Source organism: Salmo salar, chromosome ssa29 (assembly GCF_905237065.1).
Source record: "Salmo salar chromosome ssa29, Ssal_v3.1, whole genome shotgun sequence".
In the NCBI taxonomy this organism is placed as follows: Eukaryota; Metazoa; Chordata; class Actinopteri; order Salmoniformes; family Salmonidae; genus Salmo; species Salmo salar.
The window spans coordinates 11739933-11812021 of record NC_059470.1 but is presented as its reverse complement, the minus strand read 5'-3'; the positions used below and the strand labels follow the sequence as shown (position 1 = coordinate 11812021).

Genomic DNA, 72089 nt, shown 5'->3' with positions numbered 1-72089 from the left:
GCTCGGCCATTGAAAACCAATTCATGAAGCTCCCGACGAACAGTTCTTGTGCAGATGTTGCTTCCAGAGGCAGTACAGCCTCAAGGACAGACGATTTTTACTCACTACCTGCTTCAGCACTCGGTGGTCCCGTTCTGTGAACTTGTGTGGCCTACCACTTAGCGGTTGAGCCGTTGCTGCTCCTAGACGCTTCCACTTCACAGTAACAGCACTTACAGTTTACCGCGGAAGCTCTAGCAGGGCAGATATTTGACGAACTGACTTGTTGGAAAGGTGTCATCCTATGACGGTGCCACGTTGAATGTCACTGAGCTCTTCAGTAAGGCCATTCTACTGCCAATGTTTGTCTATGGAGATTGCATGGCTGTGTGCTCGATTTTACATACCTGTCAGCAACTGGTGTGGCTGAAAAAGTCAAATCCACTAATTTTAAGGGGTGTCCACATACTTTTTTATATATAGTGTATGTCCGATTCATCCATATCCTCACACTAAGATATGGAGCAACGTGACGTTATTGATTAGTGTTGTGTACGGTAATATTGACTGCTTTGGATGTAGTTTCCAGCTTCGAGCCACCTCAGTAGCTACAGACACTTGTTGGATTGGCTATGTAGTATGCCATGTGTTTGCATACATTTTCATGTGTATTGGATGTAACTTTTTTGTTGACTGTTTTGCATGTTGAGTTTATTTGGTGTTTTGCTATGTTTGTAATGATGCAAAATGTTCTCTTTTACTTCAGTTTTCTCCTCAATTTGTGCACCTTGGTTGAAGAGGGAGGTAGTGGCAATGTTCCTTTTCCTTCGCTACGAGAGTAAAGAATGTGTCATTAAGAATGGGAGGTATGGTATATACTATAGGCTTTTTAGAGATACCACCATGGTCCGAGTTCTTCATCCGTGACGTCCTAGTCGGATGCTGGGTACAGCAGGACAGCTGTGGGTGGTAGTGATCGGGTGATCCCTCCCATGTCTGACCCTCCACTGGTGCCATCCCAAGGGGGTCTGGGGATATGGGGGTATGGACACACGGGCAAGTGAAGTGTCAGGGTTTCACAGAATTCACACCAAAGAGCTATTTAGTGTTCTCTGATTCTGGGAAACCAGGGCAGAGGCAGCAGTCTGGCTTTTTCATCCTCATACCCATGATTCATATGGGTAGTGGTATCTCTGAGCACCTTAAATGTTCATTTATTGCAGATGTACTATTCACTGTAATTTGTTTATTTGTTTAGTAAGGCATCCACACTCAGCAAGGGAAATTATGTTTTATACTTCTAGCAGCACAACATGGCATGTTTAACACTGTTTTTTTTTGAAGAATGTAGTTATGGACATCCTTAGTTCCTTCTATATCCAATTGTTGTTTTTGTTTGTTTAAGATAATTATTTAGACTCCTATTTAATGCTGTGATACCCATTAGGTGTCTATTCTTTCATTTAGTCCTCTCCTCCTCTGTAATCTGTCTCTCTTTAGGCATTTTGGTATGATGGGTTAGTGAACAAGCACACCTATCAGACGGCTGCACTATAATATGTGGAGTGGGACTAAGATTGGCTAACAATTATCGTGTATTGTTGTATAGAAATTGTACTGCAGAGTTATCTGTACTAGCATCCTCACCTATGTGCTCGGGAGAACTACTTCTAGTGTTATGTGTTTCAAAGATTAGACGAAATTGTGTTGTTTACAAAAATTTATTCATACAAATCTTACAACACCTTTTTTTTTTCTTTTTTTTTAAACATTGATAGACTTGACCCTTGCGGGTTCGCCATTTTTTTTTACTTCATTATAATAGTACTCTCTAATATCAATTTTCTACACAATAAATATAGGTTAAGTTTAATCTTCACGTTTAGTAAGGCTGTTGGCGCTTTCAAAATGATACACATTATGGAGAGAGGGCAATCATGTTGGCAACTATCTATCACAATTATCTAAGTCTATGTGCTCTAAAACAACCGCCAAAAGAAATGATCACGAGCAAGAGTGCTCGGAGACTACACCTAATGGCACTAAAGATCCAATCAAATGTCTGCGCAACACAAAAACAATAACCAAAGGGTGAAATGTAAGCTGATGATGTGCAGCATTGTAGGGCTACTAAATAGCCATCTGTGATTCGTGGCGATTTTAAAGTCGAAGCAAGGCACCACAGCCGCAAGCTGCATCCTGCGTCACAAAGCCTGGAGGGGAATGCAGAATTAAAAGAAAGATTGATTTCATACACACAGGCACAGATCGAAGAACTTTGTCCTACTGCTCAGTGTCACAAAGCTCAAACCTAACCTACAGTGTCTGTAGAATCTGCCTGGTGGTTATTGGAGTTAGATCTCCTTGCTTTTTAGGCAAGTGGGCTGATGAGGTGTCTGGGCCAGGAAGGGGAAGTATACTGTGGGGATTCAGAAGCAACATTTTTCATGATCTTATTAGCTATTTTTTTTTTTTTATGCTGCCAAAACCCAGGATGGCTATTACAGACGTAGCTAGCCCAATCATGCTTCTAGTTAGAAGTGTGGCTTGTTCTGTCCGAGTAACCATTGTCTATATGTCACTGATGGGTACAAGTGAGAAGAGAGGCCAGGTTCTTCTAATGAAGTGTGGCAAACTTCGCCGGGTAACTCCCTTTTAAAGCCAAAACAAAATCACTGTTTTGCTCTTTCAAATTGATTGGTCATGGACTCTCCCTCTTTCGCTTTGTTCTCCTCTCCCTTCTTCCCACTCCTCTCATACTTGCGTCTATCTAGCACTCAACAGGTTCTCTGCTACTCTTCTTGTGATCATTTACGTCAACAGCAAAGAGGCAAGTAAACTGAGGAGCAAGTTTGGGATTGGTGGTGTTCAGAATAGTACAGGCACGGTTCATTATGTTTAAGGCTTTATCTTACTGTTGATTAGGTAGAAATTTTACTGTGCTTGGGCTGCCAGGATAGGTCATTCAAAACAACGATCATTCAAGAATTGTTTTTGGCATATATTACATTTGGAATGTAACAAAATCTTGCCTCAAGTCCCATTGAGAAGAGACTAAAAGGACAACATGACAAGACTCTAAGAGCTTCTCCTCTGCAGTACAGTCATCCGAGTTTCCTCGACAGAGGACAGGGGTCAGACGTTCAATCACACGTTGTGCAGTAATGTTGGGGAAGAACAAAAACAAAACAACATCCAGAAAACACAGATATGTAGATACGTCAATCAGTGAGCAAACAAAACCAGCCAATTGCAGTAGTTTGCACAGATTTTGTGGCTAGTGCAATTACTTTAATCATGCAGTCTAGCTTTACATTGGTTCACATGACAATAGAGGGGAAGCACAGTAGAGCAACCAGGAAGGTGCAACACATACGTCTTCAGATTACCTCTGCAATGTTCCTCATGAAAAAAACAACAACATTTGTGAAATTAAATGAAGCCATATAAAAAGTATCATGTTAGTCGAAACGGTCTGAATTTTTTTCTTTATTTCGAGTCTGCTAACATTCTAGGTTATTCTATGTTCATGATACTTCTTATGTGGCGAGAAGAGACATATGGAAAACCTTTAACAGCATTCCAGGTTTTCAAGAGCTTTTCAAACACACGGATAGCACTAGAGAGGAACACAAGATAGATACTTTGCACAAAGTTCAAAAGTGTAAGCTTATTTTCGTTTAACACTGAAGAAGAACAACCGGAAGAAAAGAAAAAGCTCAAAAGCACTCTGGTCCTCATCTTATATCGGGGTCATATAGGGGTCAAAGGGTCATTCTAACAAGCATTTCACTTTAGTGGCTGGATTACCACCATATGTAAGGCTTCTAAAGCCAGTTGGGTCATGTCTGTGTTGGTCAAAATAATTCATTTCTTTATAATACTGTTTGACATGACATTATTATCCTACAGCCTCTGATAGGATATTTATGGGGAATTTAAAAATATATACAGTATATCAACACACGTTATGTGTATAACATATCTATGCATCTATATTCACGTTCATACATATTCTGTACATGCATGCTTGACATGCATTATATAGGTGTGAATATAGTAGATACAGTATCTCTAGAAAGACAGGAGCACAAATGAGGAAAGAGGCGATTGGGTTGTATAAAGTATTTGGAGTGTAAGATCACAGGTTTACGTTAACGGTGAGAAAGAGGGAGAGACAGGAGACATCCCTCAAGACAAGGCCTTGGGAAAGAGCCTGGAACTCACCGGAAATTCGGGAGAGAACTGTTTCAGCCAGTCTCCCAAAATAGCCTCAAACTCATCCCCATCCGGGAGGGCATCAAAGTCTATGTCTTGTAGAATATGGTGAAAACCTAAGTCTTCAGGGCTGTTGTAAATAAAGACACTAATCTCTTAATTTCAGATGCCAAAAATTAACATTCAATACATTGTCTTTTAAACTATTTATTTTTCCTCACATTCATATATTTAAATGTTTAAAAGACAGGGTAAAGAGCATATTGATCATTTGCTCATAATTTAATCTTATTTTATAAGTAGGTCTAAAAAATAAATAAATATAGGCTATATTTAGGTTGAACAAAAAGATTGGTCCATAAAGTAGATCTGTGCGTTCTCAAGTGCTAAAGTACAAAAGAAAAACAATATTATTATCAAAATATTCATTTTAATGGCTTTACTTCATACATAAATACATGTTTAAAGAACACAAGAGCGATCCACTGATTGATTGTTCAGTTATCTCAAAATGATCTGGGCTGTACACACATGGTAGTTTGGGTTAGCAACGCTACAAATACGCTAGCCGGCGTCCTTTGTTTCTATATCTCTGTCTATACCTTTTCCCAAGGACTGCCGCCAGGTATTTCTTGACTGCCATTTGCTTTCGGTAGCGGCTGTAGCTATCTGTGAAGATCCCATCCGAATGTCGCTTTGACAGGGGCTCCGAGTCGTCTTCCATGGTGCTCCCGCCACTAGAAAGGGGGAAGAGTAGAAGAGTTCTCTCTGTTAGGAGACGTTTACCCTGCCTCGGAGGGACTGTAGCCTGTAGGATGCGCTGCACAGTTCTGAGTTAAACTTAGGCTTTTAAAAATATATTCCGGAGGGTTGATTATTTCGATATCATCATGGTTAGGCTGGCTGGTTGAGGATATATATTGTAGGGAGTAATTGAAGCCTATATTTATCTTCAACCCTTGGGACTAATCCACCACATTAATTATTCATAATGAAAAGTAAATGTATTCAGCCACGTGTATCATGTGCTTTGCTCCTTAAAGAGACAATATCAGCACTGAGATTTACCGATTCGATCTAATGCCGCACCCGGATTTGCACTCTTGAAGATTTTATCAAGTCAGTCTACTCTGCGCGTAAAGGCGTCAAATTCAGGTGGGAAGACCACACACAGACACACGGGGAAATTAAACGAAACAGAATGAATATCAGAGTTAAAAGAAAAACGAACACCAAAAATAACTTGGATCACAAAATAAGAGACGACAACCAAGAAGATGTCCTTACCCTACACGCTTTGCCATCAGAGAATGGAGATATTTCCTTGCTGATAACTGACCCAGCGCTTTCCTGTAGGCTTTATTAAACATTCCGTCTGCATGCCTTTCCGTTCTGGGATGATAAAACGCCAAACAATAAATGACCACACTCAACACACACCCAGCGTTAAGTGGCAACATTAATGTAGCCTATACCAAATCCAACTCGTCATATGAGCCGTTTTCCAAAATGTGAGCTTAAATAGTGAATAGTTACTTTTATGACTTTGGAAATGGCCAGTTGAGATTAAAAGTGTTTCGTTATGTTTAAATTTGCCAAGTAAATAGCCTACTTTCCACTACATTATACCACAAAAGCTTTCCGATCAGCTTCGTTGGAATACCAAGGTATCAGTACCACCGAACCCCCCCCCCCCCCCCCAAAAGGTTCTACAACAAAATGTGATTATTGACAGTACAGTTACTAACACACAACATATAACAGAAGAACAGAAATACGAGCCCAAATAATGAAATGTCTAGCATGAACGTCAACAACATTACAAACAATAGGTTGAGAATAGTAGTCACCTTTTCTCCGGTGGGTAGTATAAAGTGTACAAATCGTCAGCCACCGACGGGGGACTTCTTATAGCAATTTGATCACTGTCAAAAGCCAAGTCCGGTAACGAATTCCCATCCTCGTCATAAACCTCATTTTCAAGTCTGAAATCGGAAATGCATTTGAATGTTATATGCTTTTTGATCATGCATTAACATGACTAAACCAATTCTGAAAATAAACACTGAAATAAATGACTAATGTATTTTTAGATTGTAGCCTATATTTTATACATGTTTGAGACAATAGCTAACATGTATCTGCTTAAATTCTAAATAATTGTAATTTCTATCGGCCAATCCTAATTTGGCTACATCAGTTTACAGAACAAATTTAGTGGAAGCATGGGCTGTAGCCCTCAAAAGGCAACCAAACCCCACCCCATCGGAAATAGGAAGATAAAAACGTTTAATTTAAAATATTTTCCATTGTGAATGAAATATCATAACCTGAGCTCAAAAAGAAAATGTAGAGTTGTCATTCTAAAATAAAATTATGAAGATTATGACTTCTTAGTTAAGAGAATCACAATAAATTGATTTTGTTATTCTGTGAATTAGTGGCTCCTTCGTTTGCCTCATTCCTCAGAAAATTACGCCTCTCTGTCATTCCCATGGGACGCGTCTGCACGCAGAGCTACAGTTCTGTATCAGACGCTTGATCTACCAATAGCTGCTAATATGCCCTGTTCCAGTGATATGATTCCAAGTGCTCTAAAGCCCCTCATAACAAAACATTGCAGCATATTCACACTGAAAATAAAACACATTTAACAGTATCTTCCAATGTAGGCTATGGCATTCATTTTATACCCAAATTAATAAGATGCTCTGAAAATGTAAAAACAAATAATGCGTATTAATTTAGATATAAACGAAATAAAAATTATACACACATTGATTGAACGAAAAAAAAAGTGTGTAGCATTAACTATATACCTATGTGGTTGCAGGTATAACTGATAAACTGCTGTGCTCGTCCCGGGCGCTCAGCAGCAGATACAATGCGTTTGCCAATGTTCAGTTTACTAATCCTTTACATGCAGAGATGCTCAGTTGAAGGAGGGGTGAACAGGTACCTACCTAAGGTTAGGATAGTTAAGCCCGAGAGGTGAGCAGTAGACACTGTAGTGCATTATGATTCCATAGATGAGTAAGGCTAAAGTCGCGTTACTAGACATTGTCCTGCTGTGGAAAAAAATAAATATTACAACGTTAAAATGTGCGAAGGCTATCTAACATTTCCACAGTCAGACTGAGGAAAAACGAAATTAATACATATTTCAAGAACGGATAGGTTTTTCTTCAATTTTGGAGAATAAATGTAATAAGCTTACAAAAAATGATTCAAACTCCCCATCTATTCAACAGCGCCTCAAAGTACGTAAAATGTGTTGACCCAAACATTCTAAAGTGTTAAACATCACCTCCAAACGTTCTAAAGTACTCAAGCCTGTTGCTGTATTCTCGATTTGTGTGCGTAAAAGTTCGGTAAGCATCACGTACCTATTGCAGTGTCGAGAGAGACGCTGTATGCGATCCGGGTGCGACTACGACTGGGAGAGTGAGATAGTCTCCCTCTCTCCCTTTCTCTCCTTCCCTCTCTCTCTCCCCTTGCTTCTTCTGGAAAGCGTCTCTGCCGCCTCCTGTTGCTCCTTCAATTTGTCCAACCCTCCGTGCGGTCACACATAAAACGCGATTCTCGGATCTCTGTATGCACACAACCCCGGGAGAAAGAGGCCAAACATTTGTCTTCACAGAGGAAACTTTTTGTTCTGAAGACTTGCTTCCCTCGGCTTTTTTATTCTTGAATCGAATGGCATGCCTTTTTCACTAGTCACGTTAGGGGATACTATCTACGTCATTGCCCCCATCCTCTCCGAATGTAATAATGTAGTACTTTTCCTTTCCCGTCAATGAGATGGCCGGAGTCATAAAGTGCATATGCATGTTTAGTTCAATCACGTAATTGTGGGACAATGAATGAATGCTAATATTTGTCAGCGTTACATAGATAGGCGGTATGCCAAGTGAGGTCAACGTGCGTGGTTAATTTCAATACCTCAATCAAATGACTAAAATCAAATCGCCCCCGTCAAACTTAAAGCCAACCTGATCCATCCTTCAATTATAGCCATATATGGTGAAAATGATCAAGGTCAAGGGCGTGCATCCCCATTGGCCCACGATACGTAGGCAACAGAGCGGGAGTACTCAGGTGCTGAAACGAGGCAACCCTGGAACTAACAATGGTTGAATGGGCGCGTTTTAGCAAGAAAAGGTGAAGGCTTGGGGTGCTTGTTGCACACACAAAGTTGATTTGAAACAGGAAAACAATATGTACATTCTCACTCTCTATTTCATGTTATTCTAAATGTTTTAGGACTTGATATAGCCTCCGTGCTTTCAACGCATTATGCACCTAGACATAGACTATTCTCTGTTATGCACACGCTCGAACGAGTGGCGCAGTGGTCTAAGGTACTGCTTCTCAGTGCTAGAGGCGTCACTACAGACCCTGGTTCAATTCCAGGCTGTATCACAACCGGCCGTGATTCGGTGTCCCATAGGGCGTCGTCCGGGTTGGGGTTTGGCCGGGGTAGGCCGTCATTGTAAATATGTATTTGTTCCCAACTCACTTGCCTAGTTAAATAATGTAAAATATATATATATATATAGGGTTACTTAACAAGCCATAGAGGCCAATGAAGTTGATTTACCATATGAGAATATTTGGATTTTAGCATTTATTTGTTTATAAAATGTAGCCTGTAGGCCTACAACTATCTCACATGATGTCTAAAAAATACAACATGTACTTTGTTGTAATAGGGATCTTCTACACAGATTCACAAATAATATTCTATTAAAAATTATATCAAATGTTGTATCCAGTTTTTCAATATTATCTATAGGTGCTGAATGGAATTTTATGGTGAGAAATAGCAATCAGTGGAAATGATCATGGAGAAGCAACAGACTTTGTTTAATACAAAATCCCAAAGTTCCGCAGGTTTTAATCATTCATGACCATTGCCTGTCTGCCTATTTCACGCCCATGTCAGAATCATGTGTGGAATCTTTAGTGAATGATTCAGACCCTCTGACGTCTTGTGACGAACATTTAAGTACCGCTTGCAGATACTCGTGTACTTTTTGACTTTTTCATTCCAGGGATGAAACGAAAAGTTGCTCAGAAAAACGTCCCTTACATAAAGTGGCCGCTCCAAGCGCTGAGCGAGCACCGCCCCCAAGTGGTGATGTGGAGTAAGTGCGTCATAATGAGAAAGAAACTTCATGAAGTTTGCCAACATTAAAGGCCCAGTGCAGTCAAACACGTGATTTCCCGTGTTTTATATATATTTCCAAACTATGAGGTTGGAATAATACTGTGAAATTGTGAAAATGATGATAAAGCCCTTTTAGTGTAAGAACTGTTTGAAAAGACTGCCTGAAATTTCAGACTGACGTCACCAGGCAGTAAATTAGTTAGCCAAATAGACAACTAAGAAAAGAGTTCCAAACCTCTCTGTCAACAGCTAGATTTCAGTTTTCCCCTCCCCACTCCACCCCCAGACAGTCCTAGCACATTCTTGCTTGAGAAACTGCTTTTTGCAAAGAAGCTATTTTTGTTTGTTTATTTTTTTATTTTATTTTTACCATTTTAATGAAAACAATCACAGTCAGGTACTTAATTGTTACCCAGAAATGATTTGATATTGATTAAAAAAAAATTAAAGGGCTGCATTGGACCTTTAAATACTGTGAATATTATAGACAGACTATACATTTTCAGTAGATATTATTTTCATGTCTAATAACTATTCTAGACAGTTTGCCCTATGAATACAATGTTAACAATTACATATAAGTATCCATACTAATTCAATGTATATAGACTATTTTGAACCACAGGAAGGGAACTTAAATATACTGCAGCTAAATATAATATAATAACTTTATTGTTCCCAGAGGGAAATGTAGATAACGATATATATATATATATATATAACAGCAACATTCACACATGACAGATTCAAATGCTATATGAGGCATGTACAAGATAAACACAAGTCACAAAAAATCTCTCATAAACTAATACTAAAGATAACGTTTCTGATCACCTGGCAGCTGAATACCTTTTTTATCAGAAATATATAATTCCCAGAAATATCATCCAATTTTAGGAGGGGTGGAATCTAATAACAAGAACACAATCAATAACCCATCATCATTTCAGAAGTGCAGGGATAAAAAAGGATGTGAATGCCTGTCAGGAAGATTGATGAGGTTATTTATATCCCATCATTTCTGAGTTATGCCATTAAGGGTTTACACAAAGTGCTTTGGCTACTTCCTGTCATAATATGTGGCCACTCTGAAACCAACCCCTTCTCACTTTGTTGACAAAGGTTTACTGTAAGTTACTCTGGATAGAGTGTCTGCTAAATGACTAAAATGTAAATGTAAATGTTTGTTTGGAATATCCACAAATCCTTAAGTGAAGCTAATGAACATTAGAGCCATTCCCAGCTGAGAGGGCTAATTGAGGTTGCAGCTGGCTGTTGTAACCATAAGCTTTTACTGCTACCAAAAACATGAAGTCAACCGTTATTGGAGGACAAGACCTGACCACAATCTAGAAAACTCAGATGAGTTTGAATAAATGTTCTTTCTTTTGTTTAGAACAAATATAGAATTGTGTTTATCCAAGGACAAACCCCTCACGAAAAGATATCAAGGGTATGTCAGAAATATCACCTATTCCTTTCATAGTGGACTACTTTTTACCAGGACCTAGGGGAGCTGATCAAAAGTAGTACAATGTAGGGAATAGGGTGCTATTTGGTACGGAGCCCTGCTCAGCTCTTTCCAGGCTTAATTTGATGTGTAACTGACTCATACATTTTCACAGAGGGACGCAGATTTACTCATGCTTTCTGATAGGATCAGAGTTTATACAGCCTTCATAACATCTGTAGCCAATATCACACTGTACACAAAGGACAGAAGGAGTTTATAGGAGGCACAGAACTCATCATTGAGGCCCGCACAATACCCCCCTTGATCATCATGTCCACTGTTTGCCTGAGTAGATACACAAACATTATTTCTGCTAAATCTCAATCTGTTAATGACTATACGACCCACGTCCAGGAGTAGGGTCATTTAAACCAGGGAATAGGGCACCTCTTATCGTATTGAGTGATCAAACAAGGGTTACTAAAAAGGCATATCTGACTCACTGTAATAATAATAATAACCACTTCTGTTGACAATACTAGTGTCTTAATTATATAGGGTTAACAGGTACAATATTTTATTATGCAGTGGGCAAATATGTATCTCACTAGTGTGTGTGTGTGTGTGTGTGTGTGTGTGTGTGTGTGTGTGTGTAATGAGTTTCTTACAGCAGGGAGTTTTAATTAGATTTTGATTAAGAGATGTATCTTGATCTTCCATTCTTGAAATTACTAAAAAAAAGCTTCAATACATTTTCCACTGGTAGAATATAGTAGCTTGATCTGTTTTAATCAAAATATCAAAACAGAACACGCATCAATGATAAAATGATTAGATTAAAGCCAAAGCGAAAACACCAGCGATGAAGAAACTTCGGAGCAATTTTAGAGCATTATTGCAATTAATTGTTCATTGCCATATTGATCGTTCCACGAATAGAGTACATTTTGTATAGTGTAACTTGGTGAGAAAAAATGTATTAATTGTTTCACCTAATTTGAACAATCTGTTCAAGTTCATAAAAAAAACATGTTTTCACATCTCAAGGGGTGAAATTAAAAATCTGACTATAGTAAGAGTGAATAAAGGGCCATTAAAGTAGCAGGGTTGACCATAACAGTGTTTTCCTCTTAAATCAGCTATAAATCCCCTTGTGACAAGGGAGAATGGAACTTTGATGTGTGCAACAGAGAGGAGCAATTAATTGCAAGCTTCACAAACATTTTTAATTGTTAAAACATTTCTAGCCTATCGGGGGTTTGGGTCAATCCGAATTGAAAGCAGTCAATTCAGGAAGTGATTTGAATTCAAAATTCAGAAATAAATAGCTTCTACTTGTCAGTTTATTTCATGTATTGTGTAATTGATATGTACGCTGAGTGTTCTTTCAATGACAGACCGACCAGGTGAATCCAGATGAAAGCTATGATCCTTTATTGATGTCACTTGTTAATTCCCCTTCAATCAGTGTAGATGAAGGTGAGGAGACAGGTTAAAGAAGGATTTTTAAGCCTTGAGACAATTGAGACATGGATTGTGTGTGTTTGTCATTCAGAGGGTGAATGGGCAAGACAAAAGATTTAGGTGTCTTTGAACACGGTATGGTAGTAGGTGCCAGGCGCACCGGTTTGTGTCAAGAACTGCAATGCTGCTGGATTTTTCACACTCAACAGTTTTCCGTGTGTATCAAGAATGGTCAACCACCCAAAGGACATCCAGCCAACTTAAAACAACTATGGGAAGAATGGGCAAGCATCACTGTGGAACGCTTTCAACACCTTGTAGAGTCCATGCCCTGACAAATTGAGGCTGTTCTCAATATTAGAAAGGTGTTCTTAATGTTTTTTACACAGTGTCTATAGATTTGGTGGAATTGTTTTTTGACATGTTCATACAGGGCTAATCTGCAAAAGGGCATGGTGCCCTGGCTAAATAAATGTTTGGTTTTTGAATTCACTGAAAATATTACATTTTTGCAGTTAATGAATTGGAATTAGTTTGTTCTGAAATGACTGCCTTCGTTCGAATTGACCCAAACCCTGCTATGGTAACAGGGTTGACGTGTTGTAGTATCAGCTTACCTGCTTTTACACTGATTTGACTGTTATATGTTCCTTTGAAAAAAATATTTAAAGGAATAGTTTCACCCTATTAAAATCCTTAAGAGTATTGACACACCTGTGCGTCAGTAACAGTTAAATTTTTTAAATAATAATCCACCACATCCTCCTATGTCGGCCTTCCGCATCTGCGGTGACAGGTGGCAGAGCTAGAGCGGAGTTTTTCAGACCATATCCCCCCCCAAAACTAAAGGTCTTCTCGCGAAAATGTCTGAAACGTACAAACATTTATGACCACTATGGAAAGGGGCGACTCACGAACAAGGCGGCCTTCTGTTCCTCTATGATCCCCACAAGTGTCACTGGACTCATCTGAAGTTAACCCATACAAATGAATATACAGTGTCTCCTAGATATAGGACAGACACTTCAAAACCTTATTCCCTATGATTTAAAGGCTTAGACTTTGAGGTAAAACAAGAGTTAATTTCATGTAACAGGACTGACCTTCAACTGAGGGACAGACGGAAATGAAACACAAATTACATTAAATAATCATCTTCAGAAAGGACTTTGTCATAGCAAGAACATAACCAGGGCTTTACAATGATGGTGAAAACTTGAAGAAATGTTAAAAATGGGCACATATTTTTTTCAAAATTCTCAATACTGCCCCCTAGCCCCAACAGGTTTTAAGGCAAGGGCTGATTTCAAGGTTTTACTGCTAACCAGAAAAGCATTACATGGGCTTGCTCCTACTTGTCTTTCTGATTTGGTCCTGCCGTACATACCTACACGTATGCTACGGTCACAAGACACAGGCCTCCTAATTGTCCCTAGAATTTCTAAGCAAACAGCTGGAGGCAGGGCTTTCTCCTATAGAGCTCCATTTTTATGGAATGGTCTGCCTACCCATGTGAGAGACGCAGACTCGGTCTCAACCTTTAAGTCTTTATTGAAGACTCATCTCTTCAGTAGGTCCTATGATTGAGTGTAGTCTGGCCCAGGAGTGTGAAGATGAATGGAAAGACACTGGAGCAACGAACCGCCCTTGCTGTCTCTGCCTTGCCAGTTCCCCTCTCTCCACTGGGATTCTCTGCCTATTACAGGGTCCGAGTCACTGGCTTACTGGTGCTCTTCCATGCCGTCCCTAGGAGGGGTGCGTCATTTGAGTGGGTTGAGTCACTGATGTGGTCTTCCTGTCTGGGTTGGCGCCCCCCCCTTGGGTTGTGCCGTGGCGGAGATCTTTGTAGGCTATACTCGGCCTTGTCTCAGGATGGTAAGTTGGTGGTTGAAGATATCCCTCTAGTGGTGTGGGTGCTGTGCTTTGGCAAAGTGGGTGGGGTTATATCCTGCCTGTTTGGCCCTGTCTGGGGGTATCATCTGATGGGGCCACAGTGTCTCAGCCTCCAGTATTTATGCTGCAGTAGTTTATGTGTTCGGGGGCTAGGGTCAGTCTGTTATATCTGGAGTATTTCTCCAGTGTCCTATGTGAATTTAAGTATGCTCTCTCTAATTCTCTCTTTCTCTCTTTCTTTCTTTCTCTCTCTCGGGGGACCTGAGCCTTAGGACCATGCCTCAGGACTACCTGGCATGGTGACTCCTTGCTGTCCCCAGTTCACCTGGCTGTGCTGCTGCTCCAGTTTCAACTGTTCTGCCTGCGGCTATGGAACCCTGGCCTGTTCACCGGACGTGCTACCTGTCCCAGACCTGCTGTTTTCAACTCTCTAGAGACAGCAGGAGCGGTGGAGATACTCTCAATGATCGGCTATGAAAAGCCAACTGACATTTACTCCTGAGGTGCTGACCTGTTGCACCCTCGACAACTACTGTGATTATTATTATTTGACCATGCTGGTCATTTATGAACATTTGAACATCTTGGCCATGTTCTGTTATAATCTCCACCCGGCACAGCCAGAAGAGGACTGGCCACCCCTCATAGCCTGGTTCCTCTCTAGGTTTCTTCCTAGGTTTTGGCTTTTCTAGGGAGTTTTTCCTAGCCACCGTGCTTCTACACCTGCATTGCTTGCTGTTTGGGGTTTTAGGCTGGGTTTCTGTACAGCACTTTGAGATATCAGCTGATGTAAGAAGGGCTATATAAATTTGATTTGATGACTAAACCTTATCAGGGATTTGAACTTAAAATATCTTGGTTGCTTGCAACCTGAAATGTCCTGTTACATGTCCTGCTACACAACCAGGCCTGTAAGCCTAAAACGATATGGCTACAGACTTATTGGCAAGAATACATTCCTGCACTTTGCTAAAAGCTACCCAGAATCAAGTAAATAATTGTCCAATTATCACCATTAATGTTACATCAGTGTAAAACTAGCTCAAGGACACTTGTCACAGAGTATACATGAATGCTTAGGGGATTTGAACTTGCAGCTTCCTGTTTGAGTGCATCAAAGTTTCTGCAGAGCACTCAAAAATGTTGAGTATGGTTAGGGTACAGTGTCATTCCTTTGCGTACAAAAGGTCAAAGGTAAACTTCACAGGTACATACTTGTACTCACATGGTACAGTTTGGTAGCATGTATAATGGGACATTTTCAAACAAATATTTTGAATATAAGGTACGATCATCAATGCTCATTGATAGGTGGGGGCAATGTACTGGTGGGGCTCATTAGCATATTTGCGGACGTGGTCAAATATGTGTTGTAGCAGTTTAAGGGTTTGATGGTTATTACCTCCTTTGACACTGTCTATTCTGCAAACTTTGTAAGAGCATGTGTCACTAATGAGCTGCACTGTCTTTGTCTTTGATATTTGGATGAAACCATGAGTAAAGCCAGTGTGTCCATGTATGTGGATGACTCACCACTACACTACACTAGGGGTGGCAGGTAGGCTAGTGGTTAGAGCGTTGGGCCAATAACCGAACGGTTGCTGGATCGAATCCCAGAGCTGACAAAGTAAACATCAGTCATTCTACCCCTGATCAAGGAAGGTAACCCACTGTTCCACGGGCGCTGTGGATGTTGATTTAGGCAGCCCTGTTTAAAATACTAGCACACAGCTCATACACCCATGCATACCCCACAAGACATGTCACCAGAGGTCTCTTCACAGTCCCCAGACTATGGGAGGTGCACAGTACTACATAGAGCCATGACTACATAGAACTCTATTTCACATCAGGTAACTGATGCAAGAAGTAGAATCAGATTTTAAAAAATAGGTCAAAATACACCTTACGGAACAACGGGGATTGTGAAGAGACATACACATGCATACGCACACATTGTGATATTGTTGCATGGTGGTATTAAACATTTCATATTGTAGATATGTAGTGGTTTAAAAATGTTATTGTTTTATATGTTATATGTTATGTTATGTTATGTAAATGCTTATGTTTGGACACCAGGAAGAGCAGCTGCTGCCTTGGCAACAGCTAATGGGGATCCATAATAAATACAAAATACAAATATGTGGTGTCAGAAGAGTGGAGAATGTTGGGTTGGTGAAAGTGACTCGAGGTGGAATAGTGTTGATTTTTTGCATTTCTGCCATCCAGAGAGAACGTGCGCTCCACACCATGTGACTGCGGACAAGAACTATGACTTGCTTTCCTCTCCGGAGCAGGGCGCCGTTGAAATGAGTGATAACTGGAGTTAAGTGTTGAGAAGGATCAACTGGTGTCTGTGATGCTCGCCCTTTGGTGCGACGCAGACCCGGTGAAGAGCATGATGAAACAGAGAAAACACTGTCTGCACTACTGAGTTTTGATGAAGAGTCTACCAGATAAAGAAGAAGAACAAGCTTCACAAGAGACATCTCAAATGGGAGATGTATAAAACATTATTGATGCAATGTATAAAACGTCATTGATGCAATTTCAATGTTGTTTGAGTTGCCTGTGTATCACCCAATTGTTTAGGGGGTAGATCAGCTTTAATATTGCAGATAGATTGCTTAGTTTCATCGAACAAACACCTGATTGGTTTGTTAGCAGACAAAAAGGCTACGCTGCGTACGCGCTACAGCGTTACGGAAGCGTTTAGCTGCCGAAATTCAATTGGGAATGCAAATGGTAAAATTATAAATTAATATCATGTTTCCAACTGCTTTTCCTCAATGGGAATGCATTTTTGTGACAAATTCTAATTGAAATGCAAAAAAATATAATCCGATCCAGATTCAGAGATTGTTTAAGTCACATAGCCTCCGAGCTCCAACATGCAGGACTAAGTGAAATAAAACAATGAAAATGTTAAGAAAAAACAACAAAGATATAAATATAAATAGCACTATATACATAACAACAACTGATGCAGTGATTAATAAATACATGTCCACTGGGGTGGAGGCAGAGTAAAGACTGTTGAGGGGGTGGGGGGAAATGATCATAGGGGGAGCAGCAGGCAGACTAAATTACCATTGAGGGGGTGTGGGGACCAAGTGAAATAAAACAATACAAAAAATATATATATACACATATTAACAACTGCAACAGTGATGAATGTCATTGGGGTGGGGGCAGAGTAAAAGTATGTTGAGGGGAGCAGCAGGTAAGGTAAGTGACCGTTGAGGGGGTGGGTCCATAGGGGGAGTAGGTAGCTGACTAGTGTTGGCTATTCAGCAGCCTGATGGTCTGGGGGTAGAAACTATTGGCCAGTCTTCCAGTTTTCGCCATGATGCTCCTTTACTGCTCGCATTTGAGTGATGGAAGCAGGGAGAACAGGGCATGGCTGAGGTGGCTGGGGTCCCTTTTTAACTATTTTATTTCACCTTTATTTAACCAGGTAGGCCAGTTGAGAACAAGTTCTCATTTACAACTGCGACCTGGCCAAGATAAAGCAAAGCAGTGTGACAAAAACAACAACACAGAGTTCCGCATAAACAAACGTACAGTCAATAACACAATAGAAAAATCTATGCACAGTGTGTGCAAATGTATAAGAGTAGGGAGGTAAGGCAATAAATAGGCCATAGAGGCGAAATAATTACAATTTAGCATTAACACTGGAGTGATAGATGTGCAGATGATGATGAGCAAGTAGAGATACTGGGGTGCAAAAGAGCAAGAGAATAAATAACAATATGGGGATGAGATAGTTGGGTGTGCTATTTACAGATTGGCTGTGTACAGGTACAGTGATCGGTAAGCTGTCAAGCTGATGCTTAAAGAAAGAGAGGGAGATATAAGACTCCTAATTCAGTGATTTTTTCATTTTTGCAATTCGTTCCAGTCATTGGCAGCAGAGAACTTGAAGGAAAGGCAGCCAAAGGAAGTGTTGGCTTTGGGGCTGACAAGTGAAATATACCTGCTGGAGCGTGTGCTATGGGTGGGTGTTGCTATGGTGACCAGTGAGCTAAGATAAGGCTGGGCGTTACCTAGCAAAGACTTATAGATGGCCTGGAGCCAGTGGGTTTGCTGACGAATATGTAGTGAGGGCCAGCCAATGAGAGCATACAGGTCACAGTGATGGGTAGTATATGGGGCTTTGGTGACAAAACGGATGGCACTGTGATAGACTGCATCCATTTTGCTGAGTAGAGTGTTGGAGACTATTTTGTAAATGACAATGCCAAAGTCAAGGATCGGCAGGATAGTCAGTTTTATGAGGTTATGTGTGACATTATGAGTGAAGGAGGCTTTGTTGAGAAATAGGAAGCCAATTCTAGATTTAATTTTGGATTGGAGATGCTTAATGTGAGTCTGGAAGGAGAGTTTACTGTCTAACCAGACACCTAGGTATTTGTAGTTGGCCACATATTCTAAGTCAGAACCGTCCAGAGTAGTGATGCTAGTCGGGCAGGTGGGTGCGGGCAACAGTCGGTTGAAGAGCATGCATTTAGTTTTACTAACATTTAAAAGCAGTTGGAGGCCACGGAAGGAGTGTTGTATGGCTTTGAAGCTCGTTTGGAGGTTTGTTAACACAGTGTCCAAAGAAGGCCCAGATGTATACAGAACGGTCTCGTCTGCATAGAGGTGGATCAGAGAAGTTGCTGCAGGGGGTACAGAGCTGTTGGCCGGGGTAGGGGTAGCCAGGTGGAAAGCATGGCCAGCCGTAGAAAAATGCTTATTGAAATGATCGATTATCGTAGATTTATCGGTGGTGACAGTGTTTCCTAGCCTCAGTGCAGTGGGCAGCTGGGAAAGGTGCTCTTTTTCTCCATGGACTTTACCTTGTCCCAAAACTTTTTGGAATTACTGCTACAGGATGCACATTTCTGTTTGAAAAAGCTAGCCTTAGCTTTCCTAACTGACTGAGTATATTGGTTCCTGACTTCCCTGAAAAGTTGCATATCGCGGGGGCTATTCAATGCTAATGCAGAACGCCACAGGAAGTTTTTGTGCTGGTCAAGGGAAGTCAAATCTGGGGTGAACCAAGGGCTATATCTGTTCTTAGTTTGACATCTTTTGAATGGGGCATGCCTATTTAAGATGACGAGGAAAGCACTTTTAAATTTAACAGCAACCAGGCATCCTCTATTGACAGGATGAGGTCAATATCCTTCCAGGATACCCGGGCCAGGTAGATTAGAAAGGCCTGCTCGCTGAAGTGTTTTAGGGAGCGTTTGACAGTGATAAGGGTTGGTCGTTTGACCACGGACCCATCACGCACGCAGGCAATGAGGCAGTGATATCTGAGATCCTGGTTGAAGACAGCAGAGGTGTATTTAGAGGGCAAGTTGGTCAGGATGACATCTAAGAGGGTGCCCATGGTTACGGATTTAGGGTTGTACCTGGTAGGTTCCTTAATAATTTGTATGAGATTGAGGGCATCTAGTTTAGATTGTAGGACGGCCGGGGTGTTAAGTATATCCCAGTTTAGGTCACCTAACAGTACAAACTCTGAAGATAGATGGGGGGCAATCAATTCACAGATGGTGTCCAGGGCACAGCTCGGGGCTGAAGGGGGTCTATAACAAGTGGCAACGGTGAGAGACTTGTTTCTGGAAAGATGGATTTTTATAAGTAGAAGCTCAAATTTTTGGGGCACAGACCTGGATAGTATGACAGAACTCTGCAGTCTATCTCCGCAGTAGATTGAAACTCCGGCCTCTTTGGCAGTTCTATCTTGTCAGAAGATGTTTCAGTTAGGGATGGAAATTTCAGGATTTGTGGTGGCCTTCCTAAGTCATGATTCAGACACGGCTAGGACATCAGGGTTGGCGGAGTGTGCTAAAGCAGTGGATAAAACAAAACTTAGGGAGGAGGCTTCTAATGTTAACATGCATGAAACCAAGGCTTTTACGGTTACAGAAGTCAACAAATGAGAACGCCTCGGGAATGGGAGTGGTGCTGGGGGCTGCAGGGCCTGGGATAACCTCTACATCACCAGAGGAACACTGGAGGAGTAGAATAAGGGTATGGATAAAGGCTATAAGAACTGGTCGTCTAGTACGTTCGGAACAGAGAATAAAAGGAGCAGATTTCTTGGCGCGGAAGAATAGATTCAAGGCATAACGTACAGACAAGGGTATGGTAGGATGTGAGTACAGTAGAGGTAAAACTATGCATTGAGTGACGATGAGAGAGGTTTTGTCTCTAGAGGCACCAGCTAAGCCAGGTGAGGTCACTATGTGTGTGGGGGGGGGTGTAACAAAAGGGCTATCTAAGGCATACTGGGCAGGGCTAGTGGCTCTACAGTACAATAATCACTAACCAAAACAGCAATAGACAAGGCATATTGACATTAGGGAGAGGCATGTATAGCCAAGTGATCATAGGGTCCAATGAGTAGCACTAGATGAGTCAGGGTGCCAATTCCGTAGTCGCTGCTATGCTAGGCGAGCTGGAGACACGGCGATTCAGACAGCTGGCAGGCCGGGGCAAGCACATGGGCATCAGGCAATGTCGCAACGCAAGAGCCTGTTGAAACCACCTCGGACGGTTATGTCGGCAGATCAATCGTGATGGATCGGCGGGGCTCAGTGTCGGCAGTAAAGGGTCCAGGCCAATTGGCAAAAGAGGTATTCTTGCCCAAGAATTGGCTGGTGGACCTCTTTGGCTAGCCGGGAGATGGGCCAAGCTTGATGCTAGCTCCAGGCTAACAGGTGCTTGCTTCGGGACAGAGATGTTAGCCAGGAGTAGCCACTCAGATAGCAGCTAGCTAGCTGCGATGATCCGGTGTAAAGGTTCAGAGCTTGCGGTAGGAATCCGGAGCTATGGTAAGAAAAAGCAGTCTTATATGCTCTGGGTTGATATCGCGCTGTGCAGACTGGCAAGAATTGATCAGTTTGAGGCTGGCTGATGTCTGAGTTAGCGGTGAGGACCGCTAGCAGTGGCTAACTGACTACTAGCTAATAGCTAGTTAGCCTCTGATGGGGGTTCCGGTTCTAAAGTATAAAAATAGCAGATCCGTACCACATTTTGTGAGGCGGGTTGTAGGAGAGTATATTCAGTCCGTAGATGGAATGTGAGATTAAAATATATACAAAATATATACGAAGAAAACAATATACACACGGGACAAGACAAAAACACACGTCCGACTGCTACGCCATATTGGATAACCCTTCTTGGCCTTCCTGCGACACCTGGTGTTGTAGGTGTCCTGGAGGGCAGGCAGTGTGCACCCAATGGTGCGTTCGTCTGCGCGTATCATCCTCTGAAGCGCATTGCGGTCCGCGGCAGTGGAGTTGAAGTTATTGACCGTCTCCACAGCGACCCTGTTGATGAAGATGGGGGCGTGTACAGCCTGATTCCTCCTGAAGTCTACAATCAGCTCCTTTGTGTTGCGGACTTTGAGGAAGAGGTTGTTTACCTGGCACCAGGCCAGGGCCGTGATTATCATTGTCATTTTAAAGATTGAGCATGTGTAATGTCTGCCAATTTGAAAAATAAATAGCAAAATGTGTTTGATATTTAATTTCCATGGTACTATACAGTACAATGCTGACACAAATTAAAATGTAAATGTTTAAATGACAAATCCTTTCTTTCTTTCCAATTTCATTTCCTTGTTGTGAAAGCTCGAATTGTAACAAAAATAGAAAAAAATTATCAGTTGGCAATTGACAATGCCTTTCCATACTCTGCTTGGTTTAAGACTGTCAAAATGCAAATGATCAATCAAATTCGATAAATCAATCGCAATGCTTCATTTGACTCTTTCGTTCCCTCATTTGCGTTATCGTTTTCAACCCGTGTTGATGGTCTATCAAACACTGCAGAGAGGAAAAGGGAGAGGGCCAACTCGGTGGAAAATCTTTCTGCGTCCAGCAGGTGGTGTATTTTCGATGTTTCGCACCCCAAGCAAGGAGTTATTTTATGGAGATCAATGACAGAGTGTCGAATTTGGTCAACAAAAAAATGTATGGCTTATTTGCTACGTGAGGTTAAATAAATTATGAGAAATATATTTCATATTTGAGATTCTTCAAATAGCCAACCTTTGCCTTGATGACAGCTTTGCACACTCTTGGCATTCTCTCAACCAGCTTCATGAGGTAGTCAACTGGAATGCATTTCAATAAACAGGTGTGCCTTCTATAAAGTTCATTTGTGGAATTTCTTTCCTTCTTAATGCGTTTGAGCCAATCAGTTGTGTTGTGGCAAGGTAGGGGGGTATACAGAAGATAGCCCTATTTGGTAAAAGACCAAGTACATATTATGGCAAGAACAGCTCAAATAAGCAAAGCGAAAAGACAGTCCATCATTACTTTAACTTCTTGCGGATTAGTGGGACGCTAGTATAATATAATATAAATAATAAACTTTCATGAAATCACAAGTGCAATACATCAAAATAAAGCTCCCAAACGTTACCAATAAACTTATCCAAACAAGTCAATCAACGTTTATAATCAAACCTTAGGTACCCTAATACGCAAATAAACAATCAAATTTAAGACGGAGAATCGTTATTGTCTTTACCGGAGAAAAATACCAAAGAACACACTCTCATTCACGAGCTTGGAAACACTACAGCCAAAATGACAGCCATCTAGAAAAACTACAATTTGTGGCTCATCCCCATGTGGCTCAGTTGGTAGAGCATGGTGTTTGCAACGCCAGGGTTGTGGGTTCGATTCCCACGGGGGACCAGTACGGATATTTTTTTTTATAAATGAATGCATTCATTACTGTAAGTCGCTCTGGATAAGAGCATCTGCTAAATTTGAAAATGTAATTTTTCCAAAAAACCAGCCTGAAACTCTTTCTAAAGACTGTTGACATCTAGTGGAACCCTAGGAACTGCAATCGAGCATGATTTTGCCCTATTATAAAAGTGCCAGCCATTGAAATCAGTGGTAGGATGAATTTGATGACAGCTCCTCAGATTCCCGTGGTTTTGCGATTCTCCTGGCTCCAGCAACCTCCCCGCCATTCCCGCTGAGTACCAGGACCTTCGGGAGGTATTCAACAAGGCCCATGCCACTTCGCTTACGCCGCACTGACCATATGACTGGGGGATTGACCATCTCCCTAGCACCACTCCGCCCCGGGGATGACTGTACTCGCTGTCGGGACTGGAGACCAAGGCTATGGACACCTACATTGGGGACTCCCTAGCTGCAGGATTTATACATCCTTTGTCCTCTCCCGCTGGTGCAGGGTTCTTCTTTGTGGAAAAGAAGGACAAGACCCTGCACCCATGTATCGATTACCGAGGACTCAATGACATAATATGGGAGGGGGATGAGTGGAAGACTGCCTTCAACATGGCCAGCGGCCACTACGAGTATTTGGTCATACCATTTGGCCTCACCAACGCCCTTGCTATGTTCCAGGCTCTGGTAAATCATGTTCTCTGCGACATGTTGAACCGGTTCGTCTTCGTCTACATTGATGACATCCTCATCTTCTCCCGCTCCCACCAAGAACATGTGCTCCACGTCCGACAGGTTCTTCAACGCCTCCTGAAGAACCAGCTGTTTAAGGCAGAGAAGTGTGAGTTCCATCGCTCCACCATCCCCTTTCTGGGGTACATCCTCTCCACTGGGAGTGTCCAGATGGATCCCGGGAAGGTGAGAGTGGTGGTGGATTGGCCCCAGCCTTCGTCCAGGGTGCAGCTGCAACTTTGCCTGGGTTCGCCAACTTCTATCGCCACTTCATCCGGGATTACAGCACCCTGGCTTCCCCCCTGTCAGCACTCACCTCTCTCAAGGTTCCGTTCACATGATCCCCTGCTGCTGATCAGGTGTTCCAGGACCACTTTCACCACTGTCACCCACTGGTTCATCCTGACCCTTCCCGTCAGTTCATGGTGGAGGCCGATGCGTCTGATGTAGGAGTGGGGGCGGTCCTGTCCCAGCGTTCTGTCCTGGACCAGAAGCTACATCCCTGCAACCTTTCTTCTCCCATCGCCTCCCTTCTCCCATCGTGACCTTCTCGCAGTGAAGATGGTGTTGGAGGAATGGAGGCACTGGCTGGAAGGGGCGGAACACCCATTCATCGTATGGACCGACCACAAAAATCTGGGGTATCTCTGCACCGCCAAATGCCTCAACTCCAGGCAAGCTAGATGGGCCCTGCTGTTCACATGGTTCATATCTCATATTGGCCGGGATCCAAGAATGTCAAGCCGGATGCACTGTCTCGCTGTTATAGCCCCACGGCTATTACCCCGGAGCCCGAGACCATCCTTCCCACCTTGTGCCTTGCAACGACACTCAGCTGGGGTATAGGGAAACAGGTCTGGAAGGCGCATCGTTCCCGGCCAAACCCTGGGGGGGTTCCAGATATCCAGATGTTCGTGCCTGACGTGGTCCGCTCCACGGTCCTGGACTGGGGCCACACCTCCAGACTGGTCTGCCACATGGGCTCCCGCCGGACCCTGGCCTTCGTGCAACAACGCTCTTGGTGGCCCACCACGGTCCCTGATGTCTCCTCATTTGTCGCCGCTTGCACAGTGTGTGCACAAAACAAGACTCATCGACAAGCTCTGGCTGGTCTCCTCCAACCTCTGCCTGTCCCTCACCATCCCTGGTCCCACATCTCCCTGGACTTTGTCACAGGTCTTCCCCCATCTGATGGCAACACCGCTATCCTGACTGTGGTGGATTGGTTTTCCAAAGCCGGCCACTTCATTCCTCTCCCCAAACTACCCTCTGGCAAGGAGAAAGCCCAGCTCATAGTGCAGCATGTCTTCCGGATCCATGGACTACGGGTCGACAGGGTCTCTGACCGGGGCCCTCAGTTCTCATCTCGGTTGTGGAAGACGTTCTGCACCCTCATTGTGTCGTCGGCCATCCTGTCCTCCGGATTCCACCCCCAGTCCTACAGCCAGTAGGAGCGAGCCAACCAGGATCTGGAGACTTCTCTGCGCTGCCTGGTCTCCGCAAACCCCACCACCTGGAGCAAGCAGCTGGTGTGGGTCGAATACGCCCGCAACACCCTTCCCTGCTCTCCTTTTGAGTGCTTACTGGGGTATCAGCCCCCGCTCTTCCCTGAGCAGAAAGAGGTCGGCATACCTTCTGCCCAGATGTTTGTCCGCCGCTGTCATTGTACATGGAGGAGAGCCCGGTCTGCCCTCCTCAAGACCACCTCCAGGTATCAAAAACAAGCGGATCGCCACCGGACCCCGGCTCCCCGGTATCGTCATGGGCAGAAGGTATGGCTCTCCACCTGGGATCTGCCTCTCCGGGTGGAATCCCGCAAACTCTCCCCCTGGGTTTATCGGGCCCTTTCTCATCTCCAAAATCATTAGCCCCTTTGCTGTTCGTCTTCTCTTGCCCCGGACCCGTCGTATACATCCTACCTTTTATATGTCCAGAGGTGAATCCATGTCTCTCAGCCCTTTGTCTCCTACCACGTTTTCCCCCTTGCTCCTGTCTTGTCTACAGTTCCTGTTTTCTAGTTTTCCCAGTTTTGACCTTTCTGCCTGCCCTAACACTGAGCCTGTCTACCGTCCTGTACCTTTGCTGCACTACTCTGCATTACCGACCTCTGCCTGCCCTGACCCTGAGCCTTTCTACCATCTTGTACCTTTGCCCCCCTACTCTGGATTACCAACCTCTGCCTGACCTGACCCTGAGCCTGCCTGCCATCCTGTACCTTTGCCTGTGTTCGATCTAATACACTTTTGTTACTTCGACACTGTCTGCAACTGGGTCTTACCTTAAAACCTGATACTTGTGTTAAGTAAATCAGGTGATAAATGAGGTGAGAAGCAGACTGGAGTGCGACTTTAAAGAGTCATTACACTTTACATTACAGTGCCCTTTTTACTGTGTAATTATTCCTATAATTACAGTGTAACACATATTATAATTAACCATTGTAACATTGTTCTTACATTGTAGGCTACTTAAGGTTACGGCTAAAGTTAGGGTTATGGCCAAAGACGCCAGAAAACGTGTGGCGAGATAGCATTTGCCCAGGTCCTTTCAAAACAGCAGCACCGAACGCGTTTACCAGACATATTCATTAGTACAGTGCTTCTCAAACCTCTCCTCGGAGAACCCCAGACGGTCACAATTTTGTTGTAGCCCTGAACTAGCTCACCTGATTGACCTTGTCAAAAGCTTGATTATTGTCTGACAAGTTGAATCAGGTGTGCTAGCTCTGGAATATATCAAATATATGGAATGGCTGGGGATCACCGAGGAGAAGTGTTTTGCAATGGAAAAGAAAGCAGGCATTTCTTATTGGATAGTACCTCCCCCAATTTCAGCCTGTTTGCCACTGTTTTATCGAATGAATAAAACCCTGTCCCTGAGATTTCACACAGTAACCCCCACACTTGCTGCGACAGGTAGATTCACTTGTCAGTCTCCTAGCTACAACCTACAGAGCCTCATCAACCACACCTCTCAACAACTACTTTGGTTGCACCAGCCCCTCGTTGTTTGACTCTGCACTTGGTTTCTTTTTTCGCTCACGCTCCTCTCGGGTCATCACTAGTTACCACAGACACAAAGTCATAAACCCCACCTATTTCTACAATTTATCTTCTTAAAATATGATTTTAAACCAACAGTAACCTTAACCTCACTGCAAACCTCATGCCTAACCCTAACCTTAAATTAAGACCAAAAAGCAAATTTATGTTTTCATTTTTTACGTGGCTATAGTAATTAGTGGAAACCCTCCTCTCTGGTCTGTGGAATCCTGGTGGAACCTGACTTTGTGGATGTGCTATCTAGTGGAAACCCTCCTCCTGCCTGGTTGCCTCCCTCAAGAGAGAGCGAACACAAATGTTCATGGAAAACAAGGTACTCTATATACACAAAAGTATGTGGACCCCCCTTTAAATTAGTGGATTTGGCTATTTCAGCCACACCCGTTGCTGATAGGTGTGTGAAATAGAGCACACAGCCATACAATCTCCATAGACAAACATCAGCAGTAGAATGTCCTTACTGAAGAGCTCAACATGGCACTGTCATAGGATGTCACCTTTCCAACAAGTCAGTTTGTCAAATTTCTGCCCTGCTAGAGCTGGCCCGGTCAACTGTAAGTGCCGAGTGCTCAAGCGCGTATTGTAAAAATCATCTGTCCTCGGTTGCAACACTCACTACCGAGTTCCAAACTGTCTCTGGAAGCGAAGTCAGCACAATAACTGTTTGTCGGGAGCTTCATAAAATGGGTTTCCATGGCCGAGCAGCCGCACACAAGCCTAAGATCACCATGCACAATGCCAAACGTTGGCTAGAGTGGTGTAAAGCTTGCCGCCATTGGACTCTGGAGCAGTGGAAACGAGTTCCCTGGAGTGATGAATCCTGTTTCCCCATCTGGCAGTCCCACAGACAAATCTGGGTTTGGCTGCTGCCAGGAGAATGCTACCGGCCCAAATGCATAGTGCCAACTGTAAAGTTTGGTGGAGGAGAAATAATGTTCTGGGGCTGTTTTAAATTGTTTGGGCTAGGCCCCTTAGTTCCAGTGAAGGAAAATCTTAACGGTACAGCATACTATGACAATCTAGACTATTCTTTGCTTCTAACTTTGTGGCAATAGTTTGGCAAAGGTCCTTTCCGGTTTCACCATGACAATGCTGCTGTATACAAAGCAAGGTCAATACAGAAATGGTTTGTCGAAATCGGTGTGGTCATGTAGTGTATGTGTTAATAAAAGCAGTTCATCAAAGCACTTTAGCCATCCTCTAAAACTATCTAGAAGGATCCAATCTAGAGCTAGTTAGCAAAACTACTAACTTTAGCTTTAGATTAGCCTAGCTAGCTAACTAAAGCTATTTAATGCTAGCTAGGTTGATGCAATAATGCAGCCAGCAGCTACAAATACAGTCATGGGTGGTAACTCTATAATTCACTCGAGGCAAGGCACACTGGGAAATTATATTGGAGGCGTGGCATTGCTCAAAATTGTCAAGCTGATACAACTCAAATCTGGACCCCTTACAGGGTCACTGTGACTTCATCAGTTTGAGTAACGACTACAAAATAACTTTATGCAACTGTACTTAGATATATTAAGTGCAATGGGTATAATCAAAAGTTTTGACAGCACATTGGGGTTTACAGTGAAGGTTAGTGGTTTTATGACTTACACATAAAACATTATTGTTACAAAGTCTACTGTGTATATAGTGTTAAATGTAACTCTGCCTTGTTACAAAGCCTATCGTTTTAAATGTAACCCTGCCTTACATAGAACTTACAGAATGAATAATTGCAGAAGAGCACTGTAATCAGATGAACAAATACAATTAATGATTTTCTACATTGAAACCTGTCCGTCTGTTTTATTTTTCAAAGTCCACTGCTTAACATGTGTGAGTATATAGAGTGAAATTAATATTTAAAGACATTGTAACCATTCTTTGCGGAAGTTGTTGTCTAAGGCTCTTTTGATATCAGATTCAGAATGAATAATAACAAGGTTTGTGGTAGTTTGATCCACCTTAGGCCAGGAGTATTTCCAATTCAATTACATTTTTGTATCTTAAGTTTTTTTTTATATAGATATATTTTGTCACGAATTCCACCGAAGGTGACTCCCCTGCCTGCTCGGGCGGTGCTCGACGGTCGTCGTCACCGGCCTACTAGCCGCCGCTGATCCCTTTTTCCTTTTCGTTTGGTATGTCTTATTGTTTGCACCTGTTCCCCATTTGGTTCTCTTGATTAGGGTTATTTAAGCCTGTTTAGCCCGCACAGGTTTGTGCGGGATTATTTACGTCAGTGTGTGTTGTTATTGAAAGTGCTGGCGATCATATAGTGTTGTTTTATGTGCGTGCTGTGCACCTGTTGGTTTTGGGCACCTCGCATTTTCACGCCGGTTGTGTTGGCGTCGACCGTTTTTGTTTGTGTTACGGAATAAACACATTATCTCCTTACCTCTGCTCTCTGCGCCTGACTCCTACCACCACTCCTAGCATTCGCTGACATATTTTTTATAATAAGTATTCAACCCCTTTGTTAAGGCACAAGCCTAAAAAAGTTAAGTAGTAAAAATGTGCTTAACAAGTCACATAATAAGTTGCATGGACTCACCCTGTCAGCAATAAGTGTTTAACATGATTTTTGAATGACTACCTCATCTCTGTATCCCACACATAATATTATCTGTAAGGTTCCTCAGTCAAGCAGTGAATTTCAAACACAAATTAAACTACAACGAACAGGTAGGTTTGCCAATGCCTCGCAAAGAAGGCCACCTATTGGTAGATGAGTCAAAATAAAAAAAGCAGACATTGAAGAATGTCAAGATATCAAGAATGGTCCACCACCCAAACGACATCCAGCAAACTTGACACAACTGTGGGAAGCATTGGAGTCAACATGGTCCAGCATCCCTATGGAATGCTTTCAACACCATATAGAGTCCATACCCCAACAAAAAGAGGCTGTTCTAAGGGCAAAAGGGGGTGCAACTCAATACTAGGAAGGTGTTCCTAATGTTTTGTACACTCAGTGTACATGAGTAGGCCATTGTAATTTAAAGTGTTACCAAAGAGTCTGCTACTTTTGAAGTCTGATGTTCACACATTTAAAAATGGCATTTAATAGAAGCCTCTCTAACGTAAACCAAGCAGAGTGCGGTATACCTCAGGGCAGCTGTCTTGGTCCTTTACTGTTTTACATTTTTACTAATGATCTACCACTAGCCTTGAGTTTAGCCTGTGTGTCTATGTACTCTGATGATTCAACATTATACACGTCTGTTACCACAGCAAGTAAAACCACTGCAACCCTTAACAAAAAGCTGCAGTCAGTTGTAGAATAAGCTAGTCCTAAATATATCAAAAACTAAATACATTGTATTTGGGACAAATCATTCTCTAAACCCTAAACCTCATCTAAATCTTGCAACAAATAATATGGCAGTTGAGCAAGTTGAGGAGACTTAACTGCTTGGTGTCAGGTGCGTTGTATGGGGGGAAAGTTCGGACATTCTAAGGGCCTGTGACTGACAAAAAATTATTAGAACATTAGGTACATTTTTTTCAGTAATAAATTATTAACCTATCATCATTAACATAATATTTTATTTACAATGTACTAAAACTAATGGTTTATTTTTCTTTTCTTGTTTTTGGCAAAAAAAGTAAACATCCAGAGAGCTTCTGTATTGCTCAACCCCCCCCCCCACCTATTTACATGAAATGGTTTGGTCCTGCCCCCAAACCAGGCGCGAACTGTACTTGCTAGCAGTGAATTGCCTCAGCCCGCTAAAGAAAAATCTGGCTTCCAAAAACAAAAAGAAAGACAGGAGAGATAAAAGAAAGGGCGACAGTATGTCACCCACTTTTTCACAAAGGAAGGTGGGTGTAGTCGTGAGTGGTGGAAATTAACCTGTTAGCTTAGTCCTAGTAAAATAGGCTAATTTGTTTTCATTTCACTCCTCTTTTAGCCGACATTTAATCAATGCAGGCAAACCTTTAGCAAGCTATTCATACTAAATCAAATTAAATGTATTTATATAGCCCTTCTTACATCAGCTGATATATCAAAGTGCTGTACAGAAACCCAGCCTAAAACCCCAAACAGCAAGCAATGCAGGTGTAGAAGCATGGTGGCTAGGAAAAACTCCCTAGAAAGGCCAAAACCTAGGAAGAAACCTAGAGAGGAACCAGGCTATGAGGGGTGACCAGTCCTCGACTATAGATTATAACAGAACATGGCCAAGATGTTCAAATGTTCATAAATGACCAGCATGGTCAAATAATAGTAATTATAGTGAACAGGTCAGGGTTCCATAGCCGCAGACAGAACAGTTGAAACTGGAGCAGCAGCACGGCCAGGTGGACAACAAGGAGTCATCATGCCAGGTAGTCCTAAGGCATGGTCCTAGGGCTCAGGTCCTCCGAGAGAGAGAGAGAAAGAAAGAAAGAGAGAATTAGAGAGAGCATACTTAAATTCACACAGGACAAGACAGGAGAAATACTCCAGATATAACAGACTGACCCTAGCCCCCCGACACATAAACTACTGCAGCATAAATACTGGAGGCTGAATCAGTTGTCCCTGTCCCGTCTGGTGCCAGGTCCAACAGGTGCAGCTTCAGGCTCAGCAGCCCTGTGTCCCCATCTCCATACCCCTGAACCAGCCCTACACCCAACTGAAGAAGTAGGTGAGCAGCATTGTGTTGAATGACATGTCAGTTGACATAATTACAGGTACTGCAATGCATTGAGGACAGGAATGTAATTCTCCAGTCAGGAAAAATAGCACTTGACAGAGAGGCAGGCAATATCAGAGCCTTAAAAGAAGAGATGCAGGCTCTTAGAGATGGATGGGAGTCTCTCCTGTCTGAGGCGACACTGATTGCTACACAAATGGATGTTGTACCTCAATTTAGCAATGAACACAGCCACCAGAGGAAAAGGAGATTCCATGATGAGACCTCTCAAGAGGAGACAGCTCAAGACAGTGTTCGGAACACAGTGGGTTTTTTTTTTTACTGCTGTGGCCAACATCATAAGTGACTTGGACACTAGGTTCCACAAAATTGTAGAATCATTTTCTGCTGTTCTGAAAGTTGGGCAGATTAGGAAGGATAAAGTCCCTTCTGTGTGCCTACCACTGATGATGAAGTATTCCAGAGATCTTACACCTGAGTTTCAAAATGAAGTAAGACACTTGAACACTGTATACGCTGCCACTTTCCCCCCTAACTTGTCCCCTCTTGGTCTCCTGAATGCAATTTGTAAGATGCAGCTGCAAAGCATTTTTGGAGAAGTGTGCATTGCTTTACGTATATTTTACACACTGCCTGTGATTGCTGCTGGTGGCGAGAGAGCTTTCAGTAAGCTAAAACTGATAAAAAAAATATTTGAGGTCCATTATGTCCCAGGACAGGCTTTGCAGTCTTGCCATGCTGTCCATTGAAATTCAGTTAGCTAGAAAGCTGGACTTCAAAGACTTCATCAGTGAGCACATTTCTTATAGAGGGTATCAGTCTTCCATCAAATAGTGAATTCCACTGCATGTAGAATGTTGTATTTTCACAGCTCACTGTCAGTAAATATCGTACAGTAAATATTGGACTACAAGAGAGTTGCAAGCCTGCAAAAGTAGAGTTATTTAAAGGTTTGAATTGGTTGATTGGGTTCTGGAGGTGTGTGGTTGCAGCAATTGTGCAGGGTTGGTGTGGCCTGGGGTGGTGGGGGCCAATGTGATATCTTTTCATGGGGCCCAAAATCCCTGGCGGCACCCCTGCTTGGTGTAACCCTAGATTATAAACTGACAGTCAAAATATATTGGTTGAACGGTTGCTAAGATGGAGAGAGGTCTGTCCGTGATAAAGCGCTGCTCTGCTTTCTTGACATCACAATCAACCAAAAAGGCCCTAGTCCTACAGGCCCTAGTTTTATCACACCTGTTCTACTGCCCAGTTATATGGTCAAGTGCTGCAAAGAAGGACATAGGCAAATTACAGTTGGCCCAGAACAGAGCAACACGGCTGGCCCTTAAATGTACACGGAGGACCAATATCAAGAACATGCATGTCAGTCTCTCCTGGCTCAAAGTAGAGGAAAGATTGACTGCATCACTACTTGTCTTTGTGGGAGGTAAAGACGTGTTGAAAGCACCAAACTGTCTGTTCAAACAACTAACACACAGCTCAGACACCCATACATACCCCACTGATAAAACCCCCATAAAAAAACAGATAAAATAACACCTCATGGCACCACACCGACTGTGAAGAGACACATCCACGCAAACACATACATACATTGTAATATTGTACATTTTATATTGTAAATGTGTACTGGTTTAGCAGTGTAAATATGTATAGTGCACAATATCTGGTGTGATGTATTGTTTTATTGATGATGTAGACTATAGTTTTGTTGTGATGTGTTGTTTTGTTCCTGTTTGGACCCCAGGAAGAGTAGTGGCTGCCTTGGCTGCAGCTAATAGGGATCTTAATAAAATACTAAATACTAATACTTGGATTTTTTAAAATGATGTATTAGGCCGCAGTGCCTCAACAGGAGCAGACAAGAAGAGTCAGTGGGGCGCCCGGTGGATTTTGAGAAGATTGTCCCTTGGACCCCTGTAGCAAAAGATGTAACACTTCCACACTCAAACAGTAGAAAGGCAGTCCCACCACTGATACAGTAATCCGACATTAGGCGATACTGCCAGTAGAAGGCGATAGAAGACCAGTTTTGGAGAGAGAGAATTATATTAATCTTGAATACACAAATCCCTTGAAAGCCACACACACGGCATACAGACGCATTTTTGGTTCACAAAATTACTTATCCTTTTCAATGGTTTGTTTATAAAAAAAGGTTTGTTGCTACAGTCACTTGTGTCTGTGATGACCGTCTAACGATCTAGACACCGGTCTGCAGGATTGATATCTCCAACTGCGGCGTCATTTACTGGAATCGCGTCGGCCATGTTGTAGTGGGGGTTGATGCAAGTTTAGAGGTAGGAAGAGTAGCTACAGGAACTGGGTTAGCCTACTTTTGGTGACTTCTTTTGTCATGTCGCTGGATACATTTTGCTGGGATTTTATTCATTAAGGCGTTCTGTCTGTGTCAACCCCTTTAATCGTTTAATTTCTTCATCATTCGTTTTGCTTTGATTTAACTTCATTGTTATTTCATTCACCGAGCACAAAAACGATTGAGAAAGACCTGTGTTGGAGGGAGGCGGGATGGGGGCGACTGTGATTTCCATGTTGGAATACTAGCTGATTTTTCGTCGAACGCAGAAATAAAAACACAAGCGACACGAGTTCGTGAATTTCTAAAAGGTAAGATTTTTTTTATGAGAAAATTAAGTTGACACTCCAATAACCCAATGATGGGGCCCCACCAGTCCTCTGATAGGATCGATTTTCCAGAGCATTGTCTGCATATATTTGTTCTGACCCGAAGAATTGCGGTAAATATAGCCTATTATTAAAGATGCATTAAATTCGTATAAAGTGTTGAGTTCAAATCTGTTTTTGGAGACCAACACAGGCCTACTGTAGTTCACTCTCTCTGGTGTGAGCCTGTAGACTAATTGAAGTTTTTGAATTGTAGGTTACGGCTTTAACGTCCCCAAAGACAGCATTTTATTGAACGTCTTATCTATGACTAAACCACTATGTGTATATATGACGTTAAGTGAAATAATTAATTTCTCAAACACCGACAAACAATTGTTTCTTGTTGGACAATCAAGCTAGTCCAGTTTGCTGGAGGGTAGTGTCCGATAACGCAAGACGGCTGTTCCAACACGGAACACATGGAACAGCTAGCTGAAGTAGCAACACTGTAGCATTGTCTGGACTGTCACCACATGGCCTTGGTCAATTGTAACAAATCATATTCCTGATAGTCGCTACTAGTTAATTGAGATAAAGTAACTAACTGTGTGTATACGGAATGTGATTGTGGATAACTGAAGAATGTGCATCTGCGGGCTACACGTAGCCCATGATTGCCAGTACCGAGCGTAAATTAATTAATTAGCTCAAATTATATTTACTTATAGGCCTACAGTAGTAATCCCTGAATGCATAGGTTATTTTGGTAGAAGGGGATAGAGTACCAACTCCACACCATGTTAAAAATATCTTAGGCATATGCTTGAGTTTGTTAATAATAACACTCCACAGACGATGTTTGGAGTGGTGTCAGTTAAATGGAGAGAACTACCGACTGACTGTTGTTGCTGGGACTAAACCACTATGTCGAAAAGGTCCAAGGCCTTTAAGCATTGTAATGTCTACGGTTGGCCTTGGGATTCAGAGCAACCTAGACAAGCCCAAAGTGTGACCCCCTAGGCTAGAACATAAATCAAAATGAAATCAAATGTTATTTGTCACATACACATGGTTAGCAGATGTTAATGCGAGTGTAGCGAAATGCTTGTGCTTCTAGTTCCGACAGTGCAGTAATATCTAACAAGGAATCTAACAATTCCCCAGCAACAACCTAATACACACACATCTAAAGGGGTGAATGAGAATATGTACATATAAGTATATAGATGAGCAATGGCTGAGCAGCATAGGCAAGGTGCAATAGATGGTATAAAATACAGTATATACATGTGATATGAGTAATGTAAGATATGTAAACATTATTAAAGTGACATTATTTCGAGTGGCATTGTATAAAGTGACTAGTGATCCATTTATTAAAGTGGCCAGTATAGGCAGCAGCCTCTCTGAGTTAGTGATTGCAGTTTAGCAGTCTGATGGCCTTGAGATAGAAGCTGTTTTTCAGTCTCTCGGTCCCAGCTTTGATGCACCTGTACTGACCTCGCCTTCTGGAGGGTAGCGGTGTGAACAGGCAGAGGCTCAGGTGGTTGATGTCCTTGATGATCTTTTTGGCCTTCCTGTGACATCGGGTGCTCTAGGTGTCATAGAGGGCACACAGTAAAAATAAGTGTTAGTTTAACTCTAGAGTTGAATTCAACACTGTTTCAGATAACATTTGGTCCCAGTCTACATAGTGTTAAAGTTACTCTACAGGTATTGTCACATTTTCAGAGTTAATTTTCATCCCACTGAATTGAGTTGAATTTACACTGCAATGACTGCATAATTTTACACTCCGATTTAATTCCGACACTAGAGCTCATTGACTCCTCATAATGTTGAAAATACTCATCCTGGGTTAAAATAAGTCAACACTGTAATTTTTACACCAACTTTTTTACTGTGCAGGTAGTTTGCCCCCGGTGATGCGTTGTGCAGACCGCACCACCCTCTGGAGAGCCTTGCGGTTGAGGGCGGTGCAGTTGCCGTACCAGGCTGTGATACAGCCCGACAGGATGCTCTCGATTGTGCATCTAAAAGTTTGTGAGGGTTTTGGGTGACAAGCCACATTTCTTCAGCCTCCTGAGGTTGAAGAAATGTCTGTGTGGGTGGACCATTTCAGTTTGTCTGTGATGTGTACGCCTAGGAACTTAACTTTCCACCTTGTCCACTTTTGTCTCTTCGATGTGGATGGGGGGGGGGCTCCCTCTGCTGTTTCCTGAAGTCCACAATCATCTCCTTTTTTTTAAATAATGAGTGAGAGGTTGTTTTCCTGACACCACCCTCCAAATGCCCTCACCACCTCCCTGTAGGCTGTCTCGCCGTTGTTGGTAATCAAGCCCACTACTGTTGTGTCGTCTGCAAACTTGATGATTGCGTTGGAGGCGTGGGTGAACGGGGAGTACAGGAGGGGGCTGAGCAAGCACCCTTGTAGGGTCCCAGTGTTGAGGGTCAGCGAAGTAGAGATGTTGTTTCCTACCTTCACCACCTTGGGGGGCGGCACGTCAGAAAGTCCAGGACCCAATTGCACAGGGCAGGGTTGGGACCAAGGGCCTCCAGCTTGATGATGAGCTTGGAGGGTACTATGGTGTTGAATGCTGAGTTGTAGTCAATGAACAGCATTCTTACATAGGTATTCCTTTTGTCCAGATGGGATAGGACAGTGTGATGGCGATTGTGTCGTCTGTGGACCTGTTGGGGCGGTATGCAGACGACGCCATCACACTGCACACTTCCCTATCCCATCTGGACAAAAGGAATACCTATGTAAGAATATGTACAAAGACAGCGATGCACCCTCTTGGATGAACCAACCATGGCTGATCTTGGATGCATTAAGCCGAGTGGGGTCATGTTTTGTACCAACATTAGCCTGTTTGTCAGCTTAAGTCCACTAGCATTCACTGGAGTTGGTACTTGCATTGCTCTATGTGATATCGGTTGCACTTAATGTTATGGTACAGAAATGACCAGGTATTTAGGCTATGAAGAAACAGGAGTGTAACCTCACAATAATAACATATGCCTTAAGAAAAATTCCAAGCCACTGTGATTGAAGAATGAGAACGTCTCTCTTACAGTAGGTCATGACTGGAGATACATGGCTGGCTCTCATTCTCTAGACCAGGGTTATTCAACTCTTACCCTATGAGGTCCGGAGCCTGCTGTTTTTCTGTTCTACCTGATAAATAATTGCACCCACCTGGTGTCCCAGGTCTAAATCAGGCCTTGATTTAGAGGGGAACAATGGAAAAAATGCAGTGGAACTGATTTCTAGGTCCAGAGTTGAGTTTGAGGGCTCTAGACACACAGTGGGAATGTGGACATTTCATGTGCCTTGAAGCCAGAATCTCACTTGGATCTGAGACAGATACTGCATATTGAAGAGTTGAGGAGCATGTGGAAAACCTGTGAGCTGTTGGTAAACTGTTCCAGCTGGGCAATGGCAGAGCTGGGCCGTATGTACTAGGCACCAGCGGGGGGAAAAACAGCCTAAAATTGGGAGGGGCTACCTGAACTTCAATAAAAGATGCCACCATTTTTGTTCCACTATGTTTTTCTACTGTGTACACAAAAAAATATGACCCTTGTCCTTGGTGATTCCATGGTAGTGTCTGTCTGTTTTGTCTAAGTATAACAGAGAGATAATTGCCAAGTGTGGAACCATTGAAATTGAGTGAACTCATACCAGGGAGCCTATTTTTGAAGTAAGTAGCATAGGATATAGCTTAATCTTATTAGCCCTACTGCAATACCACAGTTGTGTACATTGGTGTGACAGAGCGCACACAGTGTGTGAAGGAACGCTTAGTAATGGTGAGGTCACTGACGTTACCACATCACACATTGGCACTCGGGGCAACCCCTGAGTGAGAAGTAGGCGTTGATAGTTTAAACCGCCTCACTCTGACTTACTGTGGTCACCTCCCGCTACTAAAATAGCTCCTACACACTCGTGTGAACTCCTGCCTTTAGGTAGTCCTCCAGGGCCAGCCTTATAGAATGAGTCCTGTGTCTACTGTTGAGCCTGAGACATGGTTATGAGTAACAGTATTCTCTGAGGCTGGCAGCCTGGTACAGCCCCAGAGGTGGAGAGATGTCTTGCCAACAGTAGGCTAGGTGGTGTTTGAACAGAGTAACACATCCTTAATAATCACAGCAACATTTTATACTGCTTCATGCTTTAAAATTCATGTAAGGCCTAGTCTCGCATGTCACACTTGTGAGAGACTATATTAGGCCTAATTCCGTATTCATGCTGATAGACTATGGTATCAAAGCAAAGTGATGTTCCAACTTCCTTCCTTTTAGTATTTATTGATGCTACAGTAGCAATAGGCATATACTCTTTGATATTGTACAACTGCACTTTCCCATGGGCAGTGTAACCATTGCCATTGGAGGAAGTCGAGGCGTCTGTTGGCAGTTTTAAGCATGGTAAAGCTCCCAGGACCCTCCCTGTCTACAGTCTTGGTGTCGGTTGCTAACAGCTGTCCACTTCGAGGGTGGGGCTACTCACAGACCCCTAGTTGCTGTGGAAACTCCCAGCATCAAACCTTAGGGATGGTTCTCCTTGCGTAACAATGTGTCAATCAATGTCTCTATTACTAACTGATATTTAGCAGTGTCTGCATGTCATTTCAACTGCAGCATTCATTTATGTCAGGCATCAGTTTTATGTCTCAGTTACCCTGTTTGGTAACAAAAAAAACATTTCCCAGAAGTTCCAGAACCACAGGGTTGACTGATATCCATCAGCTAACCAGTTTGAGCCTGTCTGCTTTTCTTTCCCAGTCTTTGTCTCCATGTCTGTCACCCTGGTAGGAGGGGAGCAAATGGAGGTCTCTTGGCTGTACTGAGCGTGTGTATTCATCGATGCGTTTCCGTAGCGTGCACATGTCTTTGTGTGCGCTGGTGTGTAGGCTATCGTATGTGCTTGCGTTTTTTTTGGTGTGTGTGTGCGTGTTTCTGCCTGCCTGCATTCCTCTCAGTGAAAGATACAGCAGGGGGTCTGGAACACACAAAGGCTCGGCGGAAGGATGTCCGGGCCAGAGTGAACTGTTCATTTCTCACTGATCATCCCAGCACTCCCTCCATTTCAGTACAGGGGATTGATGTCCCTCTTTGCTATGAGCTCTAGCCGGGGTGCCAGTCTGTTTCTGCTCTCTTGACAGTTCCACGAGGAGTTGTCATGCCAAACAATGACAGCAATTGAGTTGGCAAAAACAGTCCCAGATCTGGACTCAGATCTGTTGATCAGGCCAGTCCTCAAACAGCTCTACCCGCTGCTCTGTCATGCCATTTTCAGCATGATGGAGCGAATCCTAAGTAAAATTTTCACTTAGTAGTCATGCGTTGATGTCGTGGAAGTTAAGATTCACCCCAATGTGATCAACTTGTCTGATGCAGACTCCAGAGTAGGGTGAAGTTGCTCCTAGATGCTGATCTTGGGTCAGTTTAGCATTTTCCCCACTATGGTTAAGGTTATGATTTGGCGAGGGGAAGCTAATCCTAGATCTGTACCTAGGGGAAACTTCACCCCAGAGCCAGAACTCCAGGCTGTTTCAGCCCAGGGCTTTCCTGTGGAATTCCCAGTTCTTTCCAACTCAGTCAGGAGAGGAATGGGCCACGGTGTAGGATACAATACACAGAACCGTATACTATAGTTCAGTTTTGCCATGTTCAGCAGAATAAGAGAAGACATCTCATTCTGATTGAATGCAGTTTTTGATACTGTTTGATATTATCTCTGCAGAATATTCAGATTCTGAGATTTAGAGTAAGCGCATCACAATCCCTTTTTGTGCAAACTGACTATGGAAGCATATTCTCCTCTGTTTTGATGTGGATTTGGGGCAGCAATTTTTTTTATCCTCTGCTATTTGAACCGTTCATCGCGTGACTAGAATCTTTATTGGTATGCATCCAAAGATAACTGGAGTAAAGTGAACTAAATAACACAGTGCAGACTACCAACTGATTTAAATCTATACAGCTTTAAATAATAGCCCCTAGCTATGTTACCTCTCCAGCCCTGACCCACCAATCTGGGCTGACCTTTGGGATCACACTGAAGGGTCCCACTTGGGCCCTTTTAATCTTATGTGTTCTGTGAGGCCTGAGCCCTAGGTAAGGTGAGCACACCTGGGGTGAGGAGGTCAAGAATCAGAGGTCAAGGAGCCTCAGGTGGAGGTGTAACTTCGGGTCCCTCTCTGTGGAATGTGTGAAGGGCATACTGCTCAGCTAAAGCAGCTTCAGGGTGAAGTTTCCCCTAGGTACAGATCTAGGATCAGCTTCCCCTCCCCAATCCTTAGTGGGGAAAATGAAAAACTGACCCAAGTTCAGCGTCTAGGGGCAACTTCACCCTACACCAGCTAAATCATTCCAAATATACTAGGGTATAGTCAGTGCCACAAGATCCCTATGCAAAGGGCGTCTATACTTCAGAAGACAAAAATGTGTAGGTTTTTCCTCCGCCTGCTACATAGCGTGGTATTTGCTGTCTTTTTAAGCACGCTATTCCTGATTCTTTCACAGTCTCAAATCACAATGCTTTTGATTTAGACAGACGGAAGTATGCACAAACTTTGACCTAGTTTCGAAAGGACACATTTCTATTTCAGCATCATCTAACGGACTAATGAAACAACTCCTGAGAAGTCTCTTGAGTTTCTCCCTAATCAAATCAAGTTTATTTATATAGCCCTTCTTACATCAGCTGATATCTCAAAGTGCTGTACAGAAACCCAGCCTAAAACAGCAAGCAATGCAGATGTAGAAGCACGGTGGCTAGGAAAAACCCTAGAAAGGCCAAAACCTAGGAAGAAACCTAGAGAGGAACCAGGCTATGAGGGGTGGCCAGTCCTCTTCTGGCTGTGCTGGGTGGAGATTATAACAGAACATGGCCAAGATGTTAAAATGTTCATAAATGACCAGCATGGTCAAATAATAATAATCACAGTAGTTGTCGAGGGTGCAACAAGTCAGCACCTCAAGAGTAAATGTCAGTTGGCTTTTCATAGCCGATCATTGAGAGTATCTCCACCGCTCCTGCTGTCTCTAGAGAGTTGAAAACAGCAGGTCTGGGACAGGTAGCACGTCCGGTGAACAGGTCAGGGTTCCATAGCCGCAGGCAGAACAGTTGAAACTGGAGCAGCAGCACGGCCAGGTGGACTGGGGACAGCATGGTGTCATCATGTCAGGTAGCCCTGAGGCATGGTCCTAGGGCTCAGGTCCTCCGAGAGAGATAATTAGAGAGAGCAAACTTAAATTCACACAGGACACCGGATAAGACAGGAGAACTGACCCTAGCCCCCCGACACATAAACTACTGCAGCATAAATACTGGAGGCTGAGACAGGAGGGGTCTTGTAATAAGACAAGACAAACACCTATGGTCTGCATTTCTACCGTTTCCCCTTCAGATCAGACAGAGGAAATGTTTGAGGACGTAATACCTGAACTTTTCCTATTTCACCAGCTTGCTACATTAGACGAGACTACTGGAAATCCTTTCACGTATGTGTAGTGTTATGCTGTTATGTGTTATAAACTCAAGGCAACGGGACGCCGTCAGTAATTAGAACTAGGGCTGTGCGATGTGGCCAAAATGTTTGACGGTATTTTAAGTTTTTGAATAATAAAAGTTGTACATTTGCTTCATGAGTAGTGCGTGCCTCCAGGGTGGAAACAAATGCATTCAAAGTGGCTTTTAATGGGTCTTTCGCCATTCTGATTTGTTTTATACGGTTCAAACGAATTCCCAGCAATTTTTGCATTTCCTGCACTCATTTGAGATTATTTCCACACTGCCATGTAGGGCTGCACGATATGGTTAAACAATCTAGGACTTATTTTGAACCGAATTTTGCAATTGCGATTTCACTTGCGATTTAGAGAAACACTTGGGGAAACGGATGGAATCATGGGAAATACAATTATTTTTCTAATTCTATAGTTAGAATATAATAATGGGCACTTTGAATACGGTGTTTGACATGATGACGAATTAAAATGCCAGGGAGGAGTTATTGTGACAGGGTAAGAACCAAAGTGCTGATAACTGTTTCTCAGTGGACCCAATAATCTTTGGCTACTTTTATTAGCTTTTTAAAATTTTGATTAGCTACTTCATGTAGCTAACATTCATGCTTTGCATATTCCTCTTTGATTTCGAAGATACTGTTGCAGAAACAACACTTTCATTTAGGTCTACACCATCACTGGTATTTTCAGGCTGTATAGCTAATTGCGTTTGCTTTGACTCAGGCTTCTCTCGTCTCGCGCGCGCTCTCTGGCTCGTCTCGCGCGCGCTCTCTGGCTCGTCTCGCGCGCTCTCTGGCTCGTCTCGCGCGCGCCTCTCTGGCTCGTCTCGCGCGCGCTCTCTGGCTCGTCTCGCGCGCGCTCTCTGGCTCGTCTCGCGCGCGCTCTCTGGCTCGTCTCGCGCGCGCTCTCTGGCTCGTCTCGCGCGCGCTCTCTGGCTCGTCTCGCGCGCGCCTCTCTGGCTCCTCTCGCGGGCGCTCTCTGGCTCGCTCTCGCGCGCTCTCTGCGGCTCGTCTCGCGCTCTCTGGCTCCTCTCGCTGGCGTCTCTGCGCTCGCTCTCTCTGGCTCCTAGCTCTGGCTCTGCCTTATGTTTTTCTTGAATATTGTGAGATAGCAGATAATAATAACGGATTTCTTGGGATATGTCTTGAGATGTCATAGGATAATAATAACCGGATATGTAATGTGATATTAATTTTATTTTTCATAATGTGAGGATGTGCTTCTTTTTCTCCTCTCTCTCTTTCTCTCTCTCGCTCTCTCTCTCTCTCTCTCCCTCTCTGGCTCCTCTCTCTCGCTCTCTGGCTCCTCTCTCTCGCGCTCTCTGGCTCCTCTCTCTCCTCTCTGGCCTCTCTCGCGCTCTCTGGCTCCTCTCTCTCGCTCTCTGGCTCCTCTCTCTCGCGCTCTCTGGCTCCTCTCTCTCGCTCTCTGGCTCCTCTCTCTCGCTCTCTCGGCTCCTCTCTCTCGCTCTCTGGCTCCTCAGCTCTGCGGTTCAAATATGTAGATATGCGGAATGTAAAGCAGACAATATCTTGGAGATGCATCTTGAGCAGATAATAAATAGAACAGATGTCTTGATTAATATGAGCAAGATAACATTAAATATGAATTGAATATGTGGGGATGAAATAGCGAATAATAACGAATAATGGTTATGTGAATAATATGTGAAAGATTATGTCGCAATATCTTGAATGTGACAGATATATCATCTTGAATAACGATATATAGATAGCGAGATAATAACGATGATGTAGATTAATATGGCATATGTCTTGAGATGATATTAGGATAGTAAGCAGACAGACAGATAATGCTTGGGATAATGTGGACAGACGGGCAGTTAATGTAGGATGAAAATAGCAGACAACGGGCAGATAATGCTTGGATAAATAACCAACACGGATATTCTTTGGTCATCATGGATGGCAGATAACGGATTGAAAATGGCAGATGACAGATATCTTGGTTAATAGGGCGGCTTGAGATAACAGGATAAATATGAAACAGGATAATGGATAATGTGAATACAGATGGATATATTTTTGTAGATATGTCTAAAAATTATTTTTATATGTCTTGATATATAATATAATTATATCAATATAACCATGATATGTATATCTATAAATATAATATCTTGGATATGGATATGTGGATTTTTAGGATCTTGGGGATGAAAATGGATAATGGGAGATGAATGCGGATACGATTAATATGATTTTTTTTGTTATATGTATTTTTATTTTTTATTATTGTTTTGTATATTGCGGATTATGAGATAGTTGGTCTGATAACTGTGGTGTATATATTTATTGTAGTTGTAAGATGATTTTAATTGTTATGGGGTTGCAATTGGTTGTGAGATTATTGTATATGTGAATGTGGGGATACATTGTTGGGTTTGTGTTGGTATTTTTCGTGTTTGTAGATATTATTTTTGGTCCTCGCGTTCGCTCCTCTCGCTCTCTCTCTCGCTCTCTGGCTCCTCTCGCTCTCTCTCTCGCTCTCTGGCTCCTCTCGCTCGCTCTCTGGCTTCTCACTCTCTCTGTCTCTCTGTGTGGCTTTTCTCAGCTGGCTCTTCTCAGTACTGACAGTCACCCATGTGAGAGGATTTGGCACAATGTCCCATTCCCAGCCTGTGTCCCTCTTTGACACACACACACACACACACACACACACAAATACTAATGTCATTTTATCTCTACATTCATAGCAAATGTCTCTCCCTCCCGCTTTGCCATGCAATGGCGTTTTGCTCTGCTTATCGGCATTTGTGTAAGAGGGAGGGCTATAGGGATTAGTGTGTGGGTGAAAGAATGACACGAGATGAAAAACAATCACTTGTAATACTGTACTTGGCCTATTCGTGGCAATATGAACCTGCTTCAGTCTCCCCATTTACTTAGGATAAGTGTTATGCTTAGGCCATGTCAGGTTAGTGAAGGGGCTTTTAAAATGGCACTGGTGTGAATGCTTGGATCATAAGATCATGTTTCCCTCCTCTGCTACCTGTTTATATAAATGCACCAAAGGAACGTGTGTGTGTGTGTGTGTGTGTGTGTGTGTGTGTGTGCACGCGCGCACGAGTCGGGTGCTGCTGAATATACACTGCCTCTCCAACTTTACATATCTGTGTCACTGCCAGCCTGAAACCAATCCAGTCCGTTTCCTCTGAGAGATGGAGGTCACTATACACTGAGTATATCAAACATTAAGATTACTTTCCTAATATTGACTTGTACCCTCTTTAGCCCTCTGAACAGCCTCAGTTAGTCAGGGCATGGACTCTACATGGTGTCTAAAGCGTCCCACAGGGTGCTGGCCCATGTTGACTCCAATGCTTCCCACAGCTGTGTCAAGTTGGCTGGATGACCTTTTGGGTGGTGGACTATTGTTCATTCACACGGGAAACTGTTGAGCGTGAAAAACCCAGCAGCGTTGCAGTTCTTGACACAAACCCTGGCGCCTACTACCATACCCCGTTCAAAGGCATTTAAATATTTTGTCTTGCCCAATTCACACTCTGAATGGCACACATACACAATCCATGTCTCAATTGTGTCAAAGGTTAAATAAGGATTTTTAAGCCATTTAACAAGTGACATCAATAAGGGATCATAGACTGAGCAGGTGAAAGCTATGTCATGGAAAGAGCAGGTGTTCTTAATGTTTTGTATACTCAGTGACCAAATGTGACGTAAGGGCAGAGTTGGCGAATGGTTAACTGTGTTTTGTTGAGAGAAATAAATCCTAGAACAGATGGTCTGTGTTTTATTGAGATGTCGTAAAAGCTAGGATGCAGGCTGCAGCTATATGACTAGGATGTACAGTGGGGGGGAAAGTATTTGATCCCCTGCTGATTTTGTACGTTTGCCCACTTACAAAGAAATGATCAGTCTATAATTTTAATGGTAGGCTTATTTGAACAGTGAGAGACAGAATAACAACAAAAAAATCCAGAAAAACACATGTCAAAAATTTTATAAAATGATTTGCATTTTAATGAGGGAAATAAGTATTTGACCCCTTTGCAAAACATGACTTAGTACTTGGTGGCAAAACCCTTGTTGGCAATCAGAGGTCAGACGTTTCTTGTAGTTGGCCACCAGGTTTGCACATATCTCAGGAGGGATTTTGTCCCACTCCTCTTTGCAGATCTTCTCCCAAGTCATTAATAGGTTTCGAGGCTTAATGACTTGGAGAACCTTCAGCTCCCTCCACAGATTTTCTATGGGATTAAGGTCTGGAGACTGGCTAGGCCACTCCAGGACCTTAATGTGCTTCTTCTTGAGCCACTCCTTTGTTGCCTTGGCAGTGTGTTTTGGGTCATTGTCATGCTGGAATACCCATCCATGACCCATTTTCAATGCCCTGGCTGAGGGGAGGAGGTTCTCACCCAAGATTTGACGGTACATGGCCCCGTCCATCTTCCCTTTGATGCGGTGAAGTTGTCCTGTCCCCTTAGCAGAAAAACACCCCCAAAGCATAATGTTTCCACCTCCATGTTTGACGGTGGAGATGGTGTTCTTGGGGTTATCCCTCCTCCTCCAAACACGGTGAGTTGAGTTGATGTCAAAGAGCTCCATTTTGGTCTCATCTGACCACAACACTTTCACCCAGTTGTCCTCTGAATCATTCAGATGTTCATTGGCAAACTTCAGACGGGCATGTATATGTGCTTTCTTGAGCAGGGGGACCTTGCGGGCGCTGCAGGATTTCAGTCCTTCACGGCGTAGTGTGTTACCAACTGTTTTCTTGGTGACTATGGTCCCAGCTGCCTTGAGATCATTGACAAGATCCTCCCGTGTAGTTCTGGGCTGATTCCTCACCGTTCTCATGATCATTGCAACTCCACGCGGTGAGATCTTGCATGGAGCCCCAGGCCGAGGGATATTGACAGTTCTTTTGTGTTTCTTCCATTTGCGAATAATCGCACCAAATGTTGTCACCTTCTCACCAAGCTGCTTGGCGATGGTCTTGTAGCCCATTCCAGCCTTGTGTAGGTCTACAATCTTGTCCCTGACATCCTTGGAGAGCTCTTTGGTCTTGGCCATGGTGGAGAGTTTGGAATCTGATTGATTGATTGCTTCTGTGGACAGGTGTCTTTTTTACAGGTAACAAGCTGCAGTTAGGAGCACTCCCTTTAAGAGTGTGCTCCTAATCTCAGCTCGTTACCTGTATAAAAGACATCTGGGAGCCAGAAATCTTTCTGATTGAGAGGGGGTCAAATACTTATTTCCCTCATTAAAATGCAAATCAATTTATAACATTTCTGACATGCGTTTTTCTGGATATTTTAGTTGTTATTCTGTCTCTCACTGTTCAAATAAACCTACCATTAAAATTATAGACTGATCCTTTCTTTGTCAGTGGGCAAATGTACAAAATCAGCAGGGGATCAAATGCTTTTTTCCCCCACTGTAGGCCTGGAACTGCTTTTATGGTGTGGCAAGTTAAGCGCTGACCCTGAGTCTCTGGGCCACTTCATTCTGATGGTGAACTTCAAACCCCACAGTCAACCAACCCAACCTCTCTTACCCTCCAGAAGACCAGCATACCATCTCAAGTTAAAGGGGAGAGTGGGTTAGACTCCCTTAAAGTGAGGGCTGGTTCCATATTCATGTGGCTGACAAGAATTTCTTGGCCTCTGATCTGAACATCTGAGATTAGATTTATATGAACCGTATCTTTCTTTTCATTTCTTTTTAAATCTCATTTGACTTAATGTAGGCCTATTAGCTACGACTGACCACTCTTAAATCAGTTTTATAGAGATCTGTCAACACGCGATTCGAACCATAGCATGAAATGTATTCAGTGTACAATTTTATTTGAGGAAAGTGCCCTGATTTCTTGTGAAGTCTTCTTGCGGTTTGCCCCCGTTTTTGTTGTTTTACTTGGCAGCTCGGCAGCTGAAAAACTCCGTGAACTTCTGCCATTCCCTTTTTCTCTGTCTCAGTCTACCAGACAGTCATAGGGATGCAAAATTCTGTTAACTTTCCCAAAATTCCCAGGTTTTCCAGAAAGCTCAGTTTGAATATGGCTGTGGTCAGGAGGGAATGAGCAGGACATTTTGGGAAAAATGTGTCCGTATAAGTCCCCGGGACGTTGCTAACTGACAGGTCCCTCAGTCAGTTCAAACTGATTTTAGTCAGCTCTCAAGTGTAACACGAAGTTCTCCTCCAAAGTTATGAATTCATCATACCTTGTTTGCCAGCCACTAGTCCCCTTGACAGCCATTCGTAGTTACAAGCAAGCCGAGCGAGCGAGCTTGAGATTTCGAAGAAGGTTCACAATTTCGTAGAGCCCACCCCCCTGGTAAAGAAAACGATTGAGAGTCATGGCTGTAACCCTCTCAGACTAGGGCAGCTGTTTCCAGATCAGTCAAAACATCCCCTGACTGGAGCATATTTACGTGGCTTTCTCTTCACAAAGGGAATACCTCGGGGTAACACTGGCCAATTCTGTTGAGAGGGAAGAATGAGAACAATGCAGATGGTGAACACGCCAGTATAAAAGTGTTGCTTTTTCGGGACATAATGGTTTGACCTAAGAGTCGCTGGTGATTTTAAGGCATGCGTGCCGATTCTTCACCCTTCTCCAGAAGTATGTAGGCTACTTGCACACTTTCTTGCATGGATTGAGGCAAGGTGGAAACACTCTCTCCTGCCAATGCTTACACCAATCCTATGCTTTTAAATCCATGACGGGGAGTGTGCGAGTGCACACTTCAGGAGAAGGGTGGAGAATTGAGACATAGCCTAATGTACTTTTGAGTTTTTAAATGGCTGGTGACCATGTGTTGCAACCATTATTGTGAAGGTTTGACCCACACAAAAAGCAGCAAATGTAAAACATGCGTTTCCCAGAATTCTTACTGTTTGCATCAGCATGGCTTTTCATCTGCTGTCAGTTGGATATTCATGTAATAAACATGTTATCTCCTAAAGTCATACAGATAAACACAACAACCGTCAATCAGTATAACATGATGTATGTACTTTGCATAGGATACACTAGACTAGTTCTGCCGTGTGATTGAACCAGGTCACGTTTTTTGATTATGACCGCGAGTGACACTCCACAACCAAATAATTTCAGATCAGATTTAGGATTTTTGTCCTAGATTATACAGCATCTGTACTCATGACTTTAGCCGTAAAATAAAAGTACATCATAGTTTGACAAAAAAAAAAGGTTTACAAATGTACATTTTTATAGATGTATAATTCTCTAGGTTGTGGCTACAGTGGTAGTCGATGGCTCATTAATGGAATCCTTCTAACCAGTCTGTATGCTGTAGTTCTTAATCATTTGTAAGCTCTTAGCTTCCCCCCCCCCACCTCCTCACACTTAGCCTATCACATCTATGCCAACGGTGACTGACACAGGAGTGAATATTCAGTCCTGTACTGTCCTGTGGATTTGTTTCAGTCCTGTCCTGAAACTAAGCTCTTAACTTTGTTTCTCTCCAGACGTGACCATGGGCTGCATCAAGAGTAAAGAGGACAAGGGGCCTACCATGAAGTACCGCCCGGATAATGCTCCGGTCTCAGATGTCATCGGCCCCCACGTGGGCCACTACGGGCCTGACCCCACCCAGCTGCAGCAGAACCAGCCGTCCTCCACGGGGCCCGCTGCAGGTTTCAACCCCCACACCATCACCCCCTTCGGAGGAGCTTCCTCCATCATGACCCCCTTCGGAGGGGCTTCCACCTCCTTCTCCGGTGCTCTGCCCGGCACGTTCCCCGGTGCCGTCTCAAGTGAGACTTGCCTATATTATCCACACGATCCTAACTTGAGACCTTCAAGCATAGCCTACATAAAAATGTTTGTGCAAATCACAAGTTGACATCAATGGATGATTTGTGCGATGCGTTTGTGTGCGTGTAGATTTCAAGTGTGGATTTCCTTACGCACCTGTATGCCTTTCTATTGTAACTACAATAAAGCAGAACGTGGGGGATAAAAGAAAGATGCCAGATTGGCACACATTCAACATCTGTATTGGGGTTGACATCCATACATGCATTATAGTCAGATTTTTTTTTTTACCTCAACATAATGTGAAATAGACACACAAACAATAGCCTAAATGTCTGCAAATTTACTTGCCATTTCCATTGTTTTGGTCTAGTGCCATTGTCCTCTTTACCGCATCGAAACTATATAAGTAGTCTAAAGTTTGCCATTTGAAACTTATATAGTTCCTTCACAAGGACCCATATATTTATTCCCCACAACAGAATAGCTGCTGATCTGACAACTCCAATATCTGGAGTCACTCCAAAGTCCACCTGCCATTGCGTTTCAGATGATTCAAATCCAGTGGTCTCTCACCATCTCCCTCTTAAGGTGTCAGCATGCTTCAGTTTAGCTGGCGCCTAGCTTAACACGGCTAGCCGAACCGAACGAGTGTGCTGGCATACCTTTGCTTGAAAACCGAGAAAAAAGCGGCAATAATACTGTTTGTCCAATTTTGAGATGCCATAGCCAGTATACACTTCTTCAAAGTAGTCAGAATTAATCTAAGATAACTCAAGAAATCTGTCATTAATTTTGACATTTTTGCCAACGAGATCTTTTACATCTAACTAAGCTGCTTGGTGCAGTATTTTTCAATGAACAAATGTGCATGAAAATCAGTTCTTGTTGAATGACGACAAAGACTTTAATGAAGAATCCCTACTGTTGACCAATCACTGACGAAGGTGCGTAGACTTCGGCTTGCCTCCAGGAAAGAATTTGTGTGCTTGAACAGACGAAAAAAGCCTCACTGAATTCAGAAACGTCACAAAATGTCGTCATATATGCACAAACTCTACCGAATTGCCATTTGGGACACATCCTATGACACCCCTCATGGGGAGCTCATATTCATCGTACCCACTGCTGAACAACCAAGCTGCCAAAACCAATCCCATTATCTGGTCCAGGAACTCAATACTGTGCCACTGTTTCGGCTCGGAAGCATGCGGATGCCTTAAGATGGCCTTCAATCACGTTGTCCATAGGTGTCATTAGCAACAAATCAACAACGATTGATTTTAAAGGTGGCAGGGAGACTAATCAATCTGAAAGTCCCAAAGAGAAGTGAGATGAGATTTAGCTCTCCTGTTTAGGTGGGATTAGGTTTGTAATCTCCCTCTTTGTTGGATTATCTGCTCGTGTGTGTGTGGGGGGAGTTACATGGCACGGTATTGAGTTCCTGGACCAGATAATGGGATTGGTTTTGGCAGCTTGGTTGTTCAGCAGTGGGTATGATGAATATGAGCTCCCCATGAGGGGTGTCATAGGATGTGTCCCAAATGGCACCCTCTTCCCTATGTCAGTGTTTCCCAAAAACACCTGATTCAAGCAGGTGTGCTTGTCTGGGGCCGCAACAAAAATATGTACTGTTGGGAGTGCTTGAGGACCGGAGTTGGGAAACACTGTCTTATGTAGTGCAGTACTTTTTAGCAGAGCCTAAGGGCACTATATAGGTAATGGGCTGCCATTTGGGACGAAACCATAGATATTTATCTGCTAGGGCCGGGATGATACCAGTATCGCGATACAAGTTAGTATTGTGGCAAGGAAACAAAACACGAAGGGATTTAACTTCTTTAGGAAGTTCTGCCCTAATGTTGGAAACAAACATCATTATGTTGTCATCCAGAGTCACATGTATTTATTTCCCAAGCTATAGCACACTATTTTACATACAGCAGGTTTTTTAAAGGACAAAAGAGTTGGTCTGCTCTGTTTCATGGTACTGTTATGGTCAGAGCCCTGTTATCTACACAATCTGCCGTCTCTAGTCTCTGCTCAGAATGGTTTACAGAATGGTTTACAGTGTATTTATTGACATTACGTAACTGCGAGATGAGATTGACCTGTGCTGTGTTGTTATTCATGTCTTGTAATGATGTTCGCTTTGCACTGAGCTGACGTAATCGTTTCCTCTACGACGCTAAGCAAACAACAACCTTGCCGGACCGTTAAATCCGCTCCCCAACTGATTTAGACTCTCTGTCAGAACTGTACCCATCCCACTGCCAACAGTATGCCCTACACAGGGATGGACCGGGAGCAGAAATTGGCCTGGGCATTTCTAACACATCTCCCCATTTTTATTTTTCTCTTGAGGCCCCCATCATTAGCCATAATTATCTTTTTTTTTTCACACACAAAAGACCAGCTCACTGGGCTTAACTTCTCTAGGGTCGGTGGGACGAAATCGTCCCACCTACGTAACAGCCAGTGGAATCCTGTGGCGCGTTATTCAAATACCTTAGAAATGCTATTACTTCAATTTCTCAAACATATGACTATTTTACACCATTTTAAAGACAAGACTCTCGTTAATCTAACCACACTGTCCGATTTCAAAAAGGCTTTACAACGAAAGCAAAACATTAGATTATGTCAGCAGAGTACCCAGCCAGAAATAATCAGACACCCATTTTTCAAGCTAGCATATAATGTCACATAAACCCAAACCACAGCTAAATGCAGAACTAACCTTTGATGATCTTCATCAGATGACACGCCTAGGACATTATGTTATACAATACATGCATGTTTTGTTCAATCAAGTTCATATTTATATCAAAAACCAGCTTTTTACATTAGCATGTGACGTTCAGAACTAGCATACCCCCCGCAAACTTCCGGTGAATTTACTAAATTACTCACGATAAACGTTCACAAAAAACAGAACAATTATTTACAGAACTCCTCTATGCACTCGCTATGTCCGATTTTAAAATAGCTTTTCAGTGAAAGCACATTTTGCAATATTCTAAGTAGATAGCCCGGCATCACAGGGCCAGCTATTTAGACACCTACCAAGTTTAGCCCTCACCAAAGTCAGATTTACTATAAGAAAAATGTTATTACCTTTGCTGTTCTTCGTCAGAATGCACTCCCAGGACTTCTACTTCAACAACAAATGTTGGTTTTGTACCGTACTTCGAAGCATGTCAACCGCTGTTTAAAATCAATTTTTATGCCATTTTTCTCGTAAAAAAGCGATAATATTCCGACCGGGAATCTGTGTTTTAGTACAAAGAGAGAGAAAATAAAAACACGGGGTCACCTCGTGCACGCGCCTCAGTCTCGTAGTACTCTGACCGACCACTATCAAACGTGCTAATGTTTTTCAGCCAGGGGCTGCCTCGACATCGTTCAGCTTTTTCCCGGGTTCTGAGAGCCTATGGGAGCCGTAGGAAGTGTCACGTTACAGCAAAGATCCTAAGTTTTCAATAAAAAGAGTCAAGAAGCTCAAGGAATGGTCAGAGGGGGCACTTCCTGTACAGAATTTTCTCAGGTTTTTGCCTGCCATATGAGTTCTCTTATACTCACAGACACCATTCAACCAGTTTTAGAAACTTTAGGGTGTTTTCTATCCAAAGCCAATAATTATATGCATATTCTAGTTTCTAGGCAGTAGTAATAACCAGATTAAATCGGGTACGTTTTTTTATCCGGCCGTGTAAATACTGCCCCCTAGCCCTAACAGGTTAAGATAGACCGACCCATCTGGCATTCGCCCAAACTGCCCTATGGCCGGTCCGTTTCCGGACCAACATGACATTATTTCTAATCAATACACTGGCAATTTCTATAGAGTAGCATTACCGACAGTGAAAAATTGTTAGGGAGTGTGCAGGCTAGAGAACACAGATGCTACTCTCCGCTCACGAACATTCACACCACAGACACCAGTCAGTCACGGCCGCTATGGAAACAGAACCGCCACTACAGGTCTACATTCTCTGACTCATCTTCCATTGGTCCCTTGGTCTCCTGTCATTTCAATGTGCCTGCTCAGCTTTGCCGCAGAGTTTGGTACTGTGAACATTCAGCCACATTGACAGAAACAATCTTGGCACAAAGGTCAGCAGGTATTTATAGGGAGTCTTTGTATCTTTAGTAGGCTATTAGTAGCTCTGCATGTCTTCATATTCTAACTGGTTCTCCACCTCATCCCTGCGAGTTAGTCAACAAAAATATTTTTCTGCCTCTTAAATGGACATACTGTCATGAATTTCACTTGTGCTTTTAACTTGAATGTTTTATTTAATGTTTTCTGTGTGTGTATTCAGGTGGGGTTACGTTCTTTGTGGCCTTGTACGACTATGAAGCCAGAACCTCAGACGACCTGTCGTTCAAAAAAGGGGACCGCTTCCAGATCATCAACAACACGTGAGTCCCCATGGGCCCTGGTCAAAAGTAGCGCACTACATAGGGAATGGAATGCCATTTGGGACGCAGCCTCCCTCTGAGAACGTCATTCATCATGATCAGGAGCTTATTCCCGTAGAGTAGTGGTGTACCGATGACAGAATATCTTTAAGAACACTACCTGTTCTGTACAGTGTTCTTCCTAAATGGGTTAGATTTGTCCCCCCCCCCCCCCTCCCGATCCTGTTTTTCTACCCAGATCACTGGAGACTTTCATTTGATTAATTTAACAAAACCTTTAACATAGATGGTGCCTTAGGTCATATATAACTTTCTGCTCTATAATGTAGCCTTGGTTGACTTTGTTCAATTCAAATATAATACTTTGCTGCATGCTTTAATAATATAGCAATAGAATCCATGCATAAAAGACAGCATGTACAAGTTCACTGCCAAGACACAGATAAAGCAAGCATACAAGTCCCTTTCATAACCAGACTACCGTTGTACAGACATAGTAGTGATATATATCTATCTGGATGATTCTCTTTATCTATCTGTCTCTCTGTCTGTCCGTATCTCTCTCTGTCTGTCCCCCCCTTACAGAGAAGGGGACTGGTGGGAGGCGCGCTCCATCAACACAGGGAAGAAGGGTTACATCCCCAGTAACTATGTGGCACCAGCTGACTCGATCCAGGCTGAAGAGTAAGACCCTTGTCACTCCTAACCTAACCTGATTCTTAAGACTATCCACAGCTGCAACAGCAAATAGAGCTAGCCTAATCACTGCAGCGTGACCATAATACCACACAGCTCTCACTGGAGGCACGTTCACTAGAAGATCTCAGCGCTTCTCCTGTTCTCCTGGGTCCGTATGTATCAAGTGTCTCAGAGTAGGAGTGCTGATCTAAGATCAGGTTCCACCTGTCCAGGTGATCTTATCCATAGTGATCTAAGAGCGGGCACACAAACAGGAAAGTTGCTAAATCAACCAAAAGTTGCTGGGGCAGCCTTAAAAATGTGTCCGTTGGAGCGCTACGATTTGTTGCCCACAATTATGGGGTGGGGCTTAGTGAAGGGTCAGTTGGGATCAAAACTAGCTGCGTATGGTAGCTAAACACTCAAAGAACTACAAATCCCGTCAGATCTGGCGCCAGGATAAAGTGACTAAGGGGGCAGTTGAAATCAGCGAGGGGCGCAAAAACTTTTTGGGGTTTCTTGCGTTGGAATTATATCGAATTCTGCTAACATCGCGCTATACCATAATAAACAAAGTTCAAATGCAGAGATTCCTAGATCATTGAGTGCTTGTCATGTGACATGCTACAGATTTCGCTGTCAACCTGTCTCCGTTGCGCTGTCTCAGTGTAAAATAGGGTCCTTCTAGCAGTCACAAGGACAAAGATTCAGCAGGAGACTGTCAGGTAGAGGTGCAAATTAGTTTGGGATTTATTTACACAGCGCTGTTGTTTTCGAAGATGACGGTGATATTTGCAAATATATACAATCCCGGTCAAAAGTTTGGACACCTACTCATTCAAGGTTTTTTTTTTTTATACTATTTTCTACAATGTAGAATAATAGTGAAGACATCAAAACTATGAAAACACACATGGAATCATGTAGTAACCAAAAAAGTGTTAAACTTTTTTAAAGCGTGAGTTCCAAATATCTCTAACCATCGCCCCTGCGTGAGTTTTTTTTTTTTTATGCTCATGCTCGTAATGTCAGAATGCTCTCACTGTTCCAAAATGTGATTGTTACACAACAGGACAGTTACCTGCGCTGCCCTCAAACCAAGGCACGCTGCCTGCTAATTATCTATAGGCTATGTTTCAACTTGTCAATTTCAAATTATTTTCAAATCATTTTCTCTAACAACAGTTTGAATTGAGGCGTGTTCCGCCTCCTCGTTAATTCACATAAGAAGTAGCCCATTTCACTGTTGCGGATCACTTATGTTTGAGGCTTTACTGAGCCGGACAAACTTCTCTCTCAAACTAGAGCCCAAGCACTTCCCTAGTGTTTTCCCAGATCAAGTATGAAGACATTGCACATCATTAGTCAGAACAGGCCTTGCACAAACGTTTTCCCCCAGCACATTTTCTGTCTGGCGTCCGCATTGCCTTCATGGTTGTTTTTCCTTACAAATTGGACTTTGGACATGTGTGTGTTCCTGTCAAAGTAAGTGGCTTATTTTCTGTATGTCGTGTTGTCCTTTCTGCTATAGCACTATGTACACTGCTCAAAAAAATAAAGGGAACACTAAAATAACACATCCTAGATCTGAATGAATGAAATAATCTTATTAAATACTTTTTTCTTTACATAGTTGAATGTGCTGACAACAAAATCACACAAAAATAATCAATGGAAATCCAATTTATCAACCCATGGAGGTCTGGATTTGGAGTCACACTCAAAATGAAAGTGGAAAACCACATTACAGGCTGATCCAACTTTGATGTAATGTCCTTAAAACAAGTCAAAATTAGGCTCAGTAGTGTGTGTGGCCTCCACGTGCCTGTATGACCTCCCTACAATGCCTGGGCATGCTCCTGATGAGGTGGCGGATGATCTCCTGAGGGATCTCCTCCCAGACCTGGACTAAAGCATCCGCCAACTCCTGGACAGTCTGTGGTGCAACGTGGCGTTGGTGGATGGAGCGAGACATGATGTCCCAGATGTGCTCAATTGGATTCAGGTCTGGGGAACGGGCGGGCCAGTCCATAGCATCAATGCCTTCCTCTTGCAGGAACTGCTGACACACTCCAGCCACATGAGGTCTAGCATTGTCTTGCATTAGGAGGAACCCAGGGCCAACCGCACCAGCATATGGTCTCACAAGGGGTCTGAGGATCTCATCTCGGTACCTAATGGCAGTCAGGCTACCTCTGGCGAGCACATGGAGAAATGCCACGCCACACCATGACTGACCCACCGCCAAACCGGTCATGCTGGAGGATGTTGCAGGCAGCAGAACATTCTCCACGGCGTCTCCAGACTCTGTCACGTCTGTCACATGTGCTCAGTGTGAACCTGCTTTCATCTGTGAAGAGCACAGGGCGCCAGTGGCGAATTTGCCAATCTTGGTATTCTCTGGCAAATGCCAAACGTCCTGCACGGTGTTGGGCTATACGCACAACCCCCACCTGTGCACGTCGGGCCCTCATACCACCCTCATGGAGTCTGTTTCTGACCGTTTGAGCAGACGCATGCACATTTGTGGCCTGCTGGAGGTCATTTTGCAGGGCTCTGGCAGTGCTCCTCCTGCTCCTCCTTGTACAAAGGCGGAGGTAGCGGTCCTGCTGCTGGGTTGTTGCCCTCCTACGGCCTCCTCCACGTCTCCTGATGTACTGGCCTGTCTCCTGGTAGCGCCTCCATGCTCTGGACACTACGCTGACAGACACAGCAAACCTTCTTGCCACAGCTCGCATTGATGTGCCATCCTGGATGAGCTGCACTACCTGAGCCACTTGTGTGGGTTGTAGACTCCGTCTCATGCTACCACTAGAGTGAAAGCACCACCAGCATTCAAAAGTGACCAAAACATCAGCCAGGAAGCATAGGAACTGAGAAGTGGTCTGTGGTCCCCACCTGCAGAACCACTCCTTTATTGGGGGTGTCTTGCTAATTGCCTATAATTTCCAACAGCATGTGAAATTTATTGTCAATCAGTGTTGCTTCCTAAGTGGACAGTTTGATTTCACAGAAGTGTGATTGACTTGGAGATACATTGTGTTGTTTAAGTGTTCCCTTTATTTTTTTTGAACAGTGTATTTATAGTAATTTAATTTGAATTTGGCGCTCTGCAATTTCACCGGAAGGTGTCGAAATGGGACGCTAGCATCCCACTGATCTGCAAGAAGTTAATTGAAATGCATTCCAGGTGATTACCTCATGAAGCTGGTTGAGAGAATGCCAAGAGTGTGCAAAGCTGTCAAGGCAAAGGGTGGCTACTTTGAAGAATCTCAAATATATGCTTTGATTTAACACTTGTGTTATTTCATAGTTTTGATGTCGTCGCTATTATTCTACAATGTAGAAAATAGTAAAAATAAAGAATAACCCTTGAATGAGTAGGTGTGTCCAAACTTTTGACTGGTACTGTGTGTGTGTGATATATATTTTTAAGTTCCGACTTAAATGTCAGCTTTAAAAAGAAAAAGCCTCTCATCAGGCAAAACCCATCTTAACCAATGAAGCACAGGTTGGGTCTGCCATCCTCAGATACAGCCTCCCCTTGAGTTACCCAAAAGTGAACTAACTACAACATCCCCAAACGGGCACTTAAATACGTTTTAGCCACACCTTTTCTTGGCGCACAGGCCAGGTATATCTATTCACGCTAAAAAGAGAAACCAGACCGTATGCTATCCAAACAAAGACAACAAAGAAATTGACAGTAAACTGATAAATGCAATTAAATAAACCAAAAGTCTTTATCAAGTGTTTTTGCAGTTTGTGAGCTCTCCAAACAACATTTCCACTTGGAGAATGGTATGAGTAGATATCAAACATTCTAAATGAATGGGAGAATATGTTGGGATTAGCAGTAACTTTACTGATGAATACAATATATTCTTCACAAGTCATTGATCAACATTGACAGACAATTGGCTCAATGAAAGAAATAGTGCGCAATAGTGGAGAGAGAGAGAGGTGCCTTTTGCGCGTCTCTCCGCCACGCACCCCCCCCCCCCCCTTTTATTCTGGTCTCGACATTTAAACTGATGCTCGAGACACGTTCCTCACACACAAGCAGTAACCTCCAACATTGCCAGGACGTAGCAGTCCTCATTTTCCCTTCAACTGAAATCAGCATAATTTAGTATTTCTAACCACCCCCCCCTTAAACGCACACACATTACCCAAACTAATGGACATGTGACAGCAATGCAGGATGGCGAGCACTGGGTACATGATGCATATTCCCCCGCCAAATAAAGGAGCATCATAGTAGTTGGCCTGAGGTAAATTAACACTTTACCCAGGCCCCAAACACTGTCCTCTAACCTCTTGGCGATGCGGGGGCACAAACTTCCAGCATGGGCCTTTGCTGAAGCTTGTAAGGGGAGAGTTCTCTCCTGAACGATTCATAGTGGACACTGGGGTTGTCGCCATACCCCCAGCAGTGACACAACGTCTGTGCCACACCCAGGAACATTTTGCGGTGCAGTCATTTTCTCTCCAAACCCAGGGAAAGGGTCAGAGCACACCCTCTCCTCTCCAGGCTCCAGAAAAGAGCTCGGTCATAATCAAATCAGTATCAGTCAATGTCGGATGAAAACCTCACACCCCATCATAGGACAGATACTCTCGCAGAGAGCCCCCCGATAGGAACAACGGAGGAGGAGGAGACAGTTCGGCCTCCGACACGACGTCCTCACCATGGCCTGACTGGTAAACTTGACCCCGCCCTTATAAATCTAAGTCAAATATGACAGGCGTGTCACATTGTTCACTTAGCCTACCACAGAGATGAGAAGTGTTTTGTTTTTTCCCCCGCTTTTTAATAAAACACAAAGGAGTCATACCTAACTGCCCCAGTGGCTTTCCATAGCCCCCCTTCACACACCGCGGCACGCTCTGTCCATTGTGCTGACACAGCGGAGATACAGATTTTTTCACTCAAATCATTTTGCTGTTTTTATATAGGAACATTGAACTAAAACTTAGGGGCATAAGTTTGAACTGAGAGGGCTTAGGCCTCCTCGTGGAGCCGGGTACCAGCCCACCTGGTGCAGCAACAGTGTCTGGGGCCTGTCTGCACTGTGAGTGAAGCGCTGAAAGATTCATTTTTGAAGCGCACAGGCATCGAAGTCTACTGAAGTGCGACTTTGTCCTTGTGTTTCTTGGCTATTTAGGCTACGTCGTTTTGTTCACACGCTAGGTTGTTTTTAGTATGGACTTGCTCAACTGCTAGTGAAAAGACCTCAGACAGACATGTGAGCCTGCATGCCATGCGAGTGCCCTGTTACCACGCCAACCTGCCACCCTTAAAGGGGCAGCTGAACATCTTTGTCTCCCCTAAGTAACTCAAACATTTGAGGCATTGGGCTTGAACACAACTTTTTATTTATAAACTTTTAATAATTTCTTATCATAACTCTTCCAAAAATACTTTCATTGTGCTCTTCCATTTCTTTGGAACTCTGTGTCGAGCCCTGCACTTCATACATATGGCCACAGGGGGTTTCAGCCACCATCTCCTATATGAGCCAAGAGGTTTATGATCGTTTAGCAAGGAAATTGAATGTCATCCTGTTTGTTAGATTGACCCCTGATGGACTCAAATGCTTTATTTCCTCTCGTTGTGTATTTGAAGTTTGATTTTTCCAAACACGGCAATGATCCCTGCTATTATTGATTCAAGTAAAGTTCATAGTAACATAAGCTGGTGTTGATGTAAATGTGTGTCCTTCCATAGAAATAGAATGGTGTGCTAGTTCTGGAACACATAAAATGCTCTTCAAATACTTGGAGCGGCTGGGGATTCTCAAGGACAGATTTGGGAAACTGCTGTACTGCAACATTTTACAAAGGCTCTACTCATTCTATTTCTGCGTCCTTCCTCAGGTGGTACTTTGGTAAAATGGGACGTAAAGATGCTGAGAGGCTGCTGTTGAATCCAGGCAACAACCGAGGCACCTTCCTGGTGCGAGAGAGTGAAACTACTAAAGGTGAAGACGATTTAGCGTGAGAACGTGCACGGGCTGCGTCTCTAGTTACACGCCATTTCTCATGTAGTGCACTACTTTTTGTGTTGACTGGGGTCCGTATGTTCCAAGCGTCTCAGAGTATGACTGCTGATTTAAGGATCAGTTTAGCCTTTGAGATCACACTGAATAAGACTACATGGACAAGTGGGAACTGATCGTAGGTCAGCACTCTGACCCGCTTTGTGAATACTGGCCCTGAAGTCATATGGTGCCCTAAGACAAAGTCGTGCACTATAATGGGCAATATGGAGTCATTTGAGAAATAGCCAGTGACACTCACATTTCCATGAATAAAGCCTAGGTCTTAATACTGTTGCTTGGATGGACGAAGAATCTGGTCATTGTCTCCAGGTGCTTACTCCCTGTCCATACGAGACTGGGACGATGCCAAAGGCGACAATGTGAAACACTACAAGATCCGCAAACTTGACAACGGGGGTTACTACATCACCACGCGCGCCCAGTTTGACACGCTGCAGAAACTGGTCAAACACTACACAGGTATGTCTTCTACCTCCTTTTGTTTATGGTCTCTCGATCTCTCACGCTCACTTTCTCTCTCAAACTCGCTCTCTAACAGGCCTGCTACACTGGAAATGTAACCATGCTGAGCGTGAGACGCTCCTATTCATTTCTATGAAATCTGGGCCTAAGCAGCACGGCTCAGCGAGAGGCTTGCACTGCTCAGCGTAAAACGACACACTGGTTCTATTTTCAAGAGTTTGACGGGTAGCTCACGCAAGAGAACACTTGATAAAGTTGCTCACATTCTGTTCGCGCTGGCAAAATGTCGCAGTTAAAACCTCTGTTTCCGGTCTCTCTCACATCTGTGCTTCCGTAGTAGCAGGCTTACCTGTAATTGACCCTGTGATTTCCCCAGCTAGATGAATGGCTCTCAGGTTGAATATTTAATAAAGACCTTCCCTAAGTGCCTCCCTTTCAGCAGAAGGAGAGAGGTTAAAACTCTCTGGGAGAGCCCACTTTATGTCTCTGTCTCAAATGGCACCCTGCTCCCTACATAAAGAAAAGCATTGCACCATATAGGGAATAGGGTGGCATTTGGGACAAAGAAAACTTTGCTCTGGTGCACTATAAAAGCGAGCGGTCCCAACCGTGTTAAATCATCCAATTCTCATTCATATTTAGCTCTGTTATTATAGGCATGTCTAAATTCAGCCGTATCGCATGTCTGACAGGCAAACTTGAAGTGTTGTGTGAAATTTCCCCTTTTTTAAGCTTCACTGGGTTTCCCTCGTACTTTACTGCTGGGATTCATAAGAATCTCTAAATGTTTGTTTGTGCCTATCCCCCCCCACGCAGAGCATGCAGACGGTCTGTGCTACCGGCTGACCACGGTGTGCCCCACGGTGAAGCCCCAGACCCAGGGACTGGCCAAGGATGCCTGGGAGATCCCCCGGGAGTCCCTACGCCTGGAGCTCAAACTGGGCCAGGGATGCTTTGGAGAGGTCTGGATGGGTAAGACCAAATACTGTTTAGACACAGACGGGCGCACACACAAATAACAAATATGTGCGCCCACACCCACACACTCACACTCTGGATGGTCTGAACAGACAGGAAATATAGTACACTATTTTTATCCCAGGCCAGGGAATCTTTCACTTCCTTCAGATGCTTCCTCCGTTTATCTTTATCTCCGGAGGAAGTAACATTCTCTCTTTCAGAGCGAGACACAAGTCCATCTAGCCACAGCTCATAACTGCATGTTTTCATGTACCCAAATACACCCGTACTGTATTATGTTGGGCTGCATCCCAAATGGCACCCTATTCCCTATGTAGTGCACTACTTTTGACCGGGCTGTATAGGGAATATGGTGCCATTTGGGACTCAGAATGTGTACTGTGCTGAAAACTAGTATTTGTTTACTCCTGTTTTTACACCATTGTCTTGCTTCTCCAGTAAGCGGCAGCATGACCCGGCTCGTTCTAATTCTGTAATTCTATTCAGGCACGTGGAACGGCACCACCAAGGTGGCCATTAAGACCCTGAAGCCAGGCACCATGTCCCCCGAGGCCTTCCTCCAGGAGGCCCAGATCATGAAGAAGCTGCGACACGACAAGCTGGTGCCCCTCTACGCCGTGGTATCTGAGGAACCCATCTACATCGTCACTGAGTACATGGCCAAAGGTGTGTGTGGATACAGTGCATTTGGAAAGTATTCAGACCCGTTGACTTTTTCCACATTTTGTTACATTACAGCTTATTCTAAAATGTGTTAAATTGGTAGGGGTGTTTCTCATCAATCTCCACACCATACCCAATAATGAGAGAGAGGAAAAAACTGTTTTTAAAAAATGTTGGGATTTTTTTAAACATTTTTATTCTGAAATATCAGTGAAATATAAAAACCTGTATTCAGAACCTTCGCTATGAGACTCAAAATTGAGCTCAGGTGCATCCTGTTTCCATTAATCATCCTTGAGATGTTTCTACAACTTGATTGGAGTCCACCTGTGGTAAATTCAATTGATTGGACATTATTTGGAAAGACACACACACCTGTCTATAGAAGGTCAAACAGTTGACAGTGCATGTCAGAGCAAAAACCAAGCCATGAGGTTAAAGGAATTGTCCGTAGAGCTCCGAGACAGGAATTTGTCTAGGCACAGATCTGGGGAAGGCTACCAAAATATTTCTGCAGCGTTGAAGGTCCCCAAGAACACAGTGGCCTTACATCATTCTTAAATGAAAGAAGTTTGGAACCTCTTCCTAGAGCTGGCTGCCCGGGCAAACTGAGCAATCAGGGGAGAAGGGCCTTGGTCAGGTCACCCTGACAGAGCTCCAGAGTTCCTCTGTGGAGATGGGAGAACCTTCCAGAAGGACAACCATCTCTGCAGCACTCCACCAATCAGGCCTTTATGGTAGAGTGGCCAGACAGAAGCCACTCCTCAGTAAAAGTCTAGTCAGGATCGAGGGGAAAATGAACGGAACAAAGTACAGAGAGCTCCTTGATGAAAACCTGCTCCAGAGCACTCAGGACCTCTGACTGGGGTGAAGGTTCACCTTCCAACAGGACAACGACCCTAAGCACACAGCCAAGACAACACAGGAGTGGCTTCGGGACAAGTCTCTGAATGTCCTTGAGTGGCCCAGCCAGAGCCCGGACTTGAACCTGATCAAACATCTCTGGGGAGACCTGAAAATAGCTGTACAGCAACGCTCTGCATCCAGCCTGACCGAGCTTGAGAGGATCTGCAGAGAAGAATGGGAGAAACTCCCCATATACACGTGTACCAAGCTTGTAGCGTCATACTCAAGAAGACTCAAGGCTGTAATCGCTGCCGAAGGTGCTTCAACAAAGTACTGAGTAAAGGGTCTGAATACTTAAGTAAATGTGTTATTTCAGTTGTCTTTTTACTTGGAAACATTTTTTTTTTTAAACAGTTTTTGCTTTGTCATATGGGTGTATTGTGTGTATGGGGGGGGCAGCAATTTAATCAATTTTAGAAAAAGGCTGTAACGTAACAAAATGTGGGAAAAGTCAAGGGGTCTGAATACTTTCCTCTACAGATACAGATAAACACACCCTCTCCTTCTCCAGTCCAGATGCAGTGACGTATGTGGCTGGCAGCATGATGTTGACATAGATTCCTCACGGCTGATTAGATGTGTAATTAAAACATTATAGCTGGAGTCTCTCTCCATAAGGGTCCCATACAAACACATGCCTGGGGGAGGCGATTAGCTGGCTTGCTCAGTTGGACCTTGTTATACGTGTGTGATGGAGTTGGAGAACTTGGTATTTTATTAAACATAGTGAACGTTGGCCACATGCCAGAGATTTTGGTGTTAGTTGTTGCGTGACGCCGAAGGTTGTTCAGGCACCGAATTGATGAGATGTTTCGAAATCCGAACTTTTAGATATCACGCCACAACACACACGTCGTCCTATCGGAATGTATCCTGGACAATTTCCTTTAAAGGACCACATTTTAAAATGTATGTCCGTTTTTAATTAACATACCCTACAGTTTGAAAGTCCTTGGGAATCCCATGTGGGGTTTTATAAGGCCCGAAGCAGAGAGATTTAATTGAAAACTGCAGCAGTTTTGTGGCAAGCTTTCCTCTTTCTCAACTGCAATGCGTCACCCTGTTTCTTTTTTATTAGTGATTGAACGCTGATGACTAATCCCTTTAAATGGACTCTGTGACCCCTATGTATAAATGCACCAGAGGAACGTGTGTGTTTATCCCGTTGGTATCCCCTTGATTCTAATCTTGGTTCAGGGGTCAATTAAAAGAACAATGTCCCTCTCTCACACTGAGGAAATGGCGCCCTATTCCCTATATAGTCTGCTACTTTTTCCACCAGGGTCCCATAGGGCTCTGGTCAAAAGTAGTGCACTATATAGGGAATAGGGTGCCATTTGGGGCACACACTAGATGTCATTAGGAGCCGTGTACCGAACATAGACACAAGCTGCTAGCTTCATCAATACCAAGGGAAGGATCATGAATATTTAAGAAGGCGTATTTTAAGAAGTCTTCAGTCTCACTATTTCTACGGTGGTATTTCGCTGTTGCAACATTTAGCTGCAGTCTCTCTGGTACTGTAACTGTCATGTTTTGCTGATGTTTTTTTTGTAGGAAGTTTGCTGGACTTCCTAAAAGAGGGAGATGGTAAATTCCTCAAGCTTCCCTTGCTGGTGGATATGGCAGCACAGGTAAGTCCAAAGTCAACCTCTCAGTAAACATTGACATTTCTACATATGTAGCTACCATGCATGTTTCCAAGTGTCTCGCCCTTCAGTGTTTCCACCTAAGGATAGGTTTGAGCTGTTTTTAATGCCCGTAGTACACCATTGCACAAGAAAACCGATTTAGTGCACTCTTCTTCCGCATCCATCACCAGCATTCTCCCTCCTGTTTGTAAGGTTGCATCCCAAAAGAGCCCCCGTCAAAAGGAGTGCACTAAATAGGGAATCTGGTGCCATTTGGGACTTACACAAGATCAACGGCTCTGCTCTCAAGAGTGGATCACATCAATTATTAACCCGAGCCTCTGTGATCAAACGGCGTGGTTAACTTAATCTGCTTGTTTTCTCAGATCGCTGACGGTATGGCTTTCATCGAGAGGATGAACTACATCCACAGGGACCTGCGCGCCGCTAACATCCTGGTCGGGGACAACCTGGTGTGCAAGATCGCCGACTTCGGTCTGGCTAGGCTGATCGAGGACAACGAGTACACAGCTAGGCAAGGTTAGTAGAGCACCGAGACAGAGGGACTTAGAATCCCAGTTGTTGGAGGTGTGTATGGGTGGAAAGAGGATAGGCAAGGGGTAGGAAAAGGGGATACCGAAATGTGTCTTCCGCATTTAACTTCTTATGGCTCAAATCCCGTTAACGGGATCGATTTGACAACATCCGGTGAAATGGCAGAGCGTCAAATTCAAAAAGAATTATTACAATTATTTAACTTTCATACATTCACAAGTGCAATACACCAAATTAAAGATGAACTTCTTGTTAATCTAGCCACCGTGTCAGATTTAAAAAAGGCTTTACGGCGAAAGCAAACCATGCTATTATCCGAGGACAGCACCCCATCAAACAAACACAGACAATCATATTTCATCCCGCCAGGTGCGACACAAAACTCAGAAATAACGATATAATTCATGCCTTACCTTTGACGAGCTTCTTCTGTTGGCACTCCAATATGTCTCATAAACATCACAAATGGTCCTTTTGTTCTATTAATTCCGTCGTTGTATATCCAAAATGTCCATTTATTTGGCGGGTTTGATCCAGAAAAAACACTGGTTCCAACTCGTGCAACATGACTACAAAATATCTCATAAGTTACCTGTAATCTTTGTCCAAACATTTCAAACAACTTTCCTAATACAACTTTAGGTATTTTTTTACGTAAATAATCAATGAAATTTAAGACGGGATAAACTGCGTTCAATACCGGAGGATAACAAAGTGGAGCGTGCTTTTCAGGTCACGCGCCTCTATCAAACAGTACACTTCACTCTACCCTCGTTCTGAACAGGGCTGCTTCTTCATTACACAAAGGAATAACATCAACCAATTTCTAAAGACGGTTGACATCCAGTGGAAGCAATAGGAACTGCAAGCAACTGCCTTAGAATTCTAGATTCTCATTGAAAACCCATTGAAAAGAGTGACCTCAAAAAAAAGAAATCCTGGATGGTTTGTCCTCGGGGTTTCGCCTGTCAAATAAGTTCTGTAATACTCAGACATCATTCAATCAGTTTTAGAAACTTTAGAGTGTTTTCTATCCAAATATACCAATTATATGCATATCCTAGCTTCTGGGCCTGAGTAGCAGGCAGTTTACTTTGGGCACACTTTTCATCCGGACGTGAAAATAGCACCCTCAAGCCATAAGAAGTTAACACAACATCTCTCTGAATCAGAGAGGTGCGGGGTGCTGCCTCAATCGACATCCACATCATCGGCGCCCAGGGAACAGTTGTTGTTTGGGGTGAACTGCCTTGCTCAAGGGCAGAACGGCAGATTTTTCCACCTTTGCCGGCTCAGGGATTCAAACCAGCAACCTTTCGGTTTCTGGCCTAACGTTGTTAACCGCTAGGCCCCGAGACAGACAGACAGACAGACAGGGGCTTAGAACTCTCTGGTTGCGTCCTAATAATCTCTCCTTTCTCCTGAAGTGTTCCTTACTTGTTCACTTCCTGTCATGGATTTGAAATGACTTGTATGTTATTGTGTTATTATTAATATACTATTAATATATGGAACCTTCCTCTACCCCATGCCTACACCACTACAATGCTTTTACATTTGGGGGAAGTAGTCAACGAGTGCACACTTCAGGAAAAAGGAGAGATTACGGGGACACAGGGCTTAATGTCACAGTCGTTTGAGATGTATACGGGGTGGGGGAAGGGGACGGAAGTGTGAGGTCACTGGCGTAGAGTAAACCCTGTTGTTTCCTACCATGGTAAGTTAAGCTAATAGCGGAAAGCAGATGCTCATATTTACTCTGATTAGTTGCGGTGAGTAAACTCTGACTCTCAAGCTCTGCCTGCTGCTTAACCATTCAAGACCAATGGTTTGAGCAGAGAAACAGGCGTCCCTGACAATAACTCTTTTTCCCCACTCAACACTAGTCTTAAACCTTTTGGAATGTGACTTTTTTTACCCTGCAATTCACACACAAGAATCTGTCTTTATTGACAATGTAGTATCTTAGTTCAATCCGTTTCCTTTGCAATTAGATCTTACTTAAACCATTTAAAAACCAAGTATGATCCGTTAGACATTTTTGAATTGTTTTGTTCCAGAGGTCAATAGTGTAATTGTCATGGCAGACTGAAGCATGAACTTTGATATGGGCCAATTCTCAGTGGTTCTATTATGACTCTAGGCTCCCTAATAACCCCGAGTGGAAGTTAATGTTCTGTCGCTCTCCGTCTCTCTCTCGGTCTCTCCCCCTCTCTCTCTCCCCCCTCTTCTTTGTCTCTGCCCATCTCTCCCCCTCCTGCTGCTGGTTTGTAGGGGCCAAGTTCCCCATCAAGTGGACGGCTCCTGAGGCCGCCCTGTACGGGCGCTTCACCATCAAGTCAGATGGCTGGTCCTTCGGCATCTTACTCACTGAACTGGTCACCAAGGGCAGGGTGCCCTACCCAGGTGAGAACACAGACAAAACGATGTTTGTGTCCCACATGGGCCCCCTATTCCCTATATCCCTCAAACTCAACTTTAGACCTCTAAGCCAGTTCCACTGTGTTCTTTCATTGTTCCCCTCCAATCAGGGACTAACTTAGACCCGGGACACCAGGTGGGTGCAATTAATTATCAGGTATTACAGAAAACGAGCAGGCTCCGGACCTCGTAGGGTAGGAGTTGAATACCCCTGTCCTATATAGTGCACTTCTTTTGACCAGGGTTCACAGGGAGTGGGCACTATGTAGGGATTACAATGCCATTTGGAATGCAAATCCCATAACAGCAATGGCAGTCTGAGGCTGTCTATCTGGTTAGGATTTGTCAATTGTGTGATCTCTAAAGATAGGGAAATAGGTGTCTTGTGTAACCAGGAGGAGTAGTGCCAGCACAATGTAAACAAGGAAGTCTTTATAGCCTAGACTAGTTAATACAGTCCTAGGAAGTGGGCCGGGGGTGACACTGTCATGATGGCTGTTTTTGTCTCTACGGGGTAAACACTGACTGAGATTGGAGAAGACCATCTGGTGGGGTCTGATCTGGAGATTGAACACCACTCTTGTTTATAACCATCTGTCCCAGACTGATCGGGCTCAGGGGAGAAGGAAGGAAGGAGGGAGGGAGGGAGGGGTGCTGTGAAACACTGATACAAACCTTCAGGCCCCGCTTTTTTTTTAAATGTATGCTTTTTTGGGGGGGGTTAATAGTCTAATGGAGCTATTGGGCGATTTCACAATGCACCACCATATCGTGACCGTGACAATGGAAATAGATCACAGACCTTGTTTTGTTGTGGATAATCTTGATTTTTATTGTGACTTAACTCGCATGGTTTACTGCACTGTTAATGTAATGGGCACTAAACAGACTGACCCCCCCCCCTGTGTGTCTCTTTCTCTCGCTGTCTTATTCTCTCTCCACCCAGGCATGGTGAACAGGGAGGTCCTGGAGCAGGTGGAGCGGGGGTACCGTATGCCCTGCCCCCAGGGCTGCCCAGAGTCCCTCCACGAGATGATGAAGCTGTGCTGGAAGAAGGACCCTGACGAGAGGCCCACCTTCGAGTACATCCAGTCCTTCCTGGAGGACTACTTCACAGCCACGGAGCCACAATACCAGCCTGGGGATAACCTATAGTCAGGCCTGGCCGCAGCACAGCCCTGGACCACTTCACCGTGCAATGTATCTCTCCACCCAGGAGGAGCAGACTTGGATACAGACGCATGGAGACGTAATTCTATGAATAATGTGCTTCAGAAAAGCCAACTGGAAGCTTGGTTATCAAGTTGCACAAACCACTGCTATTGCTGATGATAATTTTTCTTTTTTAAACAAATGTTCAGTTTTTTTATTTCAGGTACTACATATAGTCTTAGTTTGTATGAATTTACCAAAAAAATTGTCCTCAATGATCATGTTCATTTTCAAAGTGACCAATCATTCAACTGTGTAGTTGTTTTAACATATTTGTTGAACCATGAAAATGGCATGAGAAAGCCCATCAGGTAGAGGCTTTCTGAATGAGAGCTCTTCAAAATGGAGGACAAGAGAGAAGGATGTACTGTAAGGCTGCGTTTACACATAGGCAGCCCAATTCTGATCAATCGTATCAGATCTTTTAAAATCTTTTTCAGAGCTGATCTGATTGGGTAAAAGACCAATTAGTGAAAATAAGATCAGAATTGGGCTGCCTGTGTAAACTCGAAGGCAAGTACTGTGGGAATATTTCAAATGAGCATTCAGTTCAACTGGAAAATGCTTTTCTTTCTACATTCGTGTTTTTCTGAATGATTGACTTGAGTGGCGCGGATCAGGGACAGTTGCGTGGGTCCGTCTTGTCTGCTCATTTTCTATTTTATTTCTATATAAACTAAGAATTATTCATATCATGGAAATGGTTGTAGGTTCATGTGAAGCTCTCGAGTCCTTCAATAACACTAAGTCCATCCTGTTATGTGTCCAAGACAGACTGTTGCCATGCCAAGTTACATTACCTCTTTAAAGATCACTACAGAGTATGACTAAACCTTGTTTCCCTTGTACTCTGATCTGGAGTCAGTTTTTAGCATTTTCCCAACAAATTCTTTAGGTGAGGATTACAGTAGTGGAAGCTGATCCTAGATCTGTATCTAAGGGAAACTTCACCCCGGAGCAATGTATCACTGTGAGATAGGATAATATTCAGCTCTCGCCTGGCAATGCCGACAGCCCTGTAGATCACTAAGCTACATGCCAACGCAGATTGTCTCTGCACATGTCATAGTGCTACGCAACAGGAGGCAATATTGAATGGAGCTAGTATAGACTAACAGTACCTCCTAGGACCAGAATTAATTTATGGATGCAACCACCTGATTTGACAGTTTTACATGCCAGCAATAACTTGTACACAATTATGTTAAAAAGGACTTGGCCTTCTCTTTCACTTACATGGATAAGTCATTTACTAGACTCATCACGTGTTCTATTTTCAGACCTGAAGATGCTCGAAAAGGAAACCATTTCACCTTTATGGGAAAATATTGCCAAAGCACCTGAAAACTGTTTATTTTGACTACATGTGATTTTATAGTGTGAACGGATTTCATTCAGTCAACAGTTTCAGCCTAGATACAAAGAGGATACGTTTTTATTCAGACGTTTTTGTTTTTAAAGGTAGACTCAGCGAAATGACGTTGCCACGAGCAGCACCGCAGATGTTGCGATGAGCGAGATGCAAGCCTTCGCTCCCTCAGTCACATACAGTATCTGCGCTTGCGCAAGGGTTCCCTTCACGCTTTTAGAGCGTGGTAGGTACGGGACCAAAACAGTGGGAGAGTTTAGCCTCGCGCTTCAACGCTCTTAGTTGTTGCGGAATTTGACCCACTATGCTGTTTATGTTGTGCACCTACATCATATCGCTGAGTCTTCCTTTAATACATTAGTCGGAACCAGTGAACGGTTAGTTATATTTTAAGACCGCAAAATGGAGGAAGGTCCTTTTAATGCGTCATGTCGCATCCACAGGGGTCATTTGACTTGTTTTTCTATAAACTCATCAGTTAAGCGGTACATTTGATTATGCATACTTACATAGATTGGTCAACTAGGGGTTTAAAAGAAGGGCTTTTTACAAAATCCTGATTTTATAAAAAGGACAGCAAAGACTAGAACGCAAGTTATAACGTTGGGGGAAAGATACATAATTATGGTTTAGATACTAATCTGTGGAATTTGTACAGTTGGAAAATAAAACATTTCTGATTCTAACTTGTGTTCTGTATTGAAATCGTTAGATGCATTAGTTTAATACGGACAACAGGCACAGCATTTTACGAATCTCGAGCTGTCCGAATTATTCATATTCTTGGCATGAAATGATTTGTCATTTACATTGAAGTCATGTGACAATCACATTATTGCTAGGTGAATAGGCATTTCAACCAGTCGCAGTGGGCGGGACTCCCTGTTGAAATTGCGATAGTACACAAGGGGCTACTTTCCCGGTGAAAAATTACATTTAAAAATTCTACAAATATTATCAAATTGACAGTCAGCGATGTCAGATTTCAAACGTACTTTGAGCAACATGGTTCAGACACAATGGTACGTGCATCAATGTAATGACTGATTTCTTGCAGAAGTTGCAGACAAAAGTTATTGCTGCTGTGCTTGCTTCACGTAAAATGTTATACATAAGGTACCACCAGTAGTTCTAACCATTACACAATGCAATAATACATTTTGCTTCTTTCATCACCAACCTGGACTACTCTGTTGTCATCGAAACTGATCACGGAATGCGAGGATATGGGTTGACTTTTACTGTGGGCAGGGGCACAGAAATTGGTCAGATTCTTGATCCACAAACTTCACCATTTCAATACATTTTGAGTTATAATTGGTTGGCTTTCTGTAACCAACAAATACATGTTATCCACAGCGTCATATTGTGTCAAGACAATACAGGCTGGCTTTGTATTAACAGGCACTAGAACAAATGCAGGCTGACACTAGTTGTCCCAGTGTCAACC

The 72089-nt window shown here is 43.4% G+C and overlaps 2 protein-coding genes across 6 annotated transcripts; one reads left to right on the top strand and one right to left on the bottom strand.

The window, feature by feature from the left end:
- Positions 1-1684: 1684 nt before the first annotated feature.
- On the bottom strand, positions 1685-7986 carry paca (Glucagon family neuropeptides). Of its 4 annotated transcripts, XM_045710479.1 has the most exons (7): positions 7584-7964; positions 7161-7265; positions 6048-6182; positions 5485-5589; positions 4800-4934; positions 4207-4327; positions 1685-2192 (listed from the first exon to the last, which is right to left on the bottom strand). In XM_045710479.1, the coding sequence occupies exons 2-7, from the start codon at positions 7256-7258 to the stop codon at positions 2184-2186; spliced, it is 603 nt and encodes a 200-aa protein (XP_045566435.1). In that variant the 5' UTR covers positions 7259-7265; positions 7584-7964; the 3' UTR covers positions 1685-2183. The 4 variants fall into 4 exon arrangements, with proteins under 4 accessions (XP_045566435.1, XP_014036053.1, XP_014036057.1 ...); XM_014180578.2 differs by having other exon boundaries at positions 1685-4327; positions 7584-7970; NM_001139927.1 differs by lacking the exon at positions 1685-2192 and having other exon boundaries at positions 3230-4934; positions 7584-7863.
- A 25408-nt stretch (positions 7987-33394) lies between these two features.
- yes1 (YES proto-oncogene 1, Src family tyrosine kinase) lies at positions 33395-71325 on the top strand. Of its 2 annotated transcripts, none has more exons than XM_014180762.2 (12): positions 33395-33962; positions 48983-49270; positions 53597-53696; positions 54282-54380; positions 60255-60358; positions 60749-60898; positions 61718-61873; positions 62369-62548; positions 65009-65085; positions 65469-65622; positions 67912-68043; positions 69005-71325. In XM_014180762.2, the coding sequence occupies exons 2-12, from the start codon at positions 48991-48993 to the stop codon at positions 69211-69213; spliced, it is 1641 nt and encodes a 546-aa protein (XP_014036237.1). In that variant the 5' UTR covers positions 33395-33962; positions 48983-48990; the 3' UTR covers positions 69214-71325. The 2 variants fall into 2 exon arrangements, with proteins under 2 accessions (XP_014036237.1, XP_014036238.1); XM_014180763.2 differs by lacking the exon at positions 33395-33962 and adding an exon at positions 35967-36001.
- Positions 71326-72089: the final 764 nt, after the last annotated feature.

Coding starts and splice junctions, on each gene's coding strand:
- paca (XM_014180578.2), bottom strand. CDS start 7,258: ATGTCTAGTAACGCGACTTTAGCCTTACTCATCTATGGAATCATAATG. Junction 6,183..7,160: donor CTTAACTATCCTAACCTTAG/GTAGGTACCTGT, acceptor TTCCGATTTCAG/ACTTGAAAATGAGGTTTATG. Junction 4,935..5,484: donor CTGATGGCAAAGCGTGTAGG/GTAAGGACATCT, acceptor CCCCCTTTCTAG/TGGCGGGAGCACCATGGAAG.
- yes1 (XM_014180762.2), top strand. CDS start 48,991: ATGGGCTGCATCAAGAGTAAAGAGGACAAGGGGCCTACCATGAAGTAC. Junction 62,549..65,008: donor CACTGAGTACATGGCCAAAG/GTGTGTGTGGAT, acceptor TTTTTTTTGTAG/GAAGTTTGCTGGACTTCCTA. Junction 68,044..69,004: donor GGGCAGGGTGCCCTACCCAG/GTGAGAACACAG, acceptor CTCTCCACCCAG/GCATGGTGAACAGGGAGGTC.